Raw genomic sequence first — 72,089 nt, forward strand, 5'->3', positions numbered from 1 at the left:
TTGCGGTACATTGGCCTCTCAACCAGCAGATTGTTCACCGTCAAGCAAGAAGCGAGACATTGGCTGATCTGTGAGGAATACAGGAAGCATGCTGCCTTTCACAGAAGTGAAGCTGTTTAAAAAAATAAAACACTGACAAGTGTTACACTTACAAATGAGGAATGGGGTATGGTGGCATACATGGGTTTCAGACACAAGGAAAGCTAGAATCTCTTGATAAAGAATAGCAAGTATGTGAGAGCAAAAGTATATGAGCGTACACTTAACTTGACATGCAGTGCATTAGTAAAGTATTCAGACACCTTCCCATTTATTACGTTACAACCTTATTCTAAAATTAATGTATTATTCTAAACACAATGCCCCATAATGGACAAAGCGAAAACATGTTTAGAAATGTGTGCAAATGTAAAGAAAAGGTAAAAATTAAATACCTTACATAAGTATTCAGACCCTTTGCGATGACTCAAAATTAAGGTCAGGTGCATCCTATTTCCATTGATCATCCTTGAGTTGTTTCAACAACTTGAATGGAGTACACTTGTGGTAAATTCAATTGATTGGACCGGATTTGGAAAGGCACACACCTGCCACTCCTCAGTAAAAGGCAAGACCGCCCGCTTGGAGTTTGCCGAAAGGCACCTAAAGGACTCTGACTATGAGAAAGATGATTCTCTGGTCTGATGAAACCAAGATTGAACTCTGGGGCCTGAATGCCAAGCGTCACGTCTGGAGGAAACCTGCACCATCTCTAAGGTGAAGCCTGGTGGTGGCAGCATCATGCTATGGGGATGTTTTTCAGCAGTAGGGACTGGGAGACTAGTCAGGATCGAGGGAAAGATGAACGGAGCAAAGTAGAGAGATCCTTGATGAAAACCTGCTCTAGAGCGCTCAGGACCTCAGACTGGGGCGAAGGTTCACCTTCCAAAACAGGACAACGACCCTAAGCACACAGCCAAGACAACACAGATGTGGCTTCAGGACAAGTCTCTGAATGTCCTTGAGTAGCTCAGCCAGAGGCCAGACTTAAACCCGATCGAACATCTGGAGAGATTTGAAAATAGCTGTGCAGCATTGCTCCCCATCCAACCACAGACCTTGAGGATTTGCAGAGAATGAGAGAAACTCCAAATACAGGTTTGCTAAGCTTGGCGTCATATCCAAGATTCGAGGCTGTAATCGCCGCCATAGGTGCTTCAACAAAGTAAAAGGTTTGAATACTTACGTAAATGTGATAGTTTAGCAAATGTATTAAAAAAAAAAAAAAATTAAAAAAATTCTACAAACCTGTTTGGTGCTTTTTCATGGGGTATTGTGTGTAGATTGAGGGGAAAAAACGACTCAATCCATTTTAGATTAAGGCTGTAACGTAACCAAATGTGGAAAATGTTGAGGGATCTGAATACTTTCCAAATGCACTGCGTCTCAGATATTGCTTGTTTGAAGATGGTCATCTCATGTTTTCCCAGTCCTCTGCATCACTCATTAACTTGACAACAGAATACTTATTTTTTTTATTTCTTTATTCATTTTTCTGATAATCGATAAGTTTGATACTTGAAGCAGAAAAAAATGAACAAAAATGCTCTACAGACCTCCACAAGAGGCTGAATCCTTGTTTGTTTTTCTTCTGTTATTAACTTCTCTTTTTGTATTTATAATACCTGTGATAGAATGGAGATTCTGTTCAGTCATGACGCATTATGGCAAGGAACGCAGACAAGAGGTAACGTTCAAAACCCACCAGAACCCAACTCCCAAACACACTGCAGCCCAAAACAACAATAAAAAAAAATGAAAAAAATGAAAACAAATATTTACAAAGCTTTAAATCATTTTCTAGGCCTTTATTTCAAACATCACATACATCTCTCTACAGCATATTTCTCCAACCTACAGTGTCCCTTTGAATAGCTATTCACCAATATTCCAAACATCACAGGTCTCGCTGCCTTGAGTAGACCAAGGAGGCTGAGGAGAAGCATTTACAGGGCAGTACAGGACAAAGTCCAAGACATCCTCCCCTGACAGATTCATATCTCTACAGCACAGTAGAACACATTGAAGTAATTCTCCACCCCAATAAAATATTACAGAACACCAGACGATGCATATTTAGAGTAAAATTGCATCCTCGGATGTAATCTTAGATTGTGAGGCCAGGATGGAGTGATTGATATAAGCATACATTTCTCAGTGCTTTCTATGCCCAAAACCCACTGTCAAAGTTCCTCTCAGGGTGCCTATCCACTCTCTCCTGCTAAATAACTCACACCATTCTCAAACCGCAGTCATCATTAAGCACTTCCTGTGCACAACTCTGATCTCTTCAGTGGCAACAAACTTTAAAGGCTAACAAACTCTGAACCGTAAACCTAACCCACCCTCCCGCTGAAAAAAAAAGGCATAACAAAAATAGCATGACAACAGAACCATTATCGCAGTTGGCAACACCATCAAATAGTCGGACAATCCAAACGACTCCTTGTTCCTCTGATTCTCTAGTGATGTGACCATGTATTTAAGGGGAAACTATTTAAAATCCTGATAAGGAAGTACATAGTGGGATATGTGCAACGGGAGAGCCGGAGAAGGAAGCACAGGATAAAACACACAGTATATTAACATCACCATACCACCCAATTCTGTTATCATAGGCCAAAACCTTGGTCACACCCTATGGTGAATCCATATAATCTAAAAATCCCCTCGCATTATCTGGAGAAAAAAAAAACACACAAGAAAACAAAAGAGCACATCCTCTACAACTCCAACCAGGCCAAAGACATACGAGACAAATTCACACATCCTGAAAGCCTTCCTTCTCCATGTTACTTCTTGTCAACCAACAGTCAAAATTGTTGTCTCAGACACACCCCTGTTACTCACCCTCTGGTTGGCTGTATGGATATGGGCCAATGAAGTGGTGAATAGTGAGCATCCTGACACACACACACCCTGAACACAAGGGCACAGTTCAACATTGGGGTTTATGACAGCATAAACACCTCAAATCAAAGGCAGAACAAGGCTGATCCACTGCTAAAAGTCTGGATATGTTTACCAGCTACATAGAACACAATTCCATTGGTCCTTCTCTGGGCAGCACACAGGACATTGCCACAAGAACCCGTACAAGCCACCCAGGTGGCTCCATGTCATGAGTCAGCAGAACTGTAACTTACAGTGCAGAGCTTATTACAGTACACACATACCATCTGTGTCACAGGGCCAGAGGGGGACAATGACAAACAAACAAGGAACATAGTAGCAAACTAGGGCACATTTGTTTCATAAGACTGGAACGCCAACAATGCTGATGGTAGCCAAGGTCACCTAAATGACAGGAACGCTAACAATGCTGATGGCAGAGGTCAACTAAATGATTGAAAATGATTTTGGGATTGGGCATGTGCATTGTAAACAACTCCAAAAAAGAAAAACAGTTCAAGTGAACATCTAAGGCTACGAGAAGTACAAGGTGCAGGGTGACATCTCACCTGTCGTTTTCATCTACAAAGCCTAGGGGAGTCCACTCATACCCTTTCTGTTCCACGAAATTGATGGAGATGATCAAAACATTGTTCAAGTTGCAAACATAAGTTACACCAGGTATCAAATGATATGTAAGGACTGCATGTTTGCGGCTTGCTTAGTAAAACAAGCTAGAGTAAGAGAGATCAAAGATGGAGAATAAACAGTGGAAATTCAAATCTCTTGAGTAGAATATATATGAATGTATTAACTCTGGCCAGAATCAGGAGATGTTAACAAGTGTACAGACAATGGTCCTGTTAAGATGGGAGGAGAGGGAAGAATTTAGAGGTTCAGAAAAGTCAGGCGGGAGAGCGAGAACACTTACAGCAAGAATCACACCACCACCTCAGAGCTTTTCAGCAAAGACAACAGAAGTACTATGATAAATCAGGCTTGAGTGTTTGATATTTTCCCATAATGAGTTGGTTCTCCTCCATTGTCTTTTACAGTAATTGTTTGATTATTGAAATCTGCCATCCCCCTCCTCGCATTTCCAGCCTATTGCATTGTCCCTTATAGTTTGTATTTTGAGTCTTCCTGGAAAACAAAGATAAACATTTTTTTTTAAAGAAAAATACTGTCAAGGAGGTGTAAACATAACTCCTTTAAAATTTGGCAACATAAGTAGTTGGGGAAGACAATATACTGATACCTACATATAAAACATTTGGGTTTACCCAAATAGAAATGGTTCACATTGGAATTTTCTTGGTCACAATCTTAAAAGCAAAAGGAATATGCAAGACTTTTTCATACAACATACAAGAATAAACCGCCACTTATTAAAAGGAATGGAATAGTTTGCCATATTTCTCTCTTATTCCATCATGTTAACTGAGGGTTAGGGGCTGGCTAAGAAAAGTTAATATCGGAATGTTGCTTGGGATCATTGCTAGGCAGGTTTCAGGCAGAACGCTGTCATTGAGATTGGCAGTGACGGGTCCCGCCCACCTCCTAGCCAATGGATCGTCCTGAATTTTGGGGGGAGGGTCCTTAAATGGCGATCTTGGACATCTGCTCCTCGAGTTGGATGATTCGCTTCTCCTGACTGCTGACCAGGTCCTTGAGGGATTTGATTTCTTTCAAGACCTCATCCAGCTTGGCTTCGTTTTTCTGAGGAATACAGAGACAGGAGCAAGACATGAGGCCCTTTCTGGAGATGTTGGTACCAGTCCTAGTATAGTTAAAGCTTTTGCACCAAGACAAAATGACTGTAAATTCAGGGTCTACAGCAGGGTTCCATAACTGGCAGCCTGTAGGTGATTTTATTTGGCCCCCAAATGAGCAATTATAGATATTTTTATTATAATAATACATTATTTTTATTGTTGGACATTAAAAAAAAAAAAACTGTAAAAACACCAGCAAATCAGCTCCAAATTATTATTTTGGAATTCTGTTCCAAATGTTTTCTTCAAATATTATATCGGTTTTGGGCTTCTTGCGGTCATTTTACAGTCTACAAAATATTTGTAATTATGTACCAGCCCCTTGATCGCCTGCCCGTGACTGAATCTAGTTGATGATCCCTGGTCTACACACTGTGTGTGTATATTTTTAATACGGAGGTCCATTCTATCCCTGCAGGCATTCTACGCTGCAGACATGCAGGGCTCCAGTATCCCGTAGCACCCTGAGGGTTAACATGGAGCGCCTGCAGGCTGCAGAGCAGCAGCCCAGTCTGCCATGATTACAGGCCAGAGCTGCAGATCGAAGTGGAGGCCAGGGCTGGGCCCTGCGTGGGCAGCTGTGTTGTGGGTGAGGTAGGGCAGGAGCAGCAACCGCCCCTCATTGAGTCAGAGAGAGCGATGGGGGTGGAGACTTCTAGTAACCACCTTATGAAGTCAGGCAGCCACCCCCTTCTAAAACACACCCAGCCAACAAACTCTTCATGTTCCAAGGCCCCAGCTGCAATATGTCAAGGCCAGGGCTGAACTAAAGGCCATTTGATGACTGTGGTGGTGGGTGTGGCAATCAGACTAGCCCTGGGAAAGCACTGTACATACCCAAGGAGATACATACTGTAATGTTGATATATTGATCCAGTCAACTTTCAATCAAAACACTAGTGGTACATTGCACATACAGAATAATATCCTGGTGTCTGGTGAGTAGTACTTGTTTACATAAAATAAAGCAGTGTTTCCCAACTCCTGTCCTCTAGTACCTGAACAGTACATCTTTTTATTGTAGTCCTGATTCAACTTGTCAACTAATCATCAGGCCCTCTGAGTTGAATCAGGTATGCTAGTCAGGACTACAACACAAATGTGTGCCGTTGAGGATACTCTAGGACTGGAGTTGGAGTGGAGAGAGACTATGTCTCTCCCATACAACCCAGTCAGAGTCCTCCCCAGACAGAGACAGCAGTCCTCACTCTGGATTGAGTGGGCGAGACAGACTTGTTGGCTGGGCCCCTTTTCTCTGTGTTCTTGCTCAGCTTGTTGTCCAGGATGTTTTTCTTGACCACTTTGAGGTCGCGGTTCTTGCCAGGGACGTAGCCGTTCTTCAGGGATATGAGGATGGGCTCGCCATTCTTCCCCTCGAACCAATCCTCTGCCTCGATGGCACAGTCTGGTCCTGCCGTGTCTGGGTACAGGTCATCCTGGAACAGGTCAGACTGCAGAGCGGCACAGAGACTGCTGTTAGAGAACGCTGTACCAAACACATAGGGCCCGTTACCTGGACACAGATTAAACAATCCTGAACAAAAAAGCATTCTCTATGGAGATTCTTCATTGATCTTGCTTTCTTAATTTGTGTCTAGTAAAACACCCTAACATTTTCTATCCGTCAAAATAGACTGTTTCAGTTAAATGTTGCATTAATTGTTGAAATCATTCATATATTGACTGTCTAGATCAGAATGAAGAAGCTCACCTTTCTGGGCACAGTCATGATGATAGGTTCACACTTCCTTTCGTGCAGTTTATAAAACCTGCCAACATAAAAGCAAAAATAAGTGTATTATTCAAAACATCACATAACAGGCCCACTGTCTAACATCCTTTTACAAACACTGCAGCCCAGCCCAATGCACTTCTACTTCCAGGACACTGGCAATAGTCAGGCAGCCTCAGTAAACATGGAGTTGAATAACTGCATGGTACACAATTCTGGTTGGCAGGGCCTGGAGTTAATCCGTTTATAAGGAGAGAGCTCTCCTCCAACATGTGGTTATGTGCTGCCTCCTGGTGGACATGGACAGGTAATAGCGTCACATTACAAGTCATCTTCCGTTTAGGGCCACCTCATAGACCCGGCCAAGAACTACCCCACTTGGTTCTAGACCTTCCCACTAGACCTTGCTGAAATGAATCAGGGGTGTGCCCAACAAGACATGATATTCAGATATGATAGAGCAGTCCTAAAATGGATGATCCATTTCTCTATCCAGCCAGCCCTACCTGGCGATCTCACACTTGTTGACATCCAGACCTCTCTTGGGCATGTATCCCATCCCCCTCTGGGGCTCCTTGGTGGTGAAGGTGTTGAGGTAGTGGACAAATGGGGCCTCGTCCGTGATCTCAAAGTAGCGGATGCTGCTGTCACCCTACAAACCACAGAGACAAGATGACGGCCTTTTAGTGCTTGTCTGAATTCATACATTTTTTTAATGGCTCAATGAGCAGCAATAGAATAAAGTTTAAGATACAGTATAATGTTTTAGTAATGACTTCATGGATAACACTTCACCATGCAGAACTTCATGGATCAAAGTAAGACTTGTTATAAGTCACTTGCACAGCAGATCAAATGGGTGTGTATGTATGTAATCTTCGGGAAAAACTCCACTCACCTTACCACACAGGTAAACCACATTGGTATCTGGGTCATAGAAGGGCAAGAGAACTCCATTGCTGGTGTCCATCTCATGCACTGAGATGGCCTCGTCCATGGCTTGCTGTAAATGAAACATTGACATAGTTGGTTACTGAGCAGTCCAGTAACATCTTTAATATAGGGAATATAGGGTTCCGTTTGTGACTCAGCCAAGAGTTGTGATGGTGAGGACGGGGTGACCCACCGGGTTCCACAGGGCTAGCTGTCTCTCACTCATACGGCTGAAGCCCGTGGTGAACACGTTGCCGTCCGACAGGAAGATGGCCCTCATGGGCCGTGCCCCCTCATGGGCCTTCTCCTTCTCCTGTGACACAGAGGGTCAACATCAACATAAGGTACGTACACCCTACATTTTCACCTCCGAGATTCCTTCAAATTAGATTTTTTTTAGGTTAAGTTTGCGGAATTTGACAACCCTATACAGCAGGTTTGTTAGTGAAAATTATTGTCAGTGGTGCTCACCCCTACGATCTCCTCCTTGCGGGGGTCGATGACACGGATTGTCTTGTCCTTGCAGGCAGTGCAGATGAGGCTGCCGTTGCGGTTCCAGCAGGCGCTGAAGATGACATCAGGGTGCATGTCCTCCAGCTGAATCATGGCTTCGCCCGTCCCCACGTTCCAGATGATGATCAGGTTGTCACAGCCTGAGGATTACACACATTTAACAAACACACAATACACAAGAGAAGCATGGACATAATATCACTGATGTGGCAAGATAATATCATCTACAACTCTTAGCTCATTCTGGTTTGGTTCTGACATGGAGGGGGAAAACACGGTGAATATGGTCATTCTCAAAGGGATACTGCGAGATTCTGGCAATTAAGCAATGACAAAGTCTATAGGTAAAGTAGCATACGCTAGCGTACCTGTAGACTTTCAGTCACTGCGCTAATGCTAGTCAGCATTGGCTTGCGAAACTACCTCTTCCTTCTGCATGTAGACATAACAAATGACATCCACAAGTTCAATGGACTAATGGGTAAGTTCAATGGGTAAGTAGAAAAACAGCACAATAGCAAAAATCTTGCAGTATCCCTTTAAGGCAATTGTCAGTGTGTCAATGGGGACAGATGTGCGTTGATCAGACATCTCAGTGTTTGGGGAAAATTATGCCACAGGGTAACAGTGACAAGCTCACAGCAGGTTACCACTTTTCTCAGGGCGAGGAGGGATTGAGAGCAAGTGAGCTGATGGCGACCGAGAATACAACCACAAAAGCAGAGGCACACAGGTTGAACCAGAACTATAATGATAAGGACAGGAGGACACTAGTGTTGTCACGATACCAGAATTTAAACTGTTGATACCATCACAATACCACGGCAAAAAAAGGCATGGAGACAAACTTCACTACTGACTGCTCTGTTCAATCGTTAGGCATCTTCTGAGTTCATCATTACATTGGAAATGTTTGACGTCAGAGACAGACATGTACGCATTAATGAATCAATTATACAATAAATTTGACTTTGTTGGTTAAAACAAGTACAAAACAATATAAATAATTTATTAGTAGGAAAATGTATACACTCAAGCAGTGAGACACTTCGGATAAGAGTCTGCTGAATAACTAAAATGTACATTTTTTAATTGGAATGGTAAACCTCCTTTGATAAACTGGGTAAATCAAGATGTAATCTAGGCCTATTCGCAATACAGATGAACGCATATTCAATGTGTGTGCATGCATTGAGTAATTGAGCTGGTTTTGGCGGATTTCATCTGTTTCCCTTCCATTTGGGACTTAATAGCATTTCACTGTAAGGTCTACACACCTGTTGTATTTGGCGCACGTGACAAATAAACTTTGATCTAATATTGTACCGTACTGATCAACAACATTTGCATAGAGGTAATTTATTTTATAAGTGTGCGCTGTCTCTTTAACGACATCATTCACGAGGCAAGAGGGGGGCGGTCCATCTGAGCCTTACTCACACAGTCATTTCGCTAAGGCAATAGATCATCTTTGGGAGAGACATGAGACCGATTAAGTGAATGAATAAAGTTTGTGGCAATCAGCTTTGAAATCAGCATATTTTGTATTAAGGTTTGCATATTATCACAAAGTACTCAGGTAGTAGTGAATTGATGTTAGCGTCAGCTGTAAGCTAGCAAGGAAAGTTAGCCTACAAAGCAGGATGCTGACGGAATGTTATTGCATTGTAAAGTGTTCTAGCCTGTATAGACATTGTTTTGCGACCAGTAATTAACAGGTTCAACATTTCTACATGCCGTGTCGCATTATTGAAGTGTGTAAACTTCTGTGCAGCATTTGTGGGGAGCTAAACCTGATGCAGCCCAGACTCCCAGTGCAGCAGACCCGGCGCCAGGATAAAGTGACTAAGTGGAGCAGGCACAGTGCGCTCGCACTAAGGGGGACCTTCAGCGGCGCTGATACAGACTTGATCCGTGAGAAATTTGATAGACGTAGCAAAAGTAACAAAAATGATAGTACCGAACCATTTATGTTCTAGTATCGAAAAAGTACAGACGTTTTGGTATACCATGCAACACTAGAGGATACCACTCACCGGCACTGAGCAGGACGTTGCGTGCTGTGGGGTGCCATGTGATGATGCCAACCCTTTTGGAGTGTCCCTCCAGGACCACCACAGGCTCAGACAGGCCAGTAACCAGTCCGTTCTCAGGGATCTGCCACACCTGCAGACAGAGTTAAGGGTCAGAGGTCAGGGCATAGCTAGGGTCAATAATGCATCACATACTGAATTTAAATCAAATTATATTTGTCACGTGCCAAATACATTTCACCTTACAGTGAAATGCTTACTTAACTGCATTGTTGGTTTAAGGGCTTGTAAGAAAAATATGTTAAGAAAAAAATAGAAAATAAAAGTAACAAATAGTAAAATAACAATAGCGAGGATATATACAGGGGGTACCGGTACAGAGTCAATGTGCGGGGGCACCGGTTAGTCGAGGTAATTGAGGTAATATATACATGTAGGTAGAGTTAAAGTGTCAGAGATTATGGCTGCAGTTCCCCTGCTGTTACGTGTCGTAAAGCACTAAACTAAAATCGACCACAGAAAGCAGTACATTCACATGAACAAACTTGTCAAAAACTCTTCTAGATTGACATTACTGTGACAGGAAGTTAGTAGATCACACAACCATGACTCAAGGGGGCGGCAGAGATCTAAAGTCACTCACCATACTGACGTACAGCCTGAGTAGCTTACTTCCCACTGACAATACAGCCAGTAGACTATACAAATACAGTAAAGATCGCAGAATCAGAACATTGATCTATGGAAATAAAGACTAAAGGTAAAAGTCATTATCTCTATGATCGCCGACAGCAGTAGACTGACATTATGAAAGGCATGTGGTTCAGTAGTCAAACCACTGCATTACTACTGAACCCCTACACTAATCAGAGCTCCTACTCCAGCTGCAATAGGTCACTACAGATACAGCAGTCAACAGCAACAGCAGCTCATCAGGAAATGTAATCTAAAGTCAACATTACTTTTAGGGAACCAATTCGGTGTGTATTTCTAGCAGCAATATGAAATGTTCTGAAGAGAGAGGAACCTTTGGCGGTTCAACTTCTGTAAATGCACTCGGAGCACTGCATCCATTTCACAGACAGGTCTTCTGGTGTTGAGAGAGTTGCATGGGGAAGTCAACGCCTACAGGTGGGGAAGTGGTAGAAGCATACCAAAGTACACTGCGCACACTGATCACTGCCGTTCACAGCCCAAATAAGGACATATGGAGAAAAGTACAGCACCAGCCTCAAACAAGTTAGTGACCTCAGCCATATAAAAAAGGCTAAATCATTCCCCAAAGCTGATTCCTATACGACTTGTCTCTCTCTGCGTCTAATCTAATCCAGACTAGAGGGCGAGCCCTGCCTGCACCCATGCTTAGCTACCCTATCACTTTCGGAATCAGCACCCTTCCCTACGCTATCAGTATCTGGCCTTTCACAACCAAAACTTGTCATCTCCTGTCGGTTGGCATCGGTGAGAGGGTGTGTGTAGATGGACAGGTTAAGTATGAACAAACATTGCTGTACAGTTCCACTGAAAGGCACAGTCTCTGCTGAGGTGTGTGTCAGGGAGAGGGGTGATCGTAACCATACCATAACTGTGCAATCCTCCGAGCCGCTGGCGATGACCTGGTCATTGTGGGGGCACCAGTCGATGTCCAGCACAGGGCCTGTGTGACCACACACTGTGGGGTAGGCCTTGTCAATGCGGCCCGACTGTGGAGAAACAAGCAGATACAGACATGAGATCAGTCACGGATGTCTATGATGCCTGGTGATCTGAGGGAACAACTTGACCCGAGTTTAACTTAAACCATGAAATCACAGGGTTAGGCCGACCAACCAGAGACCATGTACAAAACAAGGAGTATGCAATAGAGATGTTCCCTGTGAGCAGATGGCAACATCCCGAGGAGGAGGAGCTCAGTCAAACATTAACCAGACACATTTGACTACCTGTATTTAAATCTGTGTTTTCAACCAAATTACACAGTCCACTAATGCATTAAGAGCATAGAGGGGAACAGAGACACAAACAGAGAGACTCACCAGCCTAGCACTGTCATAGCCTCTAAAAACCATTTCTGTTTACAATTCTGCTGCATAGCTATATCCTAGGACTCATTTAGATTAAAGCTTACCCTTGTTGAATATGTAAATGATGGCATGTTGGTGGTGATGACGTCAGACATGCACACCAGCAGAAGCTTATTTTTTGCTCTTTAAAGTGAAAACCTGAGCTAACCTCCAATCTGAGCCTCTTATATATAGCCCACAGCCATTCTAGCAGTAGACTGGGCACCATGACAACAATGGTTTCAGAGGGGCTAAATATAAGTGCTGCATATTCAGTCACAGGGAGAGAAGAGCTTTTCCAGGTCTTTACTGTAGACATTAGAAAAACATAATAACAAGGCCTGTAAGCATTAGGCACACCAGCCTTTAGTGTTGACTTCAAACTCAAGATAAATGCTTAGAATGACCCTTATACAACACACAGGCCAGATGGCCAGAAATCACTTCCCCAGCCATCACACACACAAAACAAAGGAGCCAGACAAAGGGAAGGCTTTCCCACCCTATCAGCTGACTTCCTGATGACATCAGTCTGGTCTGAAGGCGGGTACTATCTTGACCTCTGACCCTATCGTGATTGGAGAATCAGGTGCTCTCCACGGTGTCAATTCTGAAGATGCTGAGGGGGGTAAGGGTTGGATTCGGGAGAATGACGCACCCTTTTCCATGCTCCTGTCAGTTGATTGCCCAACCAGACCACCACAGAGCCCGACAGTCAGATGATGTCACCGAGACAGAGCCCTGCTGGCTGCAGCCATATTTAAAGCATAATGGTCTGCCTCATGAAAATCACTCAATGCCCACAGCCATTCTAGCAGTAGACTGGGCACCATGACAACAATGGTTTCAGAGGGGCTAAATATAAGTGCTGCATATTCAGTCACAGGGAGAGAAGAGCTTTTCCAGGTCTTTACTGTAGACATTAGAAAAACATAATAACAAGGCCTGTAAGCATTAGGCACACCAGCCTTTAGTGTTGACTTCAAACTCAAGATAAATGCTTAGAATGACCATTCAGATAACCTAAGAGCGTGAAGTCCGAGAGAACAAGCATATTCAGGTATGAAGAAGCTCTGTCCTCATGGACATGTAATCGAGGCGTATGTGGACAGAGGGAGGTAACAAACGATGAACCTGAGTGGGCGGTCTAGGCCCGTTGTCTAAATGCTTGTGTAACAGCAGGCAGTGGATTGGCCACTAGGACCCAGACAGCCATTTTAGACCAGGATATGAGTCAGTATGTTGTCTGAAGTCTCCTCCATATTTCTCTATTACTTCCCTTACTTCCCTGCCTGCTGTGGCACTGGGCCAAAAAAGGACTGGCCAGTTCAACTCTGCTGCTCACGTCACAATACACCACACAGTGTTAGGTTAAAACCTGATTACGATAGTGGTCAGTGAGTCACAGTAGTTCAACACAAACTAAAATGAATCTCTTTCATTTTGGGAGTGCCAGACATGGCCATGGGGATTGTGGTCATAGAAGACAGTCAATTGGTTCACACCACAACCCACTGCCCAGGACACAATCACAGCCCTCCCTACAGCAGCGTTGGGCCGTGACAAACTCCAACATCAGTGATCAAAGTCTGAGTGTACTATACCTGTGTGTGTATATGAATCTAAAAATCACATGACCATGCCTCGCCCTGTCCAGAGAACACTCCCGGAAATCTAACATAGAATAATCAGCCGTTGTTCTGGACCCGGGACGGAAGGATAGGTTCCTCGGAATACATAGCCAGAGAGGGAGGTGAGCAGTTTCTGGAATGAGACAAAGGTTGACGTGGTCACAAACAGCAACCCATATTGCAGCAGCGGCCTGAAAGTGATTCTCAATCTCCCGCTGTTGGGGGGAGTGGCCTGTTAGCAGCAGGATGTGCAGCAGGAAAGACATTTCAGTGTCGAGGGGGTGTAGGCTAGCTAGGCTATAGCAGCAGAGGACCAGGTGTGACAGAGCAATGTAGGCTAGGCCTATAATAGCACAGGATACTGCTCAGTACTAGCATTTCCTCTTAGCTGCTTCGGCCTTGCTCAGATCAACAACATACAGCTAGCTGGCGGCTGTGTTCGAGAGCATCAAACTGATGCATCATGGGGAAATTGTGTCTGACTGATATTATTGAGTAGTTATTTATGATGCATGGTGATTTGTACAGTCAGTTTTGACTCGCCTTTAAAGTCGGCTACAATGTGGAACACGCCCAATGTTTTTCATCAGGCTGGGTGGTTGGTTGTATAATGTCGTTAATGTCAGCAGAGGTGTGGTTTCCCTGGCTTCATGTGATTGTGACATGTTGAGTTGCAGGTTTTCAGCAGACCTTCTTCACAGGGACAACAAAAGGTGTGCAGATGGCAGACTAGGATCTGGGTGTGTGTAGTACATAGGCCAATACATTGAGCGCACAAAACTTCAGGCTCTTTCCATGACAGACTGACCAGTTGAAAGCTATGATCCCTTATTGATGTCACCTGTTAAATCCAGACAGGTTAAAAGAAGGCCGAGACAATTGACACATGGATTGTGTGCCATTCAGAGGGTGAATGGGTAAGACAAAAGATTTAGGTGCCTTGGAACGGGGTATGGTATCAGGTGCCAGGCACAACGGGTTGAGAGTGTCAAACACTGTTTCCCATGTTTAACAACAATGATCTATCAACCAAAGGACATCCAGCCAACTTGACAACTGTAGAAAGCATTGGAGTCAACATGGGCCAGCATCCCTGTGGAACGCTTTCGACACCTTGTAGAATCCATGCCCTGACGAATGCAGGCTGTTCTGAGGGCAAAAAGGGGACAACTCAATATTAGCATTCCTAATGTTTTGTTCACTCAGTGGTATTTGCTGCCTGCCCGTCTCAGTGGTATTTGCTGCCTGCCGTCTCAGTGGTATTTGCTGCCTGCCCGTCTGTGGTATTTCCCACTGACATCAGCAGTGTCATGTTCTCTAACTACTGCCTGGTTCACAGACCCCAGAGAGATTAGAGACAGTGCCCCAAATGGCATGCTAATCCCTATATAGTGTACTTCTTTTCACCAGAGCCCTATGGGTTCTGGTCAATAGTAGGGCGTTATATAGGGGACAGGGTTACATTTGGTACGTACTCGCAGACTAGGAACATGTGCACAGGGTCTAGGGAGGACCTCGGCACTCTACAGGAGACTCACATTTCACATGGAAACTCTGTTACACACATCTCTCACACCAGTTCAATTGATACGCTTAGTTATTCTTCACCAAAAACACTAGGAGGTGGACAGTACAGACTGTCCCCAAACCAACAATCTACATGGTTGACTTGTGAAGAGGGGACAGAGCCCAACAGCAGTGAGGGGCTGTTGTAGGCCTGGCTGTTAACACAGTTCACACGGCTGCTGTAGGCCTGTTTACACACAGCTCATAGGGCTGCTGACATGCCGTCCAGCGGGACTGTCGTTCCAGTCATCCCACACCCCAGGCAGCTCTGATAGGGCTGTGACTAATGAGAGAGAGGGGGCAGGAGTGTTAAGCGCACCACTGAGGTGTTAATCGTGTTTGTCTTTGCTATACACAATATGGAATTCCACGGTCCGAGAGAAGTACAGGAGAGGATCTCGCTTCAAGCCTGAATAAATATTATTTGATAGCGTTGTGATCATCTACAAAAGGCTGGAATGTTGTGTGTATGGTGAGGTCACTGATGGTTAGGAAAGGACTGCCAATAAACAGATCCTAGCCAAACTGCTCAAACATTTCCAAGGCATGCACCACCATGCTGCTGTTTATGAGGAGAACAGACGACACACACTCTTTTACACCACAACTTCTCAATGCATAACCATTTTAGTAGACATTCTTATCCAGAGTACAACTTCTTTGATTCAGGTGAACACAGGTAACTAAGCTAGATTCTCAGAGATAGTGAAGAGCAATAGGAGGCCTGGCCTGTGGCAACCTGCCTCTGCTCTGACTGACTTGCTCCTCCCTGAGACACAGCCTGAGGCAGGTATGTATAGCTGCGTTTACACAGGCAGCCCAATTCTGCTAAAAAAAAAAAAAAATCTCCCTAATTGGACTTTTGACCATTAAGATCAGCTCGGAAAAATGTGGTGAGAAAAGATGTGATTGGTCAAAATAAACTATTAGTAGGAAAAAGATTGGAATTGGGCTGCCTGTGTAAACGTAGCCAAAAGATACGACCGGCCTTGATTCTAATTAGTGTCATAAAATTCACCCCCATGTAATTCGGTAACCACAGAACTGTATTGAACTGGAACCATTCCGGAGAAGGTGCCAGGTGAACAATTGCTAAAGCTGAAGATAAGAGGATAGGCGCTGATAAATGATGCTTGTAAGTAGAGAATAGTGCTCTAAGCTAAAGACCAGGCAGAGTACAAGGACTGGCGACAAGTATAAACCCAGTGAAAAGACTGTTAGCTAAATTGGCACAGCCCCTTTACATGCCTGCCTTGAGTGACATCACAAAACACTTTCAGCCCCCAAACCTTTTTTTTTCTGTTTTTTTTTAAAGCGCTGCTCCTGAAACAGATCAAACCAGCAAAGAAGCAAGGAATGGCAGTATAGTGGGAGAGACAGGAGACTGGGTAGGAGTGTGTTTCATGTAGACAAGGAGGTGGGAGTTGAGACATGCGACAGACAGTTGAGCAAACCACTGACTTGAGTAGAAAGGCTGAATAGCACGGTCAAAATCATACGCAATTGAGGCAACCCATCAAATAAGTAGGCTAAAGCCTGAATTGAATAAAGCAATCCAAAGCAGACTCCGTCCCCAACATACATTTTTCATTGGATTGTTATATATATATTATACTGTAAATGACCAGAACACCTAAGGACCTTGACAAGGCTATGTGCTGTATGATATCCTATGAGAGAATGTGTCAAGCAAGCAGACCTGTTGGATAGCAATAAGTGAAGCTACACAAAGTTGTGTCCAAACCTCATAAGATACAACAAAACAAAATGGACGATGGCAAAGTTAACTTGTTATGGCTGGGGGCAGTATTGAGTAGCTTGGATGAATAAGGTGCCCAGAGTAAACTGTCTGCTACTTAGGCCCAGTTGCTAATATATGCATATTATTAGTAGATTTGGATAGAAACCCCTCTGAAGTATCTAAAACTGTTTCAATGATGTCTGAGTATAACAGAACTCATATGGCAGGCAAAAACCTGAGAAAAAAATCCAACCAGGAAGTGGGAAATCTGAGGTTTGTAGTTTTTCAACTCTTTGCCTATCGAATACAGTGTCTATGGGGTCAAATTGCACTTCCTAAGGCTTCCACTAGATGTCAATAGTCTTTGTTTGATGCTTCTACTGTGAAGTGGGGGCGAATGAGAGGGGAATGAGTCATAGGTCTGCCAGAGAGGCATGAGCTGACCACGCGCTTTCACGTGATAGTTAGCTTGAGTTCCATTGTAGAATTGCAGACAAAGGAATTCTCCGGTTGGAACATTATTGAAGATTTGTTAAAAACATCTTAAAGATTGATTCTATACATCGTTTGACATGTTTCTACAGACTGTAATGGAACTATTTGACTTTGTCTGCACCTAGTGATCGCGTGTCATGAATTTGGATTACTGGGCTAAACGTGCAAACAAAAAGGAGGTATTTGGACAAATTATGGACTTTATTGAACAAATCAAACATTTATTGTGGAATTGGGATTCCTGGGAGTGCATTCTGATGAAGATCCAAGGTAAGTGAATATTTATAATGCTATTTCTGACTTCTGTTGGATACACAACACGCCGATGTATACTAAGATTTTTGGATATAAATATGAACTTTATCAAACAAAACATGTATTGTGTAACATGAAGTCCTATGAGTGTCATCTGATGAAGATCAAAGGTTAGTGATTCATTTATCTCCATTTCTGCTTTTTGTGACACCTCTCTTTGTCTGGAAAAATGGCTGTGTTTCTGTGACTAGACACTCACCTAACATAATCGTTTGGTTTGCTTTCGTCGTAAAGCCTTTTTGAAATCAGACACTGGTGTGATTAACAAGAAGTGTATCTTTAAAAATGGTGTAAAATACTTGTATGTTTGAGGAATTTTAATTATGGGATTTGTTAGTTTTGAATTTGGCGCCCTGCACTTTCACTGGCTGTTATAACGATCACGTTAGAGAGATCTCAGCCCAAAGAGGTTATCACTTTGAATCCGTAAAACCCAAGAGGCATCACGCACAAACATCCTTACAGCAAAACATCTGACACAAGATGGGAGGGCTCTTACACGCATGCTTCCCCTCTGGGCACCATGGAAATGTCCACCTTTCCTCTTCCCTTTGTGAGTGTACGGCCTTGAGAGCACGGCTGAGGCTGCATACCGGTCAGACCCTGGGCTGGTCTCCATGAGAAATGCAGCACAATGAGAGGAGAGGCACAGTACAGGCAACCTGGACACCACCGTGAGGCACTCTACTCTGACTGTACATGGCTGGAGATATGCTCCAGCTTCAACACGTGAATGGAGGGGTAGATCAGGGGGGTAGATCAGAGGGCAAGTGGTCAGAAATTAGTGATGACAGGGCAGGAGCCAAGACCAACATGTGGCTGCCCAGGCCCAGTTAGGTTAGGAGAGCCTTCAGGTACACAGAGGGGGAAACTATTGCCTAGGGAAAAAATGTTTTTATAGAGATCAAAAGAGGAATGAATCCTGGGCCCAGCATGTCTTACAAACCTCATTAACAAAATGTTGAGGGACATGACTGTCACTCAACCAGCAAAACACTACCACTAGTGAGGAGAAATTCTACTTGGTTCATTCACAATGTTCCATACATTTCCTTGCCTTTCAGAAACAAATATGGAAATTATACACAATGAAAACCTGCACAAAGCAAGCATAGTCCTAATCTTTAATTAGAAAATCTATGGCACTAATAACAAACAGAACATGGCAATGAGATGCACAGAGAATGTCTGACATACAACACTTGACATAAAAAAAATCTCCCTCTCCTCCAGGCCTCTCATCTCTAGCCTATCCCTGAAATCACCGGGAACTGGCAGTGCTGGCAGCCAATGACGAGGCAGGGAGGAAATGGTCCTGTAAGGCTGTCAGGCAGGGTGCAGTGAATGGCCATATATGGTAAAATCTGCAGTCAGCAGGACTCAGTGGCAGCAGTGGTGAAAGCAGTAGCAGAGGCAGTATAGGGCTCCTGGAATACAGATTGAGCAGAGTGGGCAAAGACCATTACAATACCCCCCTCTTGCATGTTTAAGAGTTAAGTAGGGAGTGTGTGTGTGTGTGTGTGTTTCAGTCAGCCAGAAAGAGCTGGCTTTAGGCAAAATAAATAAATTAAAAGAAAAGCAGATAAATTAAAAACATTTGGCGCAGGCAATGTGTCAGTGAGAATAAATACAAATCCATTGGAAAAGACTGTTTTTTAGCCCATTCATTGATAAATACATTTGACCGGTCATGCTTATCGGTGTATAGGTCATTTTGCAAAATTTTGTGGAATTAATTGCAGCGTGTGTATTTTTGTTGGTCATTATGTATACCCGCACAGCGTACAGATACAGAGCCTAGTTTGAGTGGAAAATGTGTCAGCGTGAGAGCTGCTGCTACAGTGCCTCAAACAGCTCGTTCGTTACTGCTGGAGTGAAATGTGCTTTTTTACTAGTCGAATCATTGTGCAACAATCCTAAATGCAATCGTGTGATAAAAGTTGATGGCCACAATTAAAAAATAGCTAGTATTTTTATTTCTCAACTGGTAATTGAAGCATGCTTCCCATCCACCATCCAAATGCACAGGCAACAGTAGGGAGGCTTTAGCACCTCACACCAGTGGAGGGAGTATGCATTTTGAAAACATACTTAATGTTTGAAACCAGAACGTTTAACTTCATATCATAAACTCAGCAAAAAAAGAAACGTCCTCTCACAGTCAACTGCGTTTATTTTCATCAAACATAATGTGTAAATACTTCTATGAACACAACAAGATTCTACGAACAAGTTCCACATACATCTAACAGAAATGGAATAATGTGTCCCTGAACAAAGGGGGCCAAAATCAAAAGTACCTGTCAGTACTAAGTACTGCAGTGCATCTCCTCCTCATGGACTGCACCAGATTTGTCAGTTCTTGCTGTGAGATGTTATCCCACTCTTTCACCGAGTTCCCGGACAATACTGTGGGGGGGGGGGGGGGCCTTGCCCTTGCCCTCACCCCCCGAGCCAACAGGTCCCAGCCACGCTCAACGGGATTGAGATCCGGGCTCGTCGCTGGCCATGGTAGAACACTGACATTCCTGTCTTGCAGGAAATCACGCACAGAATGAGCAGTATGGCTGGTGACATTATCATGCTGGAGGGTCAATGTCAGGATGAGCCTGCAGGAAGCGTACCACATGAGGGAGGAGGATGTCTTCCCTGTAACGCACAGCGTTGAGATTGCCTGCAATGACAAGCTCAGTCCGATGATGCTATTACACACCGCCCCAGACCATGACGGATCCTCCACCTCGATCACAAGCCTCAGTGTAACGCTCATTCCTTCTGCGATAAATACGAATCCGACCATCCCCCTGGTGAGACAAAACCGACACTTCTCGCCAGTCCTGTCTGGTCCAGCGACAGTGGGTTTGTGCCCATAGGTGATGTTGCTGCCGGTGATGTCTAGTGAGGACCTGCCAAACAACAGGCCTATATGCCCTCTGACCAGCCTCTCAGCCTATTGCGGACAGTACGGACAATGCAATTTATTGCCCTGGCCACAGCTGCAGTCCTCATGCCTCCTTGCAGCATGCCTAAGGCACGCTCACACCGATAAGCAGGAACCCTGGGCATCTTTCTTTTCACCGTTCCACAGGTGCATGTGCATTCATTGTTGAACAAACATGGGAAGCTGTGTTTAAACCCTTTACAATGAAGACCTGTGAAGTTATTTGAATTTTACGAATTATCTTTGAAAGACAGGGTCCTGAAAAATAGACGTTTCTTTTTTTGCTGAGTTTATTATGAGGTATGTCTTACCTTGCTTCGAAGTAGCCTAGTCAAAACCAGACCATAGAAACGTGGCGGCAACAGAAATTCTCATCTCCATCACGTGCCGGGCGCTTTTTCCCCTGCTAATTGCATTATGGAGCGAACATTCGAGTATAACTTACTGCCTTGTGCACATTAGTGCGCTTATAGTTTATCAACATTTTAAGCTAAACGTTCTGATCGGTTGCATCAGCCTCGCTACTTATAACAATGTAGCCTAATGGTTCTATGAATTTGGGATCCATCATCCCACAACTGTCCCAGAGTCTGTTTGGAATTGGCCATTTCTTTCTTGCAGAGAACAACAAGCTGACCAATAGAATAGGTATACTTTTCCACTATAGGGGATAGTAGATTGACATAGGCTAGTGATTTTGCTGTTCTACTTGTCTTGTTGGCTGAGGAAAAGTAAAGGAACAGCTTTAACATCTTCAAAGTGCACATCGGAATTCGGTAAGATAGAAGATTACACACCTAATGCACATGGGTCTGGTACATTTCAAATGTCCAGTTAATTTAAATGCTGCCGGTAAAATCTGTCAGGTACCACTAACGGAAACCCTGGTGTGTGTGTGTGTGTGTGTGTGTGTGTGGGGAAGACCGTGTGCGCGCACACACACCCAGGGATCTCTTCAGCCAAAAGGGTGAGCTCTGGATGAATGAGGGATTGAGGACTGGTCCAAAGACAACATGGCCAAGAGTTTTTGAACCACTGGTTTAGAACATGACCTCGTACACACAGTGTCCTGGCTGTACTTGTATCCCAAAAGAGTCCCAGAACAGACAGAAGAAACCTACTGCCTCAGTCAGAATAACGTTATTGTAACACACTGATCAACACATGGTGACTACATATGGGAAATAAAGACAGAGGCTACTGAGCCAGCCAGTCATCATGAAGAATTCAACAATTTCATGCTTGACTGACTCAAATGAGGGCTTTCAAGGCATGAGAATATAAATCATAAAGAGTGGTTTATTTATTTTTCCTTATTGAGACCCCCCCCCACCCCTCTACAGAGTTGGGTCAGGCAGATTGAGAGGCCAAAGCAGGAATGTCTCAGTGCAGTTGCTACAGCATGCAGTCTCCCACTGCTTCCTTCATATGGAAATTAGGGAATATATTACATTGCGTCAGGCGCACAGAGAGAAAGGAGATTGAAAGCATGAGGGTTGAAGACGACATGCGTTCAGTCAGACACCTGACACCTCCACACATCCCTCTCGGTCCTGACAGGACGCAGCCAAACATGCAGGCAGCAACAATGAGGCGAGGCGCTGAGTCATCTTGGCCTGCCACAGGAACCACCTCCTACACAGAGACACACCCAGCTCATCTCTGTGATACTGACTGACCAATACCACAGGCACCTTATGGCCACACACACACACACACACACCGCTCCACAAGCTCAAGCATAGGCCAACGTGTCCAAGCACACACACAGGATAATAGGCAAGTGCAAGGAAAGTATGAAGGGTGAATATCAAGACAAAATCTCAAGACACCTTCAGTCAAAGTTCAAACCTACACTTACATGGAGGGTTTCTGTGGTTTCTGTGGTTCTCGGACTTAACACCAACAGTGCTGGATGTGGATAGGGGAGGTAGAACATATGAAGATAAAATGAGGGCCACAGTACGGGCCATATTTTGGGGGTTGGATTCAAGGAGCAGCATCCTCGTTCCACATCCAGCCCCCCCTCAGCAGGCCGAATGCTGCTGTGACAAAGGGCCTGGCTGGGAGTGAGCGAGAGACAAAGGCTCTGAGCAGCTGGCTGCCCAAACAGGCTGTGAACAGCACAGCATGGGCAGATGGGCCTGTCCACCCTCACATGGGCTATAGTGTGTGTGTGTGTGTGTGAGAGAGAAGACATGGCAGAGAGAGTCAGACAGACATGCGAAGACACATTGATCTGAACGCTGTGCCCTGCTATGAGGCTACAGGCTACGTTGACATTGGGGGTTGAGTCATCAAGAAAGAAAAAAAAAAAAAAACTTTATTTAACCAGGTAGGCCAGTTGAGAACAAGTTCTCATTTACAACTGTGACCTGGCCAAGATAAAGCAAAGCAGTGTGACAAACACATGCAATAAACAAACGTACAGTCTAGAGGTCGACCGATTATGATTTTTCAACACCGATACCGATTATTGGGAGGACCAAAAAAGCCGATACCGATTAAATCGGCAGATTTAAAATATATAAAAAAATTAAGTATTTGTAATAATGACAATTACAACAATACTGAATGAAATTATTTTAACTTAATATAATACATCAATAAAATCAATTTAAGGGAAACAACCACCCCAAGGCTCTGAGCGAGTGACGTTTGAAACACTATTAACACGCGCTACCTAGCCAGCCATTTCACTTCGGTTACACCAGCCTCATCTCGGGAGTTGATAGGCTTGAAGTCATAAACAGCGCAATGCTTGGCGGCACAAAGATCTGCTGGCAAAACGCTCGAAAGTGCTGTTTGAATGAATGTTAACGCGCCCACGCCCGCTTCTGCCTACCACCGCTCAGTCAGATTATATGCAACGCAGGACACGCTAGATAATATCTAGTAATATCATCAACCATGTGTAGTTAACTGGGGCGGCAGGGTAGCCTAGTGGTGTCGGACTAGTAACCGAAAGGTTGCAAGTTCAAATCCCCGAGCTGACAAGGTACAAATCTGTCGTTCTGCCCCTGAACAGGCAGTTAACCTGGGTCGGGGCGAGGGGGACGGACTAAAGTTATACTTTAAGCTAGGCCGTCATTGAAAATAAGAATTAGTTCTTAACTGACTTGTTAAATAAAGGTTAAAATAATATATATAAAAAAAATAGATTTCCGATTGTTATGAAAACGTGAAATCGGCCCTTATTAAATCGGTCAACCTCTATTACAGTCAATAACACAATAGCAAAGTCTATATACAGTGTGTGCAAACAAGGTAAGACAAGGGAGGTAATGCAATAACTAGGCCATAGTGGTGAAATAATTATAATATTTAGCCATTAAACACTGGAATGGTAGATGTGCAGAAGATGAATGTGCAAGTAGAGATACTGGGGTGCAAAGGAGCAAAATAAATAAATAACAATATGGGGATGAGGTAGTAGGAATGGGATATCTACAGATGGGCTATGTACAGGTGCAATGATATGTAAGCTGCTCTGACAGCTGATGCTTAAAGTCAGTGAGGGAGATATAAGACTCCAGCTTCAGTGATTTTTGCAATTTGTTCCAGTCATTGGAAGCAGAGAACTGGAAGGATAGGCGGCCAAATGAGGAATTGGCTTTGGGGGTGACCAGTGAAAAATACCTGCTGGAGCACGTGATGCAGGTGGGTGCTGCTATGGTGACCAGTTAGCTGAGATAAGGCGGGGCTTTACCTAGCAAAGATAGATGACCTGGAGCCAGTGGGTTTGGCGAGGAACATGAAGCGAGAGCCAGCCAACGAGACCATAAAGGTCGCAGTGGTGGGTAGTATATGGGGCTTTGGTGACAAAACAAATGGCACTGTGATAGCAAACTGGATGAAGTCTAAGTAGCGTGTTGGAGGCTATTTTGTAAATGACATCGCCGAAGTCAAGGATCGGAAGGATGGTCAGTTTTACGAGGGTATGTTGGCGGCGTGAGTGAAGGAGGCTTGGTTGTGATTCTAGATTTAATTTTGGATTGGAGATGCTTAATGTGAGTCTGGAAGGAAAGTTTACTAGAGGGTAGGACTGGGCGTGGAAGAATAGATTCAAGGCAAAATGTACAAACAAGGGTATGTTAGGATGTGAATATTGTGGAGGTAAACCTAGGCATTGAGTTTATTTTACCTTTATGCTTCTGTTGGGGGTTCCGGTTGTAAGTCAGTTAAGAACAAATTCTTATTTTCAATGACGGCCTAGTGGGTTAACTGCCTGTTCAGGGGCAGAACGACAGATTCGTACCTTGTCAGCTCGGGGGTTTGAACTTGCAACCTTGCGGTTACTAGTCCAACTCTCTAACCACTAGGCTACCCTGCCGCCTTGAGAGAGACACCAGAGACACCATTTAAACCAGGTGAGGTCACCGCATGTGTGGGAGGGGGAACAAAAGGGCTAGCCTTAGCATATTGAGCAGGGCTGGAGGCTCTACAGTGAAATAAGATAATCACTAACCAAAACCGCAAATGGACAAGGCATATAGACATTAGGGAGAGGCATGCGTAGCCAAGTGATCATAGGGTCCAGTGAGTAGCTAGGCAAGCTGGAGAAACGGCAATTCAGACAGCTAGCGGACCGGGGCTAGCAGAAGGGCTTTAGGGGGACGTCGCAAAGGAAGAGTCTGTTGAAGCCCCCTCGGACAGTTACGTCGGCAGACCAGTCATGATGGATCGGCAGGGCTCCGTGTAGGCAGTAAAAAGGTCCAGGCCAATTGGCAAAATCGGTATTGTAGCCCAAGAAATTGGCTGATGGACCTCTTCAGCTAGCCGGGAGGTAGGTCTAGCTCGAGGCTAACTGGTGCTTGCGTCGGGACAGAGACGTTAGCCAGGAGTAGTCACTCGGATAGCAGCTAGCTAGCTGCGATGAGCCGGTGTAAAGGTTCAGAGCTTGCGGTAGGAATCCGGAGATGAGGAGATGTGGTAGAGAAAAAGCAGTCCGATATGCTCTGGGTTGAATCGCACTGTGCAGACTGGCAGGAGTTGACCAGGCTGAGGTTAGCTGATGACCGCTAGCAGTGGCTGACTACTAGCTAGTAGATAGTTAGCTGGCCAGCTTCTGTTGGGGGTTCTGGTTGTAAAGTATAGAAAATAGCAGATCCATACCACATTGGGTGAGGCAGGTTGCAGGAGAGTATGTTGAAATTGAGGTTAAAAATATATACACAAAGAAAAAAAGATGTCATGTCCCGTGTACATGTCTGAATGCTACGGCATCTTGGATAGACCACCAGAAGAAACACTCAGCTAAGCCATGATCAGAATACCTAGAGCTCCATAGCCTCATTAAAATCAGAAAGGTCATCTGTAAAATCAGGAAGTAGTCTCCAAATCTATGGCACAAAGTCATTTTAAAAGGCTGCAGTTGCAGAAGACAACCCTGAAACCCTGATACTGCAATGTTAATTAATGCAGTGTAACATTCCTGTTTGTAGAGTAGTATTCTCCACGCTGCCATAGAGATAGATGTGTATTGGGATGTAAGAAGGTATTTCAGTCAAATAGGCTACATATTTGAAAACAATTGCAGCCTACCAGTGCTGATTTCGATCATAGTAGGCAGACTAAGTAAATTCTATAAACTGATCGGGTGTACTAGCTACAACTCTCCTCACGTTCGTGAGCTAACAACTGTTTAGCGCAGGAAGGTACAGTTGATCCCTCACGTAACATAATATAATTTAAACATATGCATTAATGTGTCTAATAGAAAGCAAAAACAAAATGTAGACATTAAATACATTCTATAGCTTCCAAAATCATTTTTACAAAAGGTGGGGGAGTGCCAAATGGAGGCGCGGTGGATTCAAAATCACGCCCCGTCAGTGTATATATAAATCATTGGTATAAAGATTGGAAAACTGCCGCGGTCATCCCCCTCTTCAAAGGGGGTGACACCCTAGACCCAAACTGTTACAGACCTACAGTGGGGAGAAGTATTTGATAACCTGCAAAATCGGCAGTGTTTCCTACTTACAAAGCATGTAGAGGTCTGTAATGTTTATCATAGGTACACTTCAACTGTGAGAGATGGAATCTAAAACAGAAATCTAGAAAATCACATTGTATGATTTTTAAGTAATTAATCTGCATTTTATTGCATGACATAAGTATTTTCAAACTGGATGCAGTCTATCACAATGCCATCTGTTTTGTTACCAAAGCCCCTTATACCACTCACCACTGCGTCCTGTATGCTCTAGTCGGCTGGCCCTCGCTACATATTCGTCGCCAGACCCACTGGCTCCTGGTCATCTATAAGTCTATGCTAGGTAAAGCTCCGCCTGATCTCAGTTCACTGGTCACGATAACAACACCCACCCGTAGCACACGTTACAGCAGGTATATCTCACTGGTCATCCCCAAAGCAAACACCTAATTTGGCCGCCTTTCCTTCCAGTTCTCTGCTGCCAGTAACTGGAACGAATTGCAAAAATCGCTGAAGTTGGAGACTATTATTTCCCTCATCACTTTAAACATCAACTATCTGAGCAGCTAACCGATCACTGCAGCAGTACACAGTCCATCTGTAAATAGCCCACCCAATCTACCTACCTCATCCCCATACTGTTTTATTTACTTTTCTGCTCTTTTGCACACCAGTATCTCTACTTGCACATCTGCTCATTTATCACTCCAGTGTTAATCTGCTAAATTGTAATTATTCACTCCTATGGCCTATTTATTGCCTACCTCCTCATGCCTTTTGCACACACTTTTGCACACTTTATCATCTCTACTGTGTCATTGCAAATGAGAACTTGTTCTCAACTAGCCTACCTGGTTAAATAAGATGAAATACATATTTTTTTTAAATAAATCCCTGAGACAGCCAGGGTCTGGTAGCGGGCCAGGCAGGCGGTGGCTGTATTGAGTAAGGTGCATGGCTGTGGCTGTGTGATGACAGGCCCGGATCGGCTTCCCAAGATCATAGCGGAGTCAAATGACACGGTCTACCAATGGACTGCTCTGGTTACAAGCTGTCAAAACCAGACAGGCAGAACTTACTGTATATCAGGCCATGGCTGGCTGACATTGGGGCCCCGCTGAACCAGACATACAGGAACACCACCACGCTGTGTGTGTGCACGCATCTGCTGCAGCCAGACATCTACTACTGACCACTTATGACACTAATAACTACTAATGCTGTTACTGAGGGACATCACAGATCAGAGACCCCGTTGGCGTCAAGGAGTGTCTGACCTTCTACACTTTAATTAAATTATTTATGAGGGGGGGTTTGGTCCGACATTAATGTTCCCCTGGCCTAGGGCCAGTAAAAACATGTCATGCCAGTGGATCTCGTTAGTCACTGGCTGTAACGTTCCAGTTCAACAATTACCTGCTCTGTCACAGTCTACCATTGTAGACTAAAGACAGAAAAGTCATGATATTTGTATGAGCAATATGATCAGCCTTTCATTCACGCTGCCGCAAGTCATAACTTCAAAAACTAGGCCTACATGAGTTGATGCCTTCACACAGCACACGTGAGCCATCCAAAGCCAAAAGAAACCTAGCATTGGGGCTAGCCAGTCAATGTCTCGTTTGGAACTTTTGCCCCTTTAAGACAGTCGTATTTTGATGTAAAAAAAAAATCAAAATTACATACCTACATTTTTTTTTTTTTAAGTCAATGCAAGAATAGGCTAATGACTTGCATTTAATTACGTTACACCATTTTTTCATACATCATAACCTAATGTAGCCAATTAATAGCTGAATATATAGAGAGAAAGCATGCCAACCTGCATGACCCCAGGAGTGGGTGTTCAGTCAACTGTTTACAACCAAACACTGTCCAAATGCTGTTAATCTCCAAGCTGAGGGTAGAGCAAAGTGGTCTGAGCGCTTTAAGGCCCTTATATGGAGCGGAGCAGCACAGAGAGGTCCTGTCCCCAGAGGCCTTTGGTTTAGTTTGTGTTGTACACAATGCTATAATAACCGAGATAGCCTGCCAGCCTATTGTGAGGGTTGGGAAACCTCACTCAGGAAGAGCAGACACAATCATCCCAGTTGCTCAGACACTAACAGTGTTTGTCCTCATTTTAACTGGAAAACAATCTTGCTGTTAAAAGGGACAAAGCTGAAGAAAAAAAGGCTTGCCTGGCTGGCCTTTGCCATCATCAGGAACAGCCTAGCTTCCAAAGGCATTGTAACACTACCCACCCTATCCTCCTAGGTCCCATGTCCTGCTTGTATCAAATATCGGAAGCCAGTTTGGATGCTTTCCTCTAAAAATACCCTTTAATACCCAAAAAGGGATACTTTGGGACTTTGGCAATGAAGCCCTTTTTCTACTTCCCACTAGTCAGATGAACTTGTGGATACCATGTGTGTGTGTCTCAGTAACTTCCTTCAAAATGCATGCAAACTACACAACAAAGTTTGTGGCCACCTGCTCATTCCAAAATCATGGACATTAATATGGAGTTGGTCTCCAGTTTGTTGCTATAACAGCCTCCACTCTTCTGGGAAGGCTTTCCACTAGAAGTTAGAATATTGCTGCAGCCACCAGAGAATTAGAGGTCAAAGACTGATGTTGGGGGATTAGGCCTGGCTCACAGTCGGCGTTCCAATTCATTCCAAAGGAGTTCGATTGAGTTGAGGTCAGGGCTCTGTGCAGACCAGTCAAGTTATTCCACACCGATCGACAAACCATTTCTGCATGGACCTCACTTTGTGCACGGGGGCATTGTCATGATGAAACAGGAAAGGGCCTTCCACAAACTTTTGCCACAAAGCTGGAAGCACAGAATCATCTAGAATGTCATTGTATGCTGTAGCGCTAAGATGTCCCTTCACTGGAACTAAGGGGCCTAGCACGAAACATGAATAACAGCCCCAGACCATTTTTTCCTCCTCTACCAAACTTTACAGTTGGCACTATGCATTGGGGCAGGTAGCATTCTCCTGGCATCTGCCAAACCCAGATTCGTCCTTCAGACTGTCAGCACTCCAGAGAAGGCATTTCCACTGCTCCAGAGTCCAACGACGGCAAGAATTACAGTTGTCACTTAGCATTGCACATGGTGAGTTTAAGCTTGTGTGCGGCTCCTCGGACATGGAAACCCATTTCATGAAGCTCCCGACAAACAGTTATTGTGCCGACGCTGCGTCCAGAGTCAGTTTGGAACCCAGTAGTGAGTGTTGCAACAGAGGACAGACAATTTATACATGCTGCAGCACTCAGCTGTTCCATTCTGTGAGCTTGCCTACCACTTGTTGCTCCTAGATGTCGTCACTTCACAATAACAGCACTTACAGTTGACCGGGGAAGCTCTATCTGGGCAGAAATTTGACAAACTGACTTCTTGGAAAGGTGGCATCCTACGACGATGCCATGTCACTAAGATCTTCAGAAGAAGTAAGGCCATTCTAGTGCCAATGTTTGTCTATGGAGATTGCATGGGTGTCTGCTCAACTTTATGCTCAACTTGTCTGCAACGGGTGTGGCTGAAATAGCCGAATCCACTCATTTGAAGGGGTGTCCACAACCCAGTGGCTAACTAGCGCCAGCCCCGTGGCTAACTAGCGAAACTAAAGCTATTACCATAAATGTCCAGTCAATGCGCCAACACTAGTTAGCGATGGCTCGTGAAACTACCTCTAACTTTCATACTGAATGCAGATACATAAAAATAGTATCCACATGTTCATCGGACTCTAAGTAGACAAATGGCTTCCCTAGCAAAATCCCATAGTATCCCTTCAAGTAATATTATCCTCATACATCATCGCCACGGTGAGTACACCATCACCCGGCCACTGAGGATATAGTAAAGAGCCAACAGGCACAAATAACAAAAAGGTGGATTTTAGCTGCTACAGCATTCTATGGTACTGCGTTGTCCCTCACTAAAAGAAGATAAATGACAATAATGAACTGTAAATCTGACAGCTGGTTCATTTAAGGTCATTAAAACAACTGCCGCTGAGCTGACGGGCTTTTGCTTTCTTTCTGTTCAAAATATAGGAGAGGTGAACACAGACTTGAGTTACTAACAAACCATTTAATTGATACAAAGATGGCACTTATTATGATCTTCAGAATAGTGAATCTGGGCCAGTCAAACTGCAGTCTCTCTCTCCATTGACCACCACCAGTATGTACTGCTGCCTGCAATGCTGAGCAACCCAGAATCCATCCAATCTCACACAGCAAAAAAATCCCCATCTGTCCACAACCTGAAACACGTCTATGTGATGCTGCTACTGATACACAAAATGCTGTTGCTTTCTCCTCATGAATGACTAAGGGAAATATGTAGGCTCTCGAACACACACACAAAAATATATAACTGCAGGGTTGGGATTTGTAGGTGGCCAATGTGTGATTTCCCCTGGATGTGTGTGGGTCTGAGCAGTAAATTTCGCTGTGTGTGACGTGCCTGGTTGTTCCCTGCAAACAGGGCGTGTTGAAACTGACTCTGGGAAGGAGGGGGGCTGGCCCAGGCCAAAGCCACGCAGACACACACACACACTCCGTCATGTCCCCAGGGGGAGGTGTGTGTGTGGGAAGTGTGTGTCAAAGCCACAGAAGTAAGGACAGGTCAAACTAGGCCAAAGCCCAAATCTGCTCAGGCAGCAATAGCACATATGAATGTATAAACTTCTGTTGCTTGACATTACAGTTTCCTTGCGAAACCCACTGACAGATCTATGCAATGCAGTTGTTATAGTCAATAATCTGACTCACCTTGTTAAGAGGGAGGACCAGGAAGGCCCCGCCCCCGCTGGCCTCTATGATGATGGCGACAAACTTGGGGTTGACGGCGCAGAACGAGCTGTCCCATGTGACCCGTGACACTCTGATGTCATCGTAGCACTGGTCATTCTTCAACGCCTGGCCAAAGACATGACGGAATTTGCTCGCTCGCACAACTCGCCTGAACATATCTGGATAGTGGATGAGGGGAGAAAAGTTGGGGTTTAAGTTTGGAAACTGTCACTCACAATCAAAGGGAAAAGACAAAACCAAGCAGTCAGGGATTTTAGGCCTGTAACATCTCAAATGACAATTCTTTAAAGAAACAAAGAAAAAAACAGCATTTCACAAGGTGCTACATGGCTGAGAAGTAGAAAGGCTGCAGCTCTCATGTATACGTGTTTACTGCTTGTGAGACATGGGTGCCTTGAACGTCCTGTCCCCTAGCTGTGGCTGCTACTCTGCAAGACAGATTGATTGCATGTGTGACTGAGCCCTTTACACATTCCCCTCCCAGATGTGAGGCTCAGCCTCAGTCAGACTAAGCATGCATCCCAAATGGCACCCTATTCCCTATGGGTCCTGGTCAGAAGTAGTGCACTATATAGGGAATAGGGCGCCATTTGGGACATCACTACGGTAAGGTTCTACAGCAGCATAGTACAGCCAGAGAGAGGAGCCATATGACAGATCAGACTAACCCTCCTTCCCCATCCCTCTGACACACAACCAGGCTGACATTCAGCAGACATGTGCCAGCATGGGCGCCAATTATCTAGAGTTGAGCAATGAGCATAGCTCAGCTGTATCATTCCTTTGTTCCACCACCAGAATTAGGCCTACACTTGCTATTGTGTACTTCCTCATACACAGGCAATGAGGAACTAAATAATAACAGAGTAGACAGAAATTAAGCCGAGAGAGCAAGACAAAAAGAGATGATAGCAAAGCAGGGCAACCAAAGCCTCCCTGAGTGAATTCCTGGATTGGAAAATAATGTTAGCATAGGCTTTGCCATGAAGGTTAAAGTGTAATCACAGTCTATTAAAACCAAGAGATAAAATGCTTGGCAGGGAGAAATGGTAATCCTCAAATAACCTCAGATATCTAGACATATACATGGATATTTATTTAAGCTCCACCCTAGCACATGAACATGTTTGACATAACACGTCACACAAGGCTCACACCTCATCACATTTCATTTGTTTTTCTTTCATCTTCCATTATGCCAACTATCAAACAACTTAGAAATACAAGAACCATCTTTCATCCATTGAATAGCCCACCTACTTAAGTGCCATTTCCCAACTAAAATAATACATGTCCAATTCAACAATAAAACAGTCAGGGACTTGGTAGGTTGTTCAGCTGAAATTCACACCCAGGAATAAAATCTGTTAACAGATGAGGGCGCTTTGGACAACATGTATTTTTAACAGCTACAAGTGAAGTCACATCTGAGAGGACAATAAGCAGTAACCTAGTTTTCAAAGATATCCTCCTGCTAAAGGCAATTCCTTGGTAACAGAATTACGCAGTCTCATCTCTTTAAAATATATGCCAAACAATAATTTCAAAGTTAAAACCATACAACTCCTGTAAATGAGTTTGTCAAATGTGGTGGAAATGAAAAGTAATCCTTCTGCATAAAGTTGTATGGTTGGTTAAACTTTGGTTTTTCAATCGTTTTTGTTTGGTATACATTTTAAAGTGAACAATCCGAGTCTCAGGTGTATTTCCGTTACCATGGAATTGTCCATAACAAATCACAAAACTGGGCCACGGTCTTAGTTTATTAACTAAGCCTATAGTACCCCTTGCAAAAGAAAAGTGAATGCTGCCATCATTGTCATTGAATACAAAGACAAAACAACCACATTGTGTGCAGACAGGTGTGAAACTGTCATGTGGGCTCGAATTAATGTTTTTGCGCGATTTTCCAAAAGCCTGTAACGCAGAATTAAGGATATTGTTATTTTTTATGAGTGTTTATGGCCGCTTGTTCTCACGTCTTTTAGGTCTGTGCACCTTCCCATTCACACCAGAGATCTGTATACGACGAGATGCTCATGTCTCCGCCCAAACAATGGGAGTCGTTGTCCCAAACGCGGGAAGGCAGGCGACAAGTTTAGGTTCAAAATAAGCAACAAGCGCATAGAAATGCATTAAGCTTCACACGTGATCCCTCATTCGCCTCTGTCTCCCAAGCCCCTCCCCCTCAAAACAACAAAGATGAGGGATCAACGTGTTCCGCTCTGACAAACGGTTTCAACACGCTCTTTGCATTTGAGGTTTGGTTAAACAGAAATCTGTCATATGGACACTGAAACACATGGAGATATTATTTGACTGTAATAGAGAAGTTAACATTTAGAACCATATCCTGTTTATATTTAAACTCAATTTGAGCAGACTAAAACAGATGTACCAATGAACATTCATTCTGGAAAATGAAATGCTCAATGTCACGTGCGCATTACGGTACCACATATCGCTAGCAGCATTTTAGTAAAATAAAGATGGTTTTACAAGCGGTTTAGTCTCTTATAAAATGTGCAATAAGAATAAACCAATTATATAAATGGATTGGCAAATCGTTATCATTCTGAGAAGGTAGGCCACTTGATTTCAACATCTGAACAAAGTGGAAAGGCTAGCATGCTGTTCAAACAGTTGGAGACAGACAAGGTTGTGTTCATAACAATTCAACTGTTTTTCCTTGTTAGCTGAATTCAGAGCTTGTGAAATTATACCTAGATTTAAGTTGGCTAAATATGTAATATTAGCTGGCTACTCACTAGCTTGTGCTGGAGAGATCGTTTATGAGACCGGTACTAATGCCTGCTACATTATTCGTGAATGTGCATTATTCATGGTTCTGGTTACATTTGTTAGAAAAATTGCATTTTTATAGACGGATCTGAATGCAAGTGATCACAAAAAAAAAGCAGGTAAAACTATTTTGATAAAATATTAAATTAGTAGTGGGTCTTACGGTTGTGGAAGGCATATAATTCCACCAAGGTATAATTACACAAGCTCTGAATTCATTAGTTTATTGCTGACCATTTTAAATGCTGTGTATTTGACCTTTAAAATTGTACAACAAAGCTTAGAGAAAACATTTATCTAGATATATTTGTGAATCACCCATAAGTCTGAAAAACATAGAGATATGAGTTTTACGCCTTATCACCCAGCCCTAACTCTCGGGTGACTAGATTAATACATCGTTATTCAACAACTCAAATCACCTCTCCTTTTACACCTGATTTGGCAAATAGTCTGTGTTTAACTTCAACAGATGAAATACAGTGTTGTTGAGGCAACAAGGTAAGGGAGAAGAAACTAGGTCCTACATCATATAGCCACATCCCTTCTCTGGGACATAGTATGGCATCGAGCCTACAACTGTTTAGTTTAGCCTGAGAAAGAAGTCTCTCTCCTGAGATCCTCAAAAAGGTTCTACAGCTGCAACATCATGAGCACTGGTTGCATCACTGCCTGGTACAGCAATTGCTCGGCCTCTGACCGCAAGGCACTACAGAGGGTAGTGCGTACGGCCCAGTACATCACTGGGGCTAAGCTTCCTACCATCCAGGACCTCTGCACCAGGCGTGTCAGAGGAAGGCCCTAAAAATTGTCAAAGACTCCAGCCACCCCAGTCATAGACTGTTCTCTCTACTACCGCATGGCAAGCGGTACCGGAGTGCCAAGTCTAGGACAGAAAGGCTTCTCAACAGCTTTTACCCCCAAGCAAATAAGACTCCTGAACAGGTAATCAAATGGTTACCCGGACTATTTGCACTGTGTGGCCCCCCCAACCCTTCTCTTTTACGCTGCTACTACTCTGTTAATCAGATATACAAAGTCACTTTACATTCATGTACATACTACCTCAAATTGGGCCGACCAACCAGTGCTCCCACACATTGGCTAATCTGCATTGTGTCCCGCCACCCACCACCCGCCAACCCCTCTTTTACGCTACTGCTACTCTCTGTTCATCATATATGCATAGTCACTTTTACCATATCTACATGTACATACTACCTCAGCCTGACTAAACGGTGTCTGTATGTAGCCTCGCTACTATATATAGCCTCGCTACTATATATAGCCTCACTACTGTATATAGCCTGTCTTTTTACTGTTATTTTATTTCTTTACTTACCCATTGTTCACCGAATAAATTTTTTGCACTATTGGTTGGAGCCTGTAAGTAAGCATTTCACTATATTATTGTTGTTATTGTTGTTATTATTATTATCACTGTTGTATTCGGCGCATGTGACAAATAAACTTTGATTTGATCTGACCTTCAGATCTGTGTAGTCTAGCCATGATCCACGACCACCGAGCAGAACAAGGCTATCTACTATTCACATCCTAAATCACTGACAAAGCAGGGCATGTGGTGTTGCCGGTATGTCAGAGGCAAAGCGAGAGGATTTACTCAGGCCAAAATCTGCCCATGTGAGATTCTCCCATTTTTGTATGGAGTTCTAGGAGTGTGTTGCATTATATGAGGCTTAGTTGATCAACTTACTGATACAAGTTGATGCATGTGGCTTTCTGGACACTTTAAAAAAAAACGATTTAGGCGTACCTGTTTACATGCATATCTGCCCTCTCATTGGCTTGAGGGCAGATACGCATGTTCTCGCATTCATTCAATCATTGAGGACATGCATTTCCATTGTTAGAGCGGTCACTCTTGTCTTGTCAATATAGTAGATCATCTTTGGTGTCAGTCAGGCAGGAAGTCCTTCCTGTGGAGGGGTATGGCACAGGCAGATAATATGCAACACTACTTCCACTGTTAACCCTTGTGGAATACAAGCTCAGATCCTCCCATCACCACCCTCCTCACCATGCTACAGGCAGTCGGGCACACAGCCCATGTATCCCCCCATGCTGGAGCTTAAGGAGGGAAGGACCTTGGCAGTAAAAGTTAAATGGGTAGGCTATACAGTCAATGAATCGTTCTGCTATGCATGTGTCCTTATTTGTTACATCGATGTTAACAAGGGGAATTATCCACACTGTTGGAGCTAGAAACAAGCATTTCGCTACACCCGCAATACCATCTGCTAAACACGTGTATGTGACAAATACAATTTGATGCTGACTCTCACCTTCTAACCTATGATCTTCATACTCCAATCGGCTTGTTTCTCAAACCAACACAAACAGAAGAAAACGGGAAATTGTTCTTCCTCAGTGTGAGGGCCGTTTCGTCAAAAATACTCAACAAGGATGACTTTGTTTTAGGAAATGAAAGCCCCCCCTCCCACTGGGGATCTACCACAGTGCTTCTCTTTAATGGCAGACAGCTCTGTAGTCACTTAAAAATCAACCACCATTTCCTCTGGGAGGCCACATGCCTTGTCCACCGGGTCCAAACCAACCCAAACAGACACCTTCTCCTGTTGACCTCTTCATTACCTCTGTTGTCATGCCTCAGGCTCAGCCAAGGCCACCCTACTATGGAACAGTGGGTTAACAGAAAACTAACCCCTATTAGAAAATGTGTTCTGAGAGACTGAGCGAAGACATACATGCGATAAGAAAAAAGGTTTATCCTTTTTGATTAACATGAGGCTTACTCAGATTTTTCCACACAAAGCTCTGAAAATGTGTCATAACAGCTGTATGGGCCAATATGGCCACCTAACAACACTTAAAGCCTCACAGGGTGTCTTCCATGGTCCTCTATGGCTTTTCCACACAATATGATTGTGTGCTGCTGGTTCATAAACTGATGTGGGTTTTTCTCTCTCCATCTACGTCATTTGAACAATCTAGCGTATTGTCCTGCAAAAAGTATAAACCCACTACATTGAGTGACACAGGACAGATTAGGCCTTCAACCAGCTGGGAGCGGTGGGGAATTGCCATGGCATTTGGACATTTGTAAATAGAAAAATTGCATAAAATGTCCTTAATCATTTGATGTTTTGGCATGTCAGCCTGTGCAGTTTGAGCCCTCTTGGTCTAGATCGGTTTGTGTGGTCTGAAGGTTGGCTAATGCCAATCAGCTTTAGGGGCACAGTGAGCAGTGTTTCGCACCATCATGCCGACTTAAACCGTACTAGCACAGTAGGCCTACTGCTCGTTTCACCTCAGCTGTGTGAAAAGGGCTAAATGTGACCCCAGTCTTGTATGTCCTCATTATGCCAAGGCTGAGGGAACAGAGTGGAAACAGCTGGCTTTAGAGCCGCCCAGTACAGAACATTGCTATAACCTGTACGAGTTTCCATCAAGCTGCCTGAACCTGCATATTCCATACTGAGAGCTTGTGATCCAACACAGAGAACACATGCCAACTCCAGTTATAAGACCATCTTAAAAAGGCATGATACTGGAAGACATGTAGAAATGCCAGACATTTTAGTTCTCTATGGTGCAAAGATGCATAAAACAGCTTACGTCAGGAACAAAGTCGTGGTGCCCATGTTAAATGGGAAGGAACTGGTGTATGTGTGTGTATTTAGACACTGGCTATCAGACAGTCCTCAAGTGGATGACAAGCTAATTGAGGACCACTCCAAATGTTCAATTAAAGCCAGTCTCTCCCTACTGGGTGTCTGATGGCACCATATGGTCTCTTGTCTGAGGGAGCCAACTCTACAGAATGGGGGAGGCAATCATTGACTTGTGGTCTATTGTGAACAGCAGAACTCACCAGGGTCCTAGCTCAGTCAGAACAGTGGAGCCTGATTGGTCCCCTGAGTGTGTGCAGGACCATGGCTAATTATCACAGAAAGCCAATCAGTCTCATTAGTGCATAGATGCTGAGGGGGGGGTACATGTGATACCTGTTCCATTTCGGCTGACGTACGGTTTAATAAATAACAAGGTCAACAGGGTTCCCCTCTGTCCGAGTGATCCATCTGCTGCAAACAGAAAACTTCCCAGGTCTACTACACATCATACACAGATGGTGGAGTAGAATGAAACTATGCATGGATAATGAGCCGTTTGTTCCTGTAGTGACAGGACCTTTGCCAGCAGAGCAGCCCCAGTCAGACACTCATGGCTTGGCCTGGCCTGCTCATCACAGGCCCTGCCTGTATGGCTGTCCCACCCATTAGACCCTGGGCTTCCCTTCGAGTCAGACAAATATCCTGCTGCTTCAGTTTGGTCACCACGCCGGTCTGCCTGACCAGAATGCATAATGAGCATTCTCCATCCCTGACGGGGAGCAATGCATGTTGGGACATCCTGCTACGTGCTACGGTCCTGCATCAGAGGTCAACGCAGGGTCACGGCTGCAGATCCTGGCAAATATGCTGCGAGTTAGGTGAGGCTGGGACATCTGACAGACAGCTGGACAGAGAGATGGTGGAAAAGCTCTGTGTTGCCAAATGCACCAGTGGTCTGCTGTAGCCTAATCCATGAGTCAGCCATGCCTGAAGTTGAGACTTGGTTGAGACTGGATCGCAGTAAGATCTCCAGGCCATGTTTGCAAACACAGATGCTGCTTAGCAACATCAGTAAAATACCAGCCACGGAATGTTTAAAAACATCAAGCATTTATGAGAGGTGTTTGTCATGACCACAGCACAGTTAATTAGGCCTCATGTCCATGAGCAGTATTTGAAGACAAGCTGCTCACAGATCAATTAAACCAGTAGAGTGGAATGCCCAATTTCATGCCATGAATCACACACAGATATCACATTTCTATAAACAATAAGAGGGAACATGCCATTATCCAAAAAGTCTCCTCACATACAAGAAAATAAACATTGAAGGGGCGATATCAGGCTACTGCTCGGAGGACAGAGCAGGACTGGCAGTACAGTAGTGTGACATAGTGTAGCAGTCACTGTACCGTAGCTCTACAATGACTAATATGAAGAGATTACTGGTGTGAAAAATGGCTCATAATGTGTGCTAAATGTGACTTTAGAATTTGTAAGCATTACAGCGTCAGAGAGGGGCCATGCAGTGTTCAGAACTAAGCCAGTCTTTAGCTGCCAATCAAGAAGCAAAGCTCTGTGAGAACTTCTGAGAACATAAAAGATGTTAGGCTAGGCCAAATTAGGATACTCTGGCAAGTGTAAGAAGATCATGCATTTCTGCTTGCTGAATCTGGTCCATACAACTTTAAATGTTTTAAATGTTCAGCGAGTGCATAGAAAACCCACATACGAAACATACTGTATGATTCAAAGGCAATGAATACGAAAAAGTTGACTGGAAGACAGGTGGGTTTTGACAACTTTGGTTTACAACAGTGATAGCTGGGGTCGGTTGGTGAGGGAGTTCTGTAACAGAGTTCGGTCAGAGAGTCTTGCATGGCGGCGCACTGTAGCCTGACTTTCCTATCCTCTACTTAAGCAATAATACGCAATGTTAAGCACTTGCTGGTCATTAGTTCTATTCGTATTGACTGCAATGTAAAGCAAAACCACTACCCAAGCACTGGTTGACAGTTCTAGAACAATGCAGGTTGCTATGGCAAAGAATGAGAGCTACTTATAAAAAATATGTAAACGTCACGAGCTACAACATTTTTTGATATACTTCCACCCGGTATGCCTACTTTGCAGTTAACATTTAATTGAGAAAGTTTTGGGTAGCGAATCTCTGTCAACCCACAATACTTATCACATCAACTGGCTAGACACAGAGTGATAGACCAACACGTGCACCACACAGACAGACAGGGACAAAATTGTGGGAGCTTACTTGCGAGATGACAATTTGCAGTGGAACACGTGTAAATTTCATGTACTTTCAGAATTGTTAGGCAAGCGACTTGCGATCAATCTGCTATTGAGGCTCTTCCCACCTTGCTAACTAGCCAACTACACAGCTAACTCAATCACTTCAGACTGAAGTTGAAAAGACTGCATACTAGCTGTATTTCGTTTCACATTTTCTATTGATATTTCTTTGTGTGTGTGTGTGTATCCATAAAAATGATGCCAATCCATGATTTCGACTGACTGAGAAAAGCTGGCCGTCTGTCTCGTCCCGAATCCTGACACTATGGAGATCGAATTTCAATATTGCAAATGTTGAAGATAATGTCGACATGCTTTTTACAATGGAGATCAAGTTTAAATTCCATGGCTGGACAGATGAGTGTAGATCGTTTCAGTGTTGTGTTCAAGACCACCTAAAGTGAGACCGATTCAAGACCAAGACCGGAAAAATCCATGTGAGTCCAATTCAAGACCATGATTGTAATTGTGTCAAATACAACCATAATACAAGTTAAAAATGTCCATTATTTCTGTGTTCATATTTCAGAAGAACATATGGATTATTTAGACCAGGGGTTCATAAACTTTTACAGCGTGAGACCCAAATAAGAAAGTGCTTTCTTGGGACCCAAGCTCATGAAAACATGCCCCTTTTTGTATTTATTATGGATCCCAGCAGCTACTCTTACTGGGGTCCGGCAGTTACACAATTTAAAAGCAGTTGGAGGCCACGGAAGGAGTTGTATGGCATTGAAGCTCATTGGGAGGTTTGTTAGCACAGTGAAAAGGGCCAGATGTATACAGAACGGTGTCGTCTGCGTAGAGGTGGATCAGAGAATCACCAGCAGCAAGAGCGACATTGGATATATACACAGAGAAGAGTTGAGAGTTGAGCCCTGTGGCACCCCCATAGAGACCGCTAGGGGTCCGGAGAACAGGCCCTCCGATTTGACACACTGAACTCGGTCTGAGAAGTAGTTAGTGAACCAGGCGAGGCAGTCATTTGAGAAGCTAAGGCTATCGAGTCTGCCAATAAGAATACGGTGATTGACAGAGCCAAAAGCCTTGGCCAGGTCGATGAAGACGGCTGCATAGTATCGTCTTCTATCAATGGTGGTTATGATATCGCTCAGGACTTGGATCGTGGCTGCAGTGTACCCATGACCAGCTCGGAAACCAGATTACATAGTGAAGGTACGGAGGGATTCGAAATGGTCGGTGATCTGTTTTAAATAGGTTTATAAAAGTTTGGGTCTAGAGTGTCACCCCCTTTTGAAGAGGGGGATGACCGCGGCAGCTTTCCAATCTTTGGGGATCTCAGACGATACGAAAGAGGTTGAATAGGCTAGTAATAGGGGTTGCAACAATTTTGGCAGATCATTTTAGAAAGAGAGGTTCCAGATTATCTAGTCCAGCTGATTTGTAGTGATTCAGTTATTTCAGAACATCAGCTGTGTGGATTTGGGGGAAGGTGAAGCAAGGGGGGTTGGGCAAATTGCTGCAGGGGGTGCTGAGATGTTTGCCGGGGTAAGAGTAGCCGTGGAAAAATGCTTATAAAATTCAATTATCGTAGATTTATCAGTGGTGACAGTGTTGCCAATCCTCTGTGCAGTCGGCAGCTGGTAGGAGGTGTTCTTATTCTATATTAGGTGTTCTTATTCTTAGACTTTAATGTCCCAAAACTTTTTGAAATTAGTGCTCCAGGAATCAAATTTGTTTGAAAATCTAGCCTTAGCTTTCCTAAATGTTGATACTTGTTTCCTAGGGGACCCTATAAGATTTGGCTACATTGCATGTTCTCTCTTAGCTACTTCATGTATCTAACATTTTTGCTTTGCATATTCCTCTTTGATTTAGAAGATACTGTTGCACAAACATGCTGATTGAGGTCGACGCCATCACTGGTATTATCAAGCTGTATTAGCTAGCTACGTTTGCTCAGTACATTTATTAGCTAGCTAGCTATTAGCATTAGTGGCTAACAATTAGCATCTCAAGATGTAGGGCAACTTGCAAAGAAAAGACAAACTGAGATGTGGTTAAGGAAGAGTGCTTTGAACACGGATGTTAACCTTTTTCAGCAAGACAGATCTTCCAAACGGTGGGGGAGTGGCAATCTTTACCAAGGATCACCTTCAGTGCTCGGTTTTCTCCACCAAGTCTGTCCCTAAACAATTTTATTTTCTGGTTTTAAGCATTAAAAACTTTCAAATAGCCCTTTGTTGACTGTTGCTGGGTGCCATCGTCCTCCATCAGCACTGGCCTGTACCCTACCTGCCCTAAGCTCTCTCCTGGCCCCTTGCACTGTATCACTGAAGCTGGAGACTCTTACCTCCCTCACTAGCTTTAAGCACCAGATGTCTGACCAGCTCACAGATCACTGCAAATAGCCCATCTGTAAATAGCCCATCCAACTACCTCATCCCCATACTGTATTAATTCATCTTGGTCCTTTGCACCCCAGTATCTCTACTTGCAGATTCATCTTCTGCACATCAATCACTCTAGTGTTTAATTGGTATACTGTAATTACTTTGCCACCATGGCCTATTTCTTGCCTTTACCTCCCTTTTCTTACCTCATTTGCACACACTGTATATAGATTTTCTTCAACTGTATTATTGATTGTATGTTTTGTTTATTCCATGTGTAAATCTGTGTTGTATGTGTTGAACTGCTTTGCTTTATTCTTGGCCAGGTCGCAGTTGTAAATGAGAACTTGTTCTCAACTTGCCTACCTGGCTAAATAAAGGTGAAATAAAAATAAAATAAAACACCAAGTCTGAATTTGTCCTGCTAGGTGACCTAAACTGGGACATGCTCAAACCACCTGACCAAATCCTAAAGCAATGGGACTCTAAATCTCTCAGATGATGACCAATCCCACAAGGTATGACTCCAAACACCCAGAAAAGGCTACTCTTCTTGATGTTTTCCTCACAAATAATCCTGATAGGTATGGTGTTTTCTGTAATGACCTTAGTTATCACCCTTTTACAGCCTATTTTTACCTTCATAGCTGATAAACACGCCCCGTTAAAGCAACTTAGGGTAAAAAAAATATATAACTAATCGTTGATTCTCCTGTGATTTGAAAATCCTTTTTCTGCAAAAGAATCAAGCATGGGCATTGGCGAGGAAAACTGGTGAAACAGCTGATTGGCTGCCTTTTAGGCAATTGAGAAATAAATGGACCAGAAGGATAAAAAAGGTCAAATCTAGGTATTGTCTTGATGCTATGACAGAGTCTGCTGATGATCCCGCTAAATTCTGGAAAACTGTTAACTCACTTAAACGAGGAAACTCCTAGACTTCCCTGCCAAAGCAAATTACATCGGAATCTGGGATCATCAGTGACCGAACTGAACTTTGTGATGCTTATTAATTTACTTATTTTTCTGCTGGTTTTCTTTTTGAAAGAAAAAATGGCCAACATGATCCTGACCGGTCTATTGTTTCAGTTCCTTGGCCTTCAGCTTATGTGGAAAACAGTAAGCTGTTTTTTAATTTTCAAAAAGTCACAGAAGATGGTATTTTTTTGCACTATCTGCTATAGGTTCTAAGAAATCATTAGGCGCTGACAATCTGGATCCATATTTACTCAAGTATGCGGCACCTATTATTGCTGGTGTAGTGACGCATATTTTTAATCAAACATTTGTGGTAGGAAAGATTCCTAAATCTTGGAAAACAGCTTTTGTTTCACCACTCCTCAAGGGAGGTGATGGTAGTGAGTTGGATAATTATTGGCCCATCTCTAAGATCTCCTGTTTGGCTAAAATTCTAGAGTCATTGGTGAGTAGGCAACTACAATCTTTGACAATACTCTTTCTAGTAATCAATTTGGCTTCAGACCTAAACACAGTACTATTACGGCCACTGTACGTGTTGTAAATTATATTACTAATGCCCTAGATAATAGAAAGTACTGTGCCGCCTTGTTCATAGATTTATCTAAAGCTTTTGACACTATAGACCATGCGATACGTTTGGGTAAGCTGTCGTCAATAGTACTGGGATTGGATGCCTGTCGTTGGTTTCATCACTATCTAAAGGATAGAAGTCAGGCTGATTGACTGGATGCCGTCGACTCTGAGCCATTGGAGTTGGTTAAAGGGGTCCCACAAGGTTCTATACTTGGTCGATTACTGTTCACTCTCTACATAAACAATATCGGTGATGAGATAAGTGTCAAAATCATTTATATGCTGATGACACTCATGTACTCTATTGCTTCAACAGCTGACCAAGCATTATCACTATTGGAGACAGATTTTAAGATATTGCAAGGATCTTTTATACATCTGAGACTTGTTTTAAATGCAAAGAAAACATTTTAAAGATTTTTAATAGGTTCAAAAAGTTGGTTGAAAATACACTTACGATTAGATGGTTCTCAAATAAATCAGGTCTCTGCATATAAATACTTACGGATATGGTTGGATGATAAACTGTCTTTTAAAATGCATATTGACGAACTTTGTAAAAGGCTAAAAATCAAGCTAGGCTTCCTCTATAGAAACAGGACATGTTTGTCATCTACAAATAGAAGACAAATTGTGCAAGCTACTTACGTCTCTTATAGATTATGGGGAAATTATTTACATGAATGCTACAGCATCAACACTTAAAATCGCTGGATGCTACTTATAATTGCGCACTTAGGTTTATTACGGGTGCTAGCTACAGAACTCACCACTGTGTTTAATATCAATATGTGGTTGGACTTCACTGTCCGTTAGACAAGAACAACATGCTCTCATGTTTGTCTATAAAGCACTTCTGAATAAGCTACCTCTTTATTTATCATCACTCATCAATATTAGAATTAGAATTCCTAAAACCAGGTCTCAAGCATGGATTACACTTGAGGCCCATGCGATTTCCACAGAGTTGGATATGGCTGCCTTTTCCTGTTATGCTCCTTGCCTATGGAATAGCCTGCAGACTAAACTTGAGACTCTTGTCCCCCTTGCTCATTTTAAATATTTATTGGAGCATTTTTATATTGCTTGTAACTGTTTCGGGAAATGCAAGTTCTTGTGCTGTTGGTAGAATAACCTGTGTGTAAATGTAATCTGTTGCTGTATTTTTTGTGTGTTATCTGTGAACGTTGTGTTTGTCTTGTTTAGTTTTTTTAATCGTTGTACCTAAACTGTGTGTGTAAACATGTATACGCAGGGCCCAGCTGTAAAAGGGACCTTGGTCTCAGTCTGTGTTCCATGTTGAAATAAAGGTATAATAATAAATCACTGTTTTTTAGCCTGTGTTCGTAATGGCTGCTCAGTGAAACGACGTGTCCCGATTCGTCTTAGACGCTTGCTAAAAAACTTTAATGAGCAAACCTTCAAGAACTCTCCTCTGTCGAAGACACTTGGTCCTTATTATTTGATATTTTCAGCGGTATTGTTAACTTCTTGGTGACTGGGGGGCAGTATTGAGTAGCTTGGATGAATAAGGTGCCCAGAGTAAACTGCCTGCTACTCAGCCAGAAAAGCTAGAATATGCATATAATTAGTATATTTGGATAGAAACCTCTGACGTTTCTAAAACTGTTTGAATGATGTCTGAGTATAACAGAACTCATACGGCAGGCAAAAACCTGAGAAAAATCCAACCAGGAAGTGGGAAATCTGAGGTTTGTCGTTTTTCAACTCATTGACATTCCAATATACAGTGTATGTGGGGTCATTTTGCACTTCCTAAGGCTTCCACTAGATGTCAAACGTCTTTAGAACCTTGTTTGATGCTTCTACTGTGAAGTGGGGCCGAATGAGAGGGGATTGAGCCAGGTGTCTGGCAGATGGCCAAGTGCTCGTGACGTGCGGTCAAGTGAAAGTTAGTTTGCGTTCCATTGCTTTTCTACAGATAAAGGAATTCCCCAGTTGGAACATTATTGAAGATTTATGTTAAAAACATCCTAAAGATTGATTCTATACTTAGTTTGACATGTTTCTACGACCTGTAATATAACTTTTTTGACTTTTCGTCCGACCTTTTTGGCTGGACTTGCACACGCGTTTGGATTTGTTTATCAAACGCCCTAACAAAAGGAGGAATTTGGACATAAATTAACTTCATCAAACAAATCAAACATTTATTGTGGAACTAGGATTCCTGGGAGTGCATTCTGATGAAGATCAAAGGTAAGTGAATATTTATAATGCTATTTCTGACTTCTGTTTACTCCACAACATGGCGGATATCTCTTTGGCTCTTTTGGTCTCTGAGCGCCGTACTCAGATTATTGCATGGTATGCTTTTTCCGTAAAGTTTTTTTGAAATCTGACACAGCGGTTGCATTAAGGAGAAGTTTATCTAAAGTTCCATGTATAATAGTTGTATCTTTTATCAATGTTTATTATGAGTATTTCTGTGGCTCTCTGCAAAATCACCGGATGTTTTGGAACTACTGAACATAACGCACCAAATATGAACTTTATCAAACAAAACATACATGTATTGTGTAACATGAAGTCCTATGAGTGTCATCTGATGAAGATCAAAGCTTAGTGATTCATTTATCTCCATTTCTGCTTTTTGTGACTCCTCTCTTTGGCTGGAAAAATGGCTGTGTTTTTCTGTGACCTAACATAATCGTTTGTGGTGCTTTCACTGTAAAGCCTTTTCAAAATCAGACACTGTGGCTGGATTAATGTGAATTGTATCTTTAAAATGGTGTAAAATACTTGTATGCTTGAGGAATTTTAATCATGAGATTTGTTGTTTTGAATTTGGCGCCCTGCACTTTCACTGGCTGTTGGCGGGGTGGGACGCTACCGTCCCGAATATCCCAGAGAGGTTAACATACCCGCCCCCATAAAGAAAATGAGATTTAACAACAGGTTCAGCCCCTGGTTTGACCGTGATCTGGCACAGTTACTCCACCTCAAGAATTCCATTTGGCTCGGCACACACATACTCAGGCTGACTGGTTCTCGTTCAGGCAAATGAGAAATAAGTGCAAGTTCAGGCTATCCGATAGGCCAAAGTTAGTTACTTTGCTGATTTCTGCTCTCGTAAAACCCTGGGTTTTCTGCACGTTAACACTAGAAGCTTATTACCTAAAATGGATCAATTGAATGTGTCGGTTCACAGCTTCAATCCAGATGTATTGGTCATTAAGGAGCAGTTCTCCCTCTGTGGGTCTAACCAAGAAGTTCTGGAAAAGAGTTAAAGACTTAGAGAATAAACACTCCTCACACCTTCCCATGTCCCTTAATGTGGTTGTTACTGACAAGAAGCACATGGCTGAGCTCTTTAATCACCACTTCATTAACCTCTTGAGTGTAAGGGCAGTATTTTGTTTGAATGAAAAACGTACCCAAAGGAAACTGCCTATTTCTCAGGTCCAGAATATGCACATAATTGACAGATTAGGATAGAATACTCTAAAGTTTCCAAAGCTGTCAAAATATTGTCTGGGAGTATAACAGAACTGATATTGCAGGCGAAAACCTGAGGAAAATCCAACCCGGACGTGCTGTTTTTCCTGAAAGCTCTGTTCCATTGCCTGCCTTCGCTCCATTTAAAAAGGGATATCAACCAGATTCCTTTTCCTATGGCTTCCCTATGGTGTGAACAGTCTTTAGACATAGTTTCAGGCTTTTACTTTGAAAAATGAGCGAGAAAGATCACATCGCGTCATTGTATGGCTGGGTGCCAGCATCGTTTTGCATGCGCAACGGCTTGGAGCATACATTTTCTCGCTCTCGCCTATTGAAGAAGCTACAGTCCGGTTGAAATATTATCGATTATATTTTGTAAAAACAACCCGAGGATTGATTATAAAAAACGTTAGACATGTTTCTACGAACCTTACGGATACTATTTGGAATTTGTCTGCCCGGTCGTGACCGCTCGAGCCTGTGGATTTCTGAACATAACGCGCCAACCAAATGGAGGTATTTTGGATGAAAAATAATCTTTATGGAACAAAAGGAATATTTGTGTAACTGGGAGTCTCGTGAGTGCAAACATCCAAAGATCAAAAGCGATTCATTTTATTGCTTTGTGACCAATCTACTTGGTTGCAAGCTGTTTGTAATGTTTTGTCTGCTGAGAGAGATGTCCTTACATAAACGCTTGGTATGCTTTCACCGAAAACCTTTTTTGAAATCTGACACGCCAGGTGGATTAACAACAAGCGAAGCTGTGTTTTGCTATATTGTGATTTCATGAAAATGTAATCTTTTTTTGCAATTTAATTTGAATTTGGCGCTCTGCAATTCAGCGGATGTTGACGAAAATGATGCCGGTAACGGGATGGATGCATCAAGAAGTTAAGTTAGGATTCCTATTTGACTACGCCATGCCTCCTTGCCCATACAACATCTCATCTCCCACCCCTTCTAATGTGAATAGGCCCGATGCTCCTCCCTCTTTTCCCCCTGCCCCGCTACAAAGTTTCTCCCTGCAGGCAGTCACTGAGTCCGAGGTGCTATAGGAGCTCCTTAAACTTGACCCCCAAAAAACTCATCTGGGTCAGTCCTTTATTTAAAAAAGGGGGAGATCAAGCTGATCTTAACTGTTATAGGGCAATTTCTATTTTGCCCTGTTTATCAAAAGCGTTGTAAAAACTTGTAAGTTATCAACTGCCTGGCTTTTGATGTCTATAGTATTCTCTGGTATGCAATCTGGTTTCTGCTCAGGTTATGGATGTGTCACTAGAACCGTAAAGGTCCTCAATGATGTTACCATTGCCCTTGATCCTAAGCAATATTGTGCTGCTATTTTTATTGACTTGGCCAAAGATTGACACAGTGGACCATTCCATTCTTGTGGGCCGGGTAAGTAGTGTTGGTGTCTGGGGGGTCTTTGGCCTGATTTGCTAACAACCACTCAACGAGTGCAGTATATAAAGTAGAGGTCGACCGCTTAATCGGAATAGCAGATTAATTAGGGCCGATTTCAAGTTTTCATAACAATCGGAAATAGTTATTTTTGGGCGCCGATTTGCCGATTAAAAAAAATATATATATTTTACATACCTTTATTTTACTAGGCAAGTCAGTTAAGAACACATTCTTATTTTCAATGACGGCCTAGGAACGGTGGATTAACTGCCTTGTTCAGGGGTAGAACGACAGATTTTCACCTTGTCAGCTCAGGGGATCCAACCTGACAGTTAACTAGTCCAACGCAATAACGACCTGCCTCTCTTGTTGCGCTCCACAAGGAGACTGACTGTCTGTTACACGAATGCAGTAAGCCAAGTTAAGTTGCTAGCTAGCATTAAACTTATCTTATAAAAAACAATCATAATCACTAGTTAACTACACATGGTTGATGATATTACTAGATATTATCTAGTGTCCTGCGTTGCATATAATCTGACTGCGCATACAAGTATCTAAGTATGACTGAGCGGTGGTAGGCAGAAGCAGGTGCGTAAACATTCATTCAAACAGAACTTTCGTGCATTTTGCCAGCAGCTCTTCGTTGTGCCTCAAGCATTGCGCTGTTTATGACTTCAAGCCTATCAACTCCCGAGATGAGGCTGGTGTAACCGAAGTGAAATGGCTAGCTAGTTAGCGCACGCTAATAGCGTTTCAAACTTCACTCGCTCTGAGCCTTGGGGTGGTTGTTTCCCTTGTTGTCGTTGTGTTGCTGGTTCGAGCCCAGGGAGGAGCGAGGAGAGGGACGGAAGCTATACTGTTACACGGGAAATACTAAAGTACCTATAAGAACATCCAATAGTCAAAGGTTAATGAAATACAAATGGTATAGAGAGAAATAGTCCTATAATAACTACAACCTAAAACTTCTTACCTGGGAATATTGAAGTCTCATGTTATAAGGAACCACCAGCTTTCATATGTTCTCATGTTCTGAGCAAGGAACTGAAACGTTAGCTTTCTTACATAGCACATATTGCACTTTTACTTTCTTCTCCAACACTTTGTTTTTGCATTATTTAAACCAAATTGAACATGTTTCATTATTTACTTGATGCTAAATTGATTTAATTGCGGTATTAAGTTAAAATAAGTGTTCTTTCAGTATTGTTGTAATTGTCATATTACAAATAAATAAATCAAAATTGGCCGATTAATCGGTATCGGCTTTTTTGGTCCTCCAATAATCGGTATCGGCGTTGAAAAATCATAATCGGTCGACCTCTAATATAAAGTCAGAAAAGCTGCTGTCTCAGCCACTGCCTGCCTGTCCCCAAAGGAGTACCACTAGGCTAAATCCTAGGTCCGACACTCTTCTCAACAACATAGCTCAGGCAGTAGGAAGCTCTCATCCATTTATATGCGGGTGATACAGTCATACTCAGCTGGCCCCTCCCCGATTTTGGTGTTAAATGCTCTATAACAAAGCTTTCTTAGTATCCAACAAGCTTTCTCTATCCTTAATCTTTTTCTGAACACCTTCAAAAACAAAAGTCATGTGGTTTGGTAAGATGAATGCCCCTGTCCCCACAGGTGTTATTACTACCGAGGGTTTAGAGCTTGAGGTAGTCACCTCATACAAGTACTTGGGAGTATGGCTAGACAGTACACGGTCCTTCTCTCAGCACATATCAAAGCTGCAGACTAAAGTTACATCTAGACTTGGTTTCCTCTATTGTAAATTGCTCCTCTTTCACCCCAGCTGCCAAAAGAACCCTGATTCAGATGACCATCCTACCCATACATCCAGCCATCAGATTTGCCACCAATGCTCCTTATAGGACACATCACTGCACTCTATAGTCCTCTGGAAACTGGTCATCGCTGTGTACCTGTCACAAGGCCCACTGGTTGATGCTTATTTATAAAACCCTCTTAGGCCTCACTCCCCACTATCTAAGATACCTACTGAACCCCTCATTCTCCACATACAACACCTGTTCTGCCAGCCACATTGTTTTAAAGGTCCCCAAAACACACATCCCTGGGTTGTTCGTCTTTTCAGTTCGCTGCAGCTAGCAACAAACACTCAAACTGGACAGTTCTCAATCTCTTCATTCAACAACTCAAAATCATGCACACTCGTACTGACAGTTGTTGCTGCTTTGTGTGATGTATTGTGCTCTCTACATTATTGCCCTTTGTGCCGTTATCTGTGCACAATAATGTTTGTACCATTGTCTCTCGTCCTTTTTTTTTTTTAATATACCAGCCCCCGCAGGAGGCCTTTTGCCTTTTGATAGGCCGTCATAGTAACTTAGAATTTGTTCTTAACGGACTTGCTTAGTTAAATAAACGGACAGACCTCTCCATCTTAGTTACTGATATATTAACATGTTTTGACCATGAATGTGTAACAGAGGGAGAGCGAATGAGCAAAAGTACCCAAACCAACAAGTTAGACAAACTTGTTGCTGCGATAGGTTCTCTCATCTGGTAGTGTCAGTCTTGACTGCATCAAATCGATGTAAAGCTAGCTAGCTACACTAGCCAGCTAAGTTAGTTAGCCAGCTAGAAAGGTTAATTGAGGCCATTTTGCTGAGCTCCCAGCATCCTTATCTACAACAACTTCATTCATATTAACCAGCCTACCTGTTGGTTGGTCATTGTAGCCTACTCCTAACTTAGCCAACTTCATTCTGGAATTGTCATGCTATTTTGCATTGATTATAAATCTATCAAGTCACTTGTTACACATGGTAGTGCAGCTTCGATTGACCGACAATAACAAGCGAGTAAGCTTGTTAGGCTTTTTATTTATTATTATTAATATTATTATATTTTTTTAAAATGGGGTGCACCGATAGAAACGGTCATAAAACGTATTTTATTACAATTTCTAATGTCATGGTCTATCCTTGTATGTAGCAATGCCACAGATGTTAATTTAAATTTAGACAACGCATATGAAATGATACCTTATTTTTTCTCAAAAATGAATATTCTGGGCCTCCCGAGTGGCGCAGTGGTCTAAGGCACTGCATCGCAGTGCTAGCTGTGCCACTAGAGATTCTGAGTTCGAGTCCAGGCTTTGTCGCAGCCGGCCGCGACCCGGAGACCCATGGGGGCGGCGCACAATTGGTCCAGCGTCGTCCAGGTTAGGGGAGGTTTTGGCTGGAAGTGATGTCCTTGTCCCATCTTGCACTAGCGACTCATGTGGCGGGCCAGGCGCAGTGAACGCTGACAAGGTCACCAGGTGTACGGTGTTTCCTCCAACACATTGGTGCGGTTGGCTTCCGGGTTAAGTGGGCATCGTGTCAAGAAGCAGTGCGGCGTAGTTGGGTTGTGTTTTCGGAGGACACACGGCTCTCAAACCTCGCCGCTCCAGAGTCCGTACGGGAGATGCAGCAATGACACAAGACTAACCACCAATTGGATACCACGAAATTGGGGAGAAAAATATGATTAACTGCAAGAGTATTTTACTAACATCCGTTTGGATATTTGAATATTCTAATAAATGTGTATATCCCTAACTGTAAAGAGTGTGTGTCAGTGTCGCACAAAGTGCATTTTTGCACAACCAGTGAAGAGAATGACGAGACAGAAAGAGAGCGCGAGACTGAGCACAGCATGTGAAGTAATCAGTGATAACAGAACAATTCAGTCCATTCCCACTTTCCTTGAGAGCACAGAAGGTTAGAGGTCTCCTCTCCACCAAACAGTCAAAGCTGAGTGCTGGGGAGTGGGGACTGCTGCCTTTTCTTAAACCAAGGCACATTGTTATGCTCTGACATAAGGCTGGGAAGCAGTTAGTGAAAAGAGAGGTTAAGAGTGGAAAAAAAAGAGCAAGAGCTCATAATGCCTTCTTTTATGTCCCTTTCAGCTGAAGACAATCTAACACTATACATGGTTATGTTCATGCATCACAATTAGGCCTACTACAGCATGGCCATCCCATTCTGTCTACAGTGCCAAAACTGGTTTGTCAATGAGAAGGCTGCCACACTATAATACTGCCCCGCCCTGACAATTGCACCACAAGGATCACCGCAAAACAATACACAAGGAAATAGACAGTGTTATTCAGGGGGAAAGGTTAGTTCACTGATCAATCTGAAATCATCCTGAGTAAAAGGGAAATGGTACACAGACAGAGCCAGGAAAATGATGAGGAAGGTCTGTATCCTGTCTGATCCCATTCCCCCCACCCACCGACAGATCAGGTCAGCATCTCCTCTGCTTGAAAGCCCTATCGTGTATCTCACTCTCCCTGTCCCTGTGAAAGCCACTAATATTTTTTTTAAAGGATGGAGGGGCTAATCCTTGTACATGAAGAATGGGCAGGTGGTCAACCAAAGCAAAAATTAACAATGTCAATCCAAATTGAATTGACTTCTTTAAATATTTAACCATCCGCTCACTACAGAGTGGTTACTAGGGAACCAGACAGATGCTGATGTTATCAAGCACTGAAATTCATAGCTTACTGCAGGGAGCTCAAAGACCAGGAAATCCCCCAAAACAGTTTCCACTAGTTACCACAGCCACAAAGTATTTGAACAATTCTTGAAAACAAATTGAATTTTTGGTTTTAGGATTAGACATAATGTTAGTGTGGTTAAGGTTAGCGTTAACTGATTTTAAGAAGATAAAATGTAGAAATAAGCAGGGTTTATGACTATGTGGCTGCGGTAACTAGTGACAACCAAAACATTATGTAGAGAAGGGGAAAGGTAAAGTCAGCCAAGGAAAGAGAATTAGGAAATCTACTAAACTATAATGGAATTGTTTAAAGACAAAGTAATACCAAGGATTATTTACCCATTGGATTTTTAATATCCCTTGAAGTATAAAATTGTTTTAACATTTAAAAAAATAAAATAGGAATATGGTATTAGCCAATACAAACACATTGAATAACAGATTCCCTACATGGAACAGTCCCCCAAAAATATCAAAAAGGAAGTTTGTTCTGAAGTGTCTATTCTATATCGGAAAGATAAAAGATGAGGAACCCTTTTCTTTTTTTACATTTCATTATCCGCCTTATTTTAGGCACTAAACTAACTAGTACCATGGACCTTCAGACAAGTCTTGAGGCTTGTGGGCGCCCTAGAGCAGGGTTTCCCAAACTCGGTCCTGGAGCCCCCCCTGGGTATACGTTTTGGTTTTTGCCCTAGCACTACACAGCTGATTCAAATAGCCAACTCATCAAACTTTTATTATTTTAAATCAGCTGTGTAGTGCTAGGGCAAAAACCAAAACGTATACCCAGGGGGGGCTCCAGGACCGAGTTTGAGATACCCTGTCCCAGAGCACAACAAAGAATACCATCGTGTTCATGAGAGTCTCAGCTTTCCACAGATATTAGTGTGTAGCCCCAACCGTTCGGGCGCAACAGACAGAGTCATGTGAGCATCCTAGAGCAAAACAGAACACCATCTTGTTCATGAGAGTCATTTTTCATTGCAGTGGTCATACTATTTTTGATAGGCCAAACTGTTCGGTCGCTACACAATTTATTTTGTGAGAAGACCGATTTTCAGGATGTCTCATGGTCTGACTAACACCGCTCTAGCTCTGCCACCTTCCATCGCAGATGCAGAGGGGCGATATTGGCTATTGAGACGCAGCTCTTGCAAAAAACAGATCTCTAGTTTAATGAATGTCATCAGGCTCCGGTAGCATCAGCTTGAATTTCCATTCTGATCAAAGCTCTAATCAAATCTAGACACATTTATATGCTTTATAATGACACTTTTGGTTTGGAAGGGAAATACCGGGTTGCCTAGGAGAAAAGTGATTTATTCTCAGGATGGACATTTGTAAAATATTCAACCCTAATCGGTGTGCACATGAAGTAGCCCTACATAACTTGGCACTGATTAGGGCCTCCCAGGTGGTCTAGGGCACTGCATCGCAGAGCTAGCTGTGCCACCAGAGACTCTGGGTTCGCGCCCAGGCTCTATCGCAGCCGGGAGGTCCGTGGGGCGACGCACAATTGGCCTAGCGTCGTCCGGGTTGTCTCATCGCGCACCAGCGTCCTCTGTGGCGGGCCGGGCGCAGTGCACGCTAACCAAGGTCGCCAGGTGCACGGTGTTTCCTCCGACACATTGGTGTGGCTGGCTTCCGCGTTGGATGCGCGCTGTGTTAAGAAGCAGTGCTTCTGCTTGGTTGGGTTTCGGAGGACGCATGACTTTCGACCTTCGTCTCTCCCGAGCCCGTACGGGAGTTGTAGCGATGAGATAAGATAGTAACTACTAATAATTGGATAATACGAAATTGGGGAGAGAAAGGGGGTAAAAATTCAACAACAGAAAACTTGGCACTGATTAACCACATAGCCCATCAACACAAATGACCACTCTGGAGTGGAGTGGAGCCCCCCACCCCAGTGTCTGGCATTATGTTGTCCCAAGGCTTTTCTTTCTGTACTGTCGCCTCAATGCTCTCGATGCACTGGCAGACTTTGCCTTTTGTCACTCAGAACGCATAGAGAGACGCCACCTAAATCCTCTTCCCGTAACCAAATCCACAGTGTACCATTGTAATCAAATTCCAGCTACATTCCACTGCTTTTCTCAACAATGAGATAAGGTGCTGTTTTTTCACCATTCTCTGTTCCTGGGTGACCATGTGGTCTGTGCTCTGCTCTTTGTAAAATACCACGAGGGCACAATGTCAGCAGCACAGTTCAATGGAATGTTGTATTGTTTTCAAACTTGGGACTATGCGCTCAAGGGCCAAAAAGACTGTATCCTGCAAAATACAGACAGAGCCAGTGCAACAAGACAATCCACTGGAACTGAGCCACTTATTTCCCCATCTACAATGCATTCGGAAAGTATTCAGACCCCTCAACTTTTTCCACATTTTGTTACCTTACAGCCTTATTCTCAAATGGATTAAGTTGTTTTCTCCCCTCGTCAATCTACACACAATACCCCATAATGACAAAGCAAAAACTGGTTTTGTTTTGCACATTTCTTAAACACACTGAAATATCACATTTACCTAAGTACTCAGACCCTTTACTCAGTACTTTGAAGCACCTTTGGCAGCATCGATTCTTCTTGGGTATGACGCTACAAGCTTATTACACCTGTATTTGGGAAGTTTCTCCCATTCAACCTGTTTTCACTTTGTCATTATTTGGGGATTGTGTGTAGATTGATTAAATAACAAAAAAATTCTCAGCAATTTTAGAATAAGGCTGTAACCTAACAAAATGTGGAATAAGTCAAGAAGTCTGAATACTCTCCTAAGGCACTGTATCCATCTATGCTCGGACCAGACATTTCAACTATGTTTAAACTGCACATTAAATGTCAAATGAGGATGATGTACAGCAGCATTCACTATTTCACCTTGTTCTGGAAGGTCAGGATCTGGTACAGAACCTTACCAGGGACTAGCCTAAACTATAAGAATAAAGCGTCAACTGTTTCAAAGGAGGACATTCGTCTATGCATGTACTTATCCAACTTAATTCCCAGACTTGAGAAGGTCCAATCCCCAAACCCTATGAAGCTACTTAAATCAAGACAGGCTTTAGGCAGACAAACTCCTGTGCTGTGTGGCCTAGGTTAAGGTGAGAGGTTATGTTGTTTTACATCCACCAAGACAATAAAATCCACTAAATGGGAAAGTCAAAACAAAAAGTGTGGGCAATAGTTGTGATGAAACAACTAGTTTTGACCAGATGGATACACTGCCACAGAAATCATGCTGAATGGTGTGCTCATCAGATCAGTGCATGCTCCTGGCCACTTTCCAAATTAGTCACATCTACAGACAGACAAACACACATCACATGACATCTTGGTCTCAAATCTCAACTAGGCCTGTGCAGTCCTGTCTGTCACAAACAATCTCACCCTGGTTCTGACATGGTCAGTCAGGTCCTCCTCCCAGTTTCTGCTGGAACTTCAGAGCAGGTTTGGGAGCACACACACAGAACTGGGCAAAGGAAATGCAACTGGACAAAATACCATCACACTTGGCTTCCCAAAAATGAGGAGAGGTGGATACTGTTGGCAAGACATTAACACCTTTCCATGATGGGTCATGTTCACAGCACCAAAGGTACTTGTGCCTACTAACCCTAATCAAACAGACTAATTGTGTTGGGTGTGATAATACCAGCAAGAACTGGGTGTGATGCAAGAACTTAGAGCACATGTGCAGCTTTGTGTGATGGTTTCTTGATACCTCCACAGGGCAGAAAATAATTGGTTCAATAAACATTGCTAATGTGTAGGCCTACTCCAAATCGTTATGAAAATCCTATTTAAAGTTGCAGAATTTTATTTCCCTGTAGAGGAGTCTCAGAAGATGTAAACCCTTCACCTTGATGATGTGGCCTCGGATAGCACCACCTTGCACAGACAGGACCTGACACAAACTCAAGAATGTGAGATGTGAACCGAGGTATGCAATCAGAGTTACCATCAGGCAGAAATGCTACCTGAAAATGTGCATGTTCTTGTTGTGTTCTCCCAAATTTCCTAAGGACGTTCATCTTGGAATCCATTTATACAAAATGTGGCTGGAGGGGGGTTCGAGGACTTATTTGCCAACCCCCACTCCCTCTCGCTGCATCCTCTGTAGCCTAACACGTCGGTGCATCTCACGCTTAATTTCCCTCTGTATTCTGACCCACTTCCTCTCCCAGACAAGCCTTGGGAGGTGAGGGGTAACTTCGGAGTTAACAGTGGTGCAGTCTGAGTGGCCAGCCAACCTGCCAGCCAGAGGTTTATGCGTCCTGACATCCAGACCAAACATGACCATGGTGTTAACATGTGCCTCTCAGGTCAGACTGACAGCTAGCTATGGCCAGTCCTCCACCCACAATGACTCACTCATTCTCCAATGGAAGGGAACTCCCAAGCTGCTTACACAAACACACGTCTTTGCAAATAGTTCTGGAGGGGGATCGAGGCTAATAATAGGCAAATCCTTCTGGTCTGAAAACCAAAATCCCTCAAGTAAAATCAATGTTGTCATAGATCAAAATGCTATTTTTTAACAGCCTGAAAAGTCTAAGGCTGATTAAAGCTATGGCTGTTCAATCACAGTAACAGATATAAGTAGGTTGGCATTATACAGGGCCATTCACGGTGACCCATCACCTCGGTTAGAGAGCAAAGCCATAGCTTAATGTTTATGGGCGATGTCAGATACAAAGAGGGACGCATAACGTCTTTATGGTCAGACTAAAATATTTGTGTACAATTAATTTTACCCAATCGATCCTCGAAACATAGCTGTGCCAGTAGTAGCGCAGCTGTGCTGACAATGTGCTTTTGTCTGGGAATTTGAGTCATTCCTACATTAATTATAAATTCCTTTTTGCAAATGAGGTTATATCTGTGGACACAAAACTAATTTGATTGTGCTAAAAAATTGTTGGAAGCCTGCAGTCATCAGCAACACCCAGATGACATTGTAAAGCTGAATGAGCGCAGCTGTCTGAATCAATACTTTCCAGTTAACTAGCTAACGTTACCTCCCTAATATTATATAGTTTTGACAGTTTGAGGCTAAATTACATTACCCCATCCTCGTTTTAACTGGAACCACAAGTCAGTTCGGTTCATCAGAAACGATTACATTGTCGTGGAATAATACCCTACCACAACTGGCTGCTGGACTGGTCATTCATTCCACATGGTGGATAGCTAGTTAGCTTATGGCTATCACAAGTACTAAAGGCAAAAAAAAATTGCTATCTAACGAACTCATTGGCGTTGAAAACTTGTCAACCCCAATTAGCTGTAGCTTTCCTCACTGAATTCATGCAAGTGGTGCCTCGCTAACGAAAGCACAGACGGCACAGATTAATACAATAACCAAGTCGGAACTGTGTGTACAACATTATTAAAGATAAAGCAAAAAGACTTACCTTCCAGATCAAAGTACAAATATCCCTGACTGCTGAATTATCTAAAATAGGACTGTCGACGTTCACCCAATTGAATCCACCGCTAATGCCACTGACAACTCGCTTGTGCTCTCTTTCCCTCTGTCACTGCTGCACTGGACGCAACGCCCTCCCCTATCCCCATTCCCCGCCTCAGTTATGGCTTGGCCAGGCATGTTTGGAAAAGATGAGCAACAGCCAAGACCACCAATCACAATCACCGTTAGAGCTGTGTCAGGGAGCAAGACACATGCCTCCAATATGTAATTGTTAATGTGATAAATAGTGTGTTATAATGAATAACATAAAAAGGAAACCCAATTGTTTTTTTCTACATAATAACACATCTACTGTATATTGTTACAATGTGATAAATATGAATGCCTTGAAAATCTGAAACTTGATGAGCAATAAGCATTGACATAATCCCCCTCTCTTGCTTTTAATGACAGATGTGTACACCTTGAAGGCATGGGAGTGGTTGGTGCACTGTCCCTTATAAAACGTAATGTCCCAGTAGAAGTAGGCCCAAAATCTATTCTGACTGTACCTATGCAAATGTCACCCAGACTCAGTAAAAGGGCAAGAGGGCAGTGTACTGTATGTAGTGTGTTGCTTTAACTGCCTCCTCTAAAGCTGATGACAAATGTTGTTTAGAGGTATTTTAGCTAATTGATTAACTAGAACATGAATTGAGAACAAAATCTACCTCAGGAATTTGTTTATTCTGCTTGCCACAAGATGGCATCATTTTACAAATCCACATAAATAGCGGCTGTATCTGTCCAATCAGCCACCAAATGTTTCCCTGAGCCTTGTTGCTTAGGCCCATGGTCGATTTGGAGGGGATTGGGATAAATCATATAACTAAATGAAAAACAACGTTTTGGACCTATAGATCAGAAAAGCCTGTGATTACCAAATACTTTCAGCATACAAATTATTCAAAATACAAGTTTCTGATTCATGCACATCTGTTATCTTTCATTCATCCCCACTTACAGTAGGCTGTCACATAATGCACAATTCAGATGAAAACTTGTAAAGCTCATACCTTTTCTCACAGATGGTTTCCTCTCCAGTGTCTTCTCTGGGGATTTCTTGGGGGTGTCAAAAGCCACCAACATTTGAGCCACATTCACAGACTGGGGTTGCTCTGAAACTCCATCAGGTTTAGCTTCCAATGGCTTTGACATATCCGGATGCTTCAGCTTTTCTTGTAGTAGAATGTTCTCCTTTAAGAGTTCAGAGACAGGCCTTGATTTAGGAGTATCCTGGTGTTCGCCACTCTCTGAGACAGTTTGGTCCTTGTCCTGGGTAGACTTTTCATCAAAGTGGACTGCAGTGTTGCTCTCTGTGACTTGCTCTGACACAAGCTCTGTTTTGAAAGTAACATCTTGAGACTGAAGCTTCTCATCTTTGTTCTGATTATCCATACTCTCTTGGCTTTCTTCTGATAGAGCACTCCCAGTTCCTACCGAGGCTGAGACAGCCTCTATCACTACAACTGGGATGTGTGTTATTTGAGGAGGGTCCTTCATGGTCTTAGCCTCCTCCATAGACTCAGCATGCAAGGTCTCTGAGGTGCATTGCCTGGGTGTTGGTGGAGGAATATCAGTGACAGTGATAGCGCTTGGTGATTCATCAATGTTGTGCAAAGGCAGGGGCTCTGTGGTTTGATCGTCCTCTTTATTGCAGAATGGAGACTCAGTAGACTCAATGACGCCCTCATCAGACACTGAAGAAGATGCAGGTTTTTCTGTGATGACCTCACTCCTAGTGGAGGGCCTGCCTTTAACAGGCAGACTTGTCTGTGAAGTCTCTGGTGATGGGGTCTCAGCTGGGGGAGTATTTTTCATCGTCTTCCCCTCATTTTGGGGCGAGGCAGCTGTTGTTGCAAAGTCCTGCTCTGAAGCCTTACAGTCAGCCTCATCCATCAGTGATGACATTCCCGCTTCTCTATCAGTGACAGATCCAGTCTCCAGAGGTGGAGCTGGTGGACAGATGATATCTGTAGAGTCCTGAGTAGTTTTCCCTGCCTGGTCACTTTTTTCCAGGTTTTGTGGATGAATCTCCTCATGGCAGGGCTTAGTGTTAGCTTCTGCTCCAGGGGGTCTCTCTGTTGTACATACAGAGGATGATAACATTATGGTTTCCTCCTCAATATGGCATTGTAATCCAGGGTTATTTTGATCTGGAGCTGTCTTTGCAATATCAGCGGATGGTTTTGGTGTTGTTTCCTTGGCAGCAGGTTTTGGTGTTGTTTCCTTGGCAGCAGGTTTTGGTGTTGTTTCCTTGGCAGCTGGGTTTGGTGTTGTTTCCTTGGCAGCTGGTTTTGGTGTTGTTTCCTTGGCAGCAGGTTTTGGTGTTGTTTTCTTGAAAGCAGGTTTTGGTGTTGTTTTCTTGGCAGCAGGTTTTGGTGTTGTTTTCTTTGCAGCAGGTTTTGTTGTTGTTTTCTTGGTAGCAGGTGTTGGTGTTGTTTCCTTGGCAGCACGTTTTGTTGTTGTTTCCTTCACTGCATATGTTGGTGTTGGCACAGCCTCTGTCTCCACAGCCACTGGATGAAGCTTTGTCTCAGGTTGCAGCTGGTCATGGTCATCAGACTGGTCCCTTGACACAGAGACCACCTTTTTAACTTTGGAGAGATCTGGAGACGGCTCATTTTTTTTTATTTTCAGAAACTTCTCCAAAATGGAGCTGGGCTCCTCTGTATGCCCCATGGGCAAGGCTTCTTTGTCCCTATGAGTGGGAGGGTCAGTTGTAGGGGATCCTGCCCCTTCCAGCTCACTTTGTTTGTGATTATCATTCAGGTCAGGCTTAATGTCACACCCTGCCACCTCTGACACTTTATTTTCTTTCTCAATGTCACCTTTGTTTTCATGTCCATGTGGCTTTACCTGTCCCGTTGTTGGAGGGTCATGATTCAAGGTACCACCCACGGCTAACAGAGACTTTCCCCCTTTTGTCTTTTTCAATGGTGATTGAAGTTCAGCCTTGTAGGGGTCTTTCAGCTCTCTCAAATCGCCTATTGCTCCATCAATGCACCTGGTGTCTCCATCCTCAACTGCCTTTGAGGGTTCATTTTTCATTTTCATTTCCTGGTCTTTCTGAACAGTCAACATATTTCTTCCTCTCTCTTGAATGACGTCATCAGTAGTTTCAGTATTAGTCCCATCCTTGCCGACTTTCACAGAACCTTCCTTCTTGTATTCCATGGTGCTCTCACCCATTGAAACAGTGCCATCAGTTTTCTCCACAGCTGGATTATACATCTCACCAGTAACTTCCTCTGAAGCAGAACAGCAATTTTCTTCCTGGTTTTTCTGGTGTGGAGCTGTTCTTTCATCTCGATGGTCCATCTTGGCAGTTTTACCCTCCTTCTTCTTCTTCTCTCTCACTTTTTGGGTGGAATGTCTGAGTGTTCTGGCCTTCTCCTCACACTGTGAGTTACTCTCTGGGCTATGGCTTTTGTACTGATCCTGTTGAGTCAGTGGAGCAGTCCTGCCTCCCTCCTCTCTTCCCTCCTCTCCTCCAGCCCCTCCCTCTCTCACCTCCCCCTCCTTGAAAGGACTCACCCCTTTCTGAGTGCTATGGTTTTTCTCTGCTGAAGGTGTTGTTGGCTCCATGCCTGGACCTTCATTCAGACTTTTAGCATCAGCTATCCCTGGGTCCTCCCCGGCTTTACCAGCCTCCTCACAGGGGCTTCCTCCCTCCATGGCACCACCTCTATCCCTGCCTGCTTCCCCTAGGTCGGGGCAGCGCCCCCTCTCCTCCGCCCCTCCACTGCTGGCATGTTCATCCCCATCCACCGTGTCTTGATTCTGCCCAATGCTAGTCTGTGGACAGAGACAAGCTGTTACCCTCCTCACTCTGAAGTAGCAGTCTACAATAATGCCATAGCTTTGGCATGCCAAAGCATTTATTTAACTGTAAACCCTGTGCTCTGCTCTCCCACATCCACTCTCTCTCTCCATCCATCTCCTTTTTTTCTTTCAAAGCAGGGTGTATGATTATACCTGTCCCACTGAGAACTGGCAGAGATAGAAATATGAGCTGGAAACATGAGAAGTAGAGACAGGAAAAGGAGCAATGTAATCAGATATCAGGAACAGAGCCAGGTTAATTTACTGTGAAATAGCACAAATCTGATAATGTGTAGACACAGTGGATACATTATATACCACTAGTTCGTTATGGCACACAAAACAGGAGCCATTTACATGGTCTGGTCTGGCTAAGCATCTTATGACCACAACTGCTCTAAACCACATTGATTGTTCATGCTTTCACAATGTCAACCCTTATAGGGTCAACTTAAGAAAAATACATTGGTGTCACAAGATTTCTCCTTCTGAGGATGATCATGTCAGCTTGTAGGACCTTAGCCAGGCATGACACATTCTGATGTATGTAAAAGTAGAGGTATGACATTAGTGAAGGAAATTGCACTAATAAAAAGGGTTAGGATAGATCATCCCAAATTAACACATGTAATAGTAAGTGGGTGACAGGCATGCAGGACATGGTCCTTTGATTCTAGTATTTGAGATGGCCAGAGTGAAGCCTGACTCCACAGCAGAAGAAGCAGAGGCACATACAGTTGAAGTCGGAAGTTTACATGCACCTTAGCCAAATACATTTAAACTCAGTTTTTCACAACCACTGACATTTAATCCTAGTAAAAATTCCCTGTCTTAGGTCAGTTGGGATCACCACTTTATTTTAAGAATGTGAAATGTCAAAATAATAGTAGAGAGAATTATTTATTTTAGCTTTAATTTCATTCATCACATTCCCAGTGGGTCAGAAGTTTACATACACTCAATTAGTATTTGGTAGCATTGCCTTTAAATTGTTTAACTTGGGTCAAACATTTTGGGGAGCCTTCCACAAGCTTCCCACAATAAGTTGGGTGAATTTTGGCCCATTCCTCCTGACAGAGCTGGTGTAACTGAGTCAGGTTTGTAGGCCTCCTTGCTTGCACACACTTTTTCTGTCCTGCCCACACATTTTCTATAGGATTGAGGTCAGGGCTTTGTGATGGCCACTCCAATTCCTTGACTTTGTTGTCCTTAAGCCATTTTCCACAACTTTGTAAGTATGCTTGGGGTCATTGTCCATTTGGAAGACCCATTTGCAACCAAGCTTTAACTTCCTGACAAGGTCCTTTGCTGTTGTTCTGGGATTGATTTGCACTTTTCACACCAAAGTACGTTCATCTCTAAGAGACAGAACGCGTCTCCTTCCTGAGCGGTTTGACGGTTGCGTGGTCCCATGGTGTTTATACTTGGGTACTGTTGTTTGTACAGATGAACGTGGTACCTTCGGGCATTTGGAAATTGCTCCCAAGGATGAACCAGATTTGTGGAGGTCTATAATTTTTTTCTGAGGTCTTGACTAATTTCTTTTGATTTTCCCATGATGTCAAGCAAAGAGGCACTGAGTTTGAAGGTAGGCCTTGAAATACATCCACAGGTACACCTCCAATTGACTCAAATTATGTCAATTAGACTATCAGATGCTTCTGATGCCTAACCGACTTAGCCTAACCGACTATAGCTTGTTATCAAGAAATGTGTGGAATGGTTGAAAAACAAGTTTTAATGACTTCAACCTAAGTGTATGTAAACGTCCGACTTCAACTGTAGACGATTTAAACTCTCTAGCCTGATAATAATCTCTTTCTCACTCTTTGGGAGTTTATGAGGTTTTAATAAATTACATTTCTGGAGATTTCTTTGTCTATCTTTAGGTAACAAAATGTATTTCCCATCGTTTGGATTGAGAGGACATTGGATCGGGGAGTTATTTTTGTTTGGAGGAAACTCAATTTATCACCAGATGTTTGTTCTCATAAATAGTAATTGATTAACCTACTCAAAATGAATGCCTCTGCAGGAAAATTTAAGAGATTACTCCCTGAGATGTTGACTCTGTCCAATACTATATATTTAATTTCTGAAAGCAGGATTTTCATCTAGTACATCTACTGGTTATATTGGACATTTAGCTTATTCCTTCATTATTTTAGTTTTTTATCCATTGTTATTTAGGAGGCTGTTGTAGGGGCACTAGCAATCCTGGATCTGGTGTTTGTCTGTCTATGGTTTTAGTTGCTTCAGTTGCCTAGTCAGTTGTACAACTGAATGCATTCAACTGAAATGTGTCTTATGCATTTAACCCAACCCCTCTGAATCAGAGAGGTGCGGGGGGCTGTCTTAATTGACATCCACGTCATCGACACCAGGGGAGCAGTTGTTGTTAGGGGTTAACCAGTGACCGTTTGGCGCTCTTAACCGCTAGGATACCTGTCGCCCCAATCATCTCATCGCTTCGCAAGCGATCTTAGCTTCCGCTCGTGTTGCTGGTGAGTGTATCAGTTGGTCCTCAATGTTACAGAGCTACTTTTTTCACACTGAACTGCAGTGGTCATCAGAGAGAATGATGAAGCACAATGGAAAGAGGTCTGGAACAAGAGTCTGTTTCCTGTCAGTGCCCCTACTCTACTTTCCCCGTCTATTAAAGCTGTGGCTGCTGCTTCCTTATCGTATGGCTGCTCTGAACATTTACCAGACAGCCAGAGACAAGACTGGGTGAGAACATGTTATCTAACAGCCGGTCACTGTGTAGAAATACAAACAAGTTGAAAACATGTTGAAATCTGTGCGTGCGTGTGTGTGTGTGTTTGCATGCAATTTGGAATGAAAATGTGAGAATTGACAGAACAATATGTATCAAAGTGTTACAATATGTTTACATTACATGGTATATACATGATATGTCACTCAACCCTGAGTCCATTGTTTGAGTAGTGTAGCTGAAATGAAGATAAAAAGTGTATCCTACCATTATTTTTCCTCTAGAGAGAGAGGTGAGGTTCCAAACTTAGGTTTCTACAGCATTGGTACATCAAGCTCACGGTGCAGTCACAGCTATGCTGAACTCTCTGGTAGACTGCATGAAATAAGGAGAAAACGTTCCTTTCCATCACACACCAGTCATGTGAAAACTGACTACTACAAAGGCTCACCCTAAAATCACCCTCAGCTCAGACTCCTGAGAGTCCTGCAGGCCCCATCAGCACCATGCTCACCGAGGAGGACCCCCTGCCTCAAGGCAGCTCATTCCTGGCTACAACTACACCATTGTCCTGCACCCTTCTGCCATAACGCACAAGGCAGATCACTTGATCGCCTTGTGCTCTGCTGCCCCAACTCAAACCAACAACAACAAGCCAGGAAGCACAAGCAAAAAAGTTATTCCAGTCTTACAGTACCTGAATGAAGGCAGCATGCAGTAGGCTACACATTCTCAGCACTCTGATAAGAAGACTGGAGAGGCAGCCAGGGTTAGGCCTGGCTCCTTACAGTTACTACAGTGATGGATATAGTTTTGATCTGTCCTGTGTTTGTGTAAAACCGCGACGGACACTGACTGATCAGTCATGTCTCCCAGCCGAATGCTCACCCAGGACTGACAGAGCACTCTTTGTTAGTTGGTTGGTTGGTTATGTCGAGTCCTCCTTCAACTGCACTAGCAATGGTAGGCTTATATTCCAGCCTTGTGATGTCAGACCCCATTTGCCTAATACAATAAGTGTCTCGTCAAGGTTTATCAATTAAGGCCAAGCTCCCAGTTTCTAATTTCCATACTGTGGTGAGATACACACCGCACAGTGACCTGTAAACTCTATAAATCCACAAATCCACCATGAAAAGCCTTACTCCTCATCAACTCATTCAAGATGTGTTTATGTTGAGTTCTAGAGCACCTTTCACTCAATTCTTTACATTTGGAGCTGTTCATTACTAGACTAGGTCTGATATCCCCTTATCATGGTCAGGTACAGTACATCCAGAATGAATAAGGGATAACACAGCAGACTCAGATTGTTAGAGCATTGGGCCAGTAACCAAAAGGTTGCTGGATCGAATCCCCGAACTGACAAGGTAAAAATCTGTCGTTCTGCCCCTGAGCAAGGCAGTTAACCCACTGTTCCCCAGGCACAGAAGACGTGGATGTTGATTATGGCAGCCCCCTACACCTCTATGGTTAAATGCGGAAGACACATTTCAGTTGAATGCATTCAGATGTACAACTGACTAGGTATCCCCCTTTCCTTTTGACAGATCTCAGAGTGCATAAGTCATTTTCACAGAGTAGGTTTTGATTGTGAACTCAAGCTGAGATTTTTTTTCAGAATTTCTAGTCTCCTAGGAAACAGCATGAGAGGTCTGGCTCAGCAGACAGTGAGGACCCACTGGGCGTGTGGAAATGTGGGTAATATTTGGTTGAGACATTGATCAATGAGATTTCAACCATTATTCACCCACTCGAAAAGACACCCAGAATGTTGTTGAATTCCCAATGTGTTATCATTATGCTTCAACCATCTAAAAGCACAACCAAATTCCAATGAAAAAACAAATGTCAGATTTTTGGTTTAGTCCTCATCTAAATGTGTTATCTTGGTTAAGATGGAGACGTGAATCCAGCATCTCAATTATTCATTTGTAAAATGTAAAATGGAATTAAAACCGGACTAAGTCAGTGTAACAGATGGAACTCTCCGACCAAAAGATTTCCTTCAAATGTTCAAGCAAATGTTCAAGCTAAATGAAAGAATAGTACTAAATCTAATATAAATCAAACATTAAATTAATGTAACGACGTTCGTCTGTAGAAGGAGAAGCGGACCAAAAAGCAGCGTGGTGGTTACTCATGTTCTTTAATGGAAAATGAACGATACATGAAATAACTTAAATCTACAAAACAACAAACGGAACGTGAAAAAACCTATACAGCCTATCCTGTGACAACAAACAGTGACAGGAACAATCACCCACAAACACACAGTGAAACCCAGGCTACCTAAGTATGATTCTCAATCAGAGACAACTAATGACACCTGCCTCTGATTGAGAACCATACTAGGCCAAAAACATAGAAATGCCCCAAAACCTAGAAAAACAAACATAGACTGCCCACCCAACTCACGCCCTGACCATACTAAATAAATGCAAAACAACGGAAATAGAGGTCAGAACGTGACAGTACCCCCCCCCCCCCCCCCCCCCCCAAGGTGCGGACTCCGGCCGCAAAACCTTGACCTATGGGGGAGGGTCTGGGTGGGCGTCTGTCCGCGGTGGCGGCTCTGGCGCGGGACGCGGACCCACTTCACCATTGTCTTAGTCCGCCTTATTGTCCGCCTCCGTGGCTTACTCACCATGACCACCCCTCTCAATGACCCCACTGGACAGAGGGGCAGCTCGGGACAGAGGTGAAGGGGCAGCTCGGGACAGAGGTGAAGCAGCTGCTCGGGACAGAGGGACAACTGCTCGGGACAGAGGGGCAGCAGCTCGGGACAGAGGGGCGATGGCAGCTGCTCGGGACAGAGGGGCGATGGCAGCTGCTCGGGACAGAGGGGCGATGGCAGCTGCTCGGGACAGAGGGGCGATGGCAGCTGCTCGGGACAGAGGGGCGATGGCAGCTGCTCGGGACAGAGGGGCGATGGCAGCTGCTCGGGACAGAGGGGCGATGGCAGCTGCTCGGGACAGAGGGGCGATGGCAGCTGCTCGGGACAGAGGGGCGATGGCAGCTGCTCGGGACAGAGGGGCGATGGCAGCTGCTCGGGACAGAGGGGCGATGGCAGCTGCTCGGGACAGAGGGGCGATGGCAGCTGCTCGGGACAGAGGGGCGATGGCAGCTGCTCGGGACAGAGGGGCGATGGCAGCTGCTCGGGACAGAGGGGCGATGGCAGCTGCTCGGGACAGAGGGGCGATGGCAGCTGCTCGGGACAGAGGGGCGATGGCAGCTGCTCGGGACAGAGGGGCGATGGCAGCTGCTCGGGACAGAGGGGCGATGGCAGCTGCTCGGGACAGAGGGGCGATGGCAGCTGCTCGGGACAGAGGGGCGATGGCAGCTGCTCGGGACAGAGGGGCGATGGCAGCTGCTCGGGACAGAGGGGCGGCAGCTGCTCGGGACAGAGGGGCAGCTGCTCGGGACAGAGGGGCAGCTGCTCGGGCGGCCCCTGGCTGACTGGCGGCCCCTGGTTGCCTGGCGGCACTGGCGGCACTGGCGGCCCCTGGCTGACGGGCGGCACTGGCGGCCCCTGGCTGACGGGCGGCACTGGCGGCCCCTGGCTGACGGGCGGCACTGGCGGCCCCTGGCAGACGGGCGGCACTGGCGGCCCCTGGCAGACGGGCGGCACTGGCGGCCCCTGGCAGACGGGCGGCACTGGCGGCCCCTGGCAGACGGGCGGCACTGGCGGCTCCTGGCAGACGGGCGGCACTGGCGGCGCTGGGCAGACGGGCGGCACTGGCGGCGCTGGGCAGACGGGCGGCACTGGGCAGACGGGCGGCTCAGATGGCGCTGGGCAGACGGGAAGCTCAGATGGCGCTGGGCAGACGGGAAGCTCCGGCAACGCTGGAGAAGAGGAAGGCCCTGGTAGCGCCGGAGAGGCGGGAGACTCCGGCAGCGGCGCCGGACAGGCGGGAGGCTCCGGCAGAGGCGCCGGACAGGCGCGAGGCTCCGGCAGAGTCGCCGGACAGGCGGGAGGCTCCGGCAGAGGCGCCGGACAGGCGGGAGGCTCCGGCAGCGCTGGAGAGGAGGAAGCCCCTGTAAGGATGGGCCGGAGAGACAGCCTGGTACGGGGGGCTGCCACCGGAGGGCTGGTGCGTGGAGGTGGTGACGGATAGACCGGGCCGTGCAGGCGCACTGGAGCTCTTGAGCACCGAGCCTGCCCAACCTTACCCGGTTGAATGGTCCCGGTCGCCCTGCCAGTGCGGCGAGGTGGAATAGCCCGCACTGGGCTATGCAGGCGAACCGGGGACACCGTGCGCAAGGCTGGTGCCATGTAAGCCGACCCAAGGAGACGCACTGGAGACCAGATGCGTAGAGCCGGTTGCATGGCACTTGGCTCAATGCCCACTCTAGCCCGGCCGATACGCGGAGCTGGAATGTGCCGCACCGGGCTGTGCACCCGCAGTGGGGACACCGTGCGCTCCACCGCATAACACGGTGCCTGCCCGGTCTCTCTAGCCCCCCGGTAACCACAGGAAGTTGGCTCAGGTCTCCTACCTGGCGTAGCCATACTCCCTGTTAGCCCCCCCCCCCCCCCAAGAAATTTTTGGGGCTGACTCTCGGGCTTCCATCCACTCTGCCGTGCTAGTTCCTCATAATGCCGCCTCTCTTCTTTTGCTGCCTCCAGCTCGGCCTTGGGGCGGAAATATTCTCCTGGCTCTGCCCAGGGTCCTTTCCCGTCTAGAATCTCCTCCCAAGTCCATCTCTCCAAGTAGTGCAGCCTCTCCCACTGCTGCTTTTGCTGCTGCTGCTGTTGCTCCTCCTGCTGCTGCTTTTGCTGCTGCTGCTGTTGCTCCTCCTGCTGCTGCTTTTGCTGCTGCTGCTGTTGCTCCTCCTGCTGCTGCTTTTGCTGCTGCTGCTGTTGCTCCTCCTGCTGCTGCTTTTGCTGCTGCTGCTGTTGCTCCTCCTGCTGCTGCTTTTGCTGCTGCTGCTGTTGCTCCTGCTGCACCAGTCGCTTCTCCTGCTGCTGCTGTTGCTCCTGCTGCACCAGTCGCTTCTCCTGCTGCTGCTGTTGCTCCTGCTGCACCAGTCGCTTCTCCTGCTGCTGTTGCTCCTGCTGCTGCTGTTACTCCTGCTGCACCAGTCGCTTCTCCTGCTGCTGCTGTTGCTGCTGCCTCTGTTTACCACGCTGCTTGGTCCTTGGTGGGTGGATGATTCTGTAACGACGTTCGTCTGTAGGAGGAGAAGCGGACCAAAAAGCAGCGTGGTGGTTACTCATGTTCTTTAATGGAAAATGAACGATACATGAAATAACTTAAATCTACAAAACAACAAACGGAACGTGAAAAAACCTATACAGCCTATCCTGTGACAACAAACACAGTGACAGGAACAATCACCCACAAACACACAGTGAAACCCAGGCTACCTAAGTATGATTCTCAATCAGAGACAACTAATGACACCTGCCTCTGATTGAGAACCATACTAGGCCGAGAACATAGAAATGCCCCAAAACCTAGAAAAACAAACATAGACTGCCCACCCAACTCACGCCCTGACCATACTAAATAAATACAAAACAACGGAAATAGAGGTCAGAACGTGACAATTAACTTTAAATAAAATTTGATTGGATTTAGTCCTATTGTTTAACAGATTTTTGGTTGAGATGGAGATGTGAATCTGACATATTAAGGATTAACTTGAAGAATACATTTGAAAGCCTATATGCATTGTCTATTTTTAGTTCAACCATGTGTTGAATTGAAGCAATAGCTGTTGATAATTTTGCAAATGCTATAGATCTCGCCAGCTTTTAGTCCTAAAACCCCAAAATGAGTTACCTCTGGTTCATTCAGCGATCCCTATGGGAAAAATGAATGGGGAAAGAAATGGGTTTTGGAATAAACGCAGAAAATAAGGTCTGAGGTTAACACAGGCTTAGGATACCTTAAGTTTTGTTCTATGAGATAATAGTATTCCGTTAACATAATCTTTAGGAATTATTAAGCCTTTGTACTTTTTTTTTATAACAAATTCTTCCAAATTCACAAAAAGTGACAAAAAGTGACGCTAGCTGATGAAGATTATCTCATAGAAAAAAAACATAGGATGTCCTAAACCTGTGTTTACCACATACCTCTTTTTTGACGTTTTTCCCAAAACACCATTCATTTTCCTGTGTTGTCATGTGTTGCTGCCTTGCTATGTTGTTGTCTTAGGTATCTCTTTATGTAGTGTTGCGTTGTCTCTCTTGTCGTGATGTGTTTTGTCCTATATTTATGTTATTTTTTTATTCTTTATTTTAATCCCAGACCCCATTCCTGCAGGATGCATTTTGCCTTTTGGTAGGCCATCACTGTAAATAAGAATGTGTTCTTTAACTGACTTGCCTAGTTAAATAAAGGTTCAATAAATAAATACAATTAAAATAAATAAATAGGCTTTGTCCAACGAGCCATGGCAGAGTTAGTGCCTACAAAAAGACGCCATTACTATTTCTCTCTATATACTGTAGGCCAAAATAGTATCATTGATGATATATGACTTATAACGTATGGTTACATTTAATTTGCTCTGTTAAAGCTACTCTTTGGAATGACTTCGATAACAACAGTGTACAGTGCCTTGCGAAAGTATTCGGCCCCCTTGAACTTTGCGACCTTTTGCCACATTTCAGGCTTCAAACAT

The 72,089-nt window shown here is 44.0% G+C and overlaps 1 protein-coding gene across 5 annotated transcripts; it reads right to left on the reverse strand.

The window, feature by feature from the left end:
- Positions 1-1,832: 1,832 nt before the first annotated feature.
- On the reverse strand, positions 1,833-58,992 carry LOC139390070 (coronin-1C-A-like). 5 transcript variants are annotated; one of them, XM_071137192.1, is made up of 11 exons: positions 58,857-58,992; positions 31,381-31,580; positions 11,498-11,620; positions 9,921-10,050; positions 7,843-8,024; positions 7,565-7,684; positions 7,337-7,441; positions 6,945-7,090; positions 6,418-6,475; positions 5,915-6,157; positions 1,833-4,650 (listed from the first exon to the last, which is right to left on the reverse strand). In XM_071137192.1, the coding sequence occupies exons 2-11, from the start codon at positions 31,576-31,578 to the stop codon at positions 4,531-4,533; spliced, it is 1,425 nt and encodes a 474-aa protein (XP_070993293.1). In that variant the 5' UTR covers positions 31,579-31,580; positions 58,857-58,992; the 3' UTR covers positions 1,833-4,530. The 5 variants fall into 5 exon arrangements, with proteins under 5 accessions (XP_070993293.1, XP_070993295.1, XP_070993294.1 ...); XM_071137194.1 differs by lacking the exon at positions 58,857-58,992 and adding an exon at positions 36,531-36,601; XM_071137193.1 differs by lacking the exon at positions 58,857-58,992 and adding an exon at positions 33,402-33,536.
- Between the last annotated feature and the right edge of the window lie 13,097 nt (positions 58,993-72,089).

This window comes from Oncorhynchus clarkii, chromosome 30 (assembly GCF_045791955.1).
Source record: "Oncorhynchus clarkii lewisi isolate Uvic-CL-2024 chromosome 30, UVic_Ocla_1.0, whole genome shotgun sequence".
Classification (NCBI taxonomy): domain Eukaryota; kingdom Metazoa; phylum Chordata; class Actinopteri; order Salmoniformes; family Salmonidae; genus Oncorhynchus; species Oncorhynchus clarkii.

Excerpts from the sequence above, each read along its gene's own strand:
- LOC139390070 (XM_071137192.1), bottom strand. The coding sequence starts at position 31,578 with ATGTTCAGGCGAGTTGTGCGAGCGAGCAAATTCCGTCATGTCTTTGGC. Across the intron at positions 7,442-7,564 it reads AGCTAGCCCTGTGGAACCCG|CAAGCCATGGACGAGGCCAT; the intron begins GTGGGTCACCCC and ends TTTCATTTACAG. Across the intron at positions 6,158-6,417 it reads TCATGACTGTGCCCAGAAAG|TCTGACCTGTTCCAGGATGA; the intron begins GTGAGCTTCTTC and ends GCCGCTCTGCAG.